This window comes from Herpailurus yagouaroundi, unplaced genomic scaffold (assembly GCF_014898765.1).
Source record: "Herpailurus yagouaroundi ecotype Mexico unplaced genomic scaffold, PumYag 355, whole genome shotgun sequence".
NCBI lineage: Eukaryota > Metazoa > Chordata > Mammalia > Carnivora > Felidae > Herpailurus > Herpailurus yagouaroundi.
Window position 1 is genome coordinate 9,488,136 of NW_024412572.1, and position 67,991 is coordinate 9,556,126.

Genomic DNA, 67,991 nt, shown 5'->3' on the forward strand with positions numbered 1-67,991 from the left:
AAGCGTCCGACTTCAGCCAGGTCACGATCTCGCGGTCTGTGAGTTCGAGCCCCGCGTCAGGCTCTGGGCTGATGGCTCAGAGCCTGGAGCCTGTTTCCGATTCTGTGTCTCCCTCTCTCTCTGCCCCTCCCCCGTTCGTGCTCTGTCTCTCTCTGTCGCAAAAATAAATAAACGTTGAAAAAAAAAATTAAAAAAAAAATGGATTCATGAGGCAATATTTATGGGATCAAAAACCAAAAAAATCAAATTGACCAGAGTGAAAAATAGCCTGGGTCCTAGGCTGGCTCTGCTGCTACATGGAATGGACTTTATTTTCAGGTTCTTTTAACAGTCCATGTTACTTGTTATATTTTTAACATATAAAATACTTTTTATTCATTCAAACAACTTTACTAAAAGAAACATGAAAATTAAGTAGTGTATATCTTCTCTTTGATATACATTCATGTTTTTTATTATAAACACATATTGACTACTTTGAGTCCTGCAGCTTTTTTTTTCATTTAATATTATCATCTACTCAGTTTCCAACATTATCTATTTCCTTATAATATGCATTTGTTTCCTAGGGTGGCTGTCACATATTACCACAAACTGAATGGGTTAAAACACAGAAATTTATGCTTTCACAGGTCTGGAGATTAGGAGTCCAAAATCAAGGTGTCTCTCTCTGAAGGCTGTAGAGGAGAGTCTTTCCTTGCCTTTTTCAGATCTGAGTGGCTCCTGGCATTCACTGCCTTGGAGCAGCATAACTCCAATCTTCATTTGGCCTTCTGTGTTTCTATCTTCTTTTCTGATGCTTTCAAGGGAACTTGTCATTAAATATAGGACCCATCCTAATCCAGATGATCTCATCTTGATGCATCTTAATTGTATCTAAAAAGACCGGTATCCCAAATAATAGTGTGAGGTTCTGAGTGGCATATCTTCTGAGTGGCCACAACTCAACCCTCTCCTATACATTAGTAGCCATATAATATTCCTTCCTATTAACATGTTGGCCATTTCAGTTCTTTCTGACTTTTTCTGCTAATAAGAACAGCAGCTCGAAACAGATTGCATATGAAAATGCTATGAAACAGTACTATTATTTTCCTTGTGTGTTATTTTCCTGGAATAGTTTCCAAAGTCAATTTATAATGTCAGTGGTAACAACAGGATTCCAGCTCTTTTAACATACTGCCAGGTGTGGTCCAGAGAGACTGGATCACTTTGTAATACTCATACAAATATGTGAAATACACTATGAGTAGGGAGATAAAGCAACCAAAGTCACAACAACAAAGAGCAAGTAACACACTCCAAAAACCACCTCCTGAAGGGCCAGGCCCTGGACAGTGTATGACCCCTCTTTAATATAGTAGTGCTAGCAGGTGCAGGGCACATAACAAGATTTTAAAGCACTAGCCAAAATGATGAAATGGAAGAATTCCCCTCAAAAGAAATTCCAGGAAGAAATGACAGCTAAAGAATTGATCAAAACAGATATAAACAATATAACTGAACAAGAATTTATAATAATAGTCATAACATTAATCGCTGGGCTTGAAGAAAGCATAGAAGACAGCAGAGAATCTATTGCTGCAGAGATCAAGGAACTAAAAAATAGTCATGATGAATTAAAAAATGTAAATGAGGTGCAAAATAAACTAGATGCGGTGACAGCAAAGATTGAAAAGGCAGAGAAGAGACTAAGTGAAAAAGAAGATAAAATTATGGAAAAAGATGAAGCTGAGAAAAAAATTAAAAAAATTCTGGACCATGAGGGGAGAATTAGAGAACTAAGTGATTCAATGGAACATAATATTATCCGTATCATAGGAGTTCCAGAAGAAGAAGAGAGAGAGAAAGGGGTGGAAGGTGTACTTGAACAAATCATAGCTGACAACTTCCCCAATCTGGGGAAGGAAACAGACATTGAAATCCAGGAGGCACAGACAACTCCCTTCAGATGTAACAGGAATCTATCTTCTGCACGACACATCATAGTGAAACTGGCAAAATACAAAGATAAGAGAGAATTCTGAAAGCAGCTAGGGACAAATGGACCCTAACTTACAAGGGTAGATACATAAGGCTAGTAGCAGACCTATCTACTGAAACTTGGCAGGCCAGAAAGGAGTGGCAGGAAATACTCAATGTACTTAATAGGAAAAATATGCAGCCAAGGATCCTTTATCCAGCAAGCCTGTCATTCAGAATAGAAGGAGAGATAAATGTTTTCCCAGACACAAAAACTGAAAGAGTTCACCACTAAACCAGCCCTGCAGGAGATCCTAAGGGAGACTCTGAGTGAAATGTTGCAAGGACCACAAAAGACTAGAGACATCACTACAGGCAGGAAACCTAAAGGTAACACAATGACTCTAAATCCATATCTTTCACTAACAACACTGAATGTAAATGGACCAGATGCTCCAATCAAAAGACACAGGGTATCAGAATGGATAAAAAAAAAAAAAAAAAAAAAAAAAAAGACCCGTCCATTTGCTGTCTATAAAAGACCCATTTTATTTATTTATTTATTTATTTATTTATTAAATACATGAAATTTATTGTCAAATTGGTTTCCATACAACACCCAGTGCTCATCCCAACAGGTGCCCTCCTCAATACCCACCACGCACCCTCCCCTCCCTCCCACCCCCCATCAACCCTCAGTTTGTTCTCAGTTTTTAAGAGTCTCTTATGCTTTGGCTCTCACCCACTCTAACCTCTTTTTTTTTCCCTTCCCCTCCCGCATGGGTTACTGTTAAGTTTCTCAGGATCCACATAAGAGTGAACACATATGGTATCTGTCTTTCTCTGTATGGCTTAATTCACTTAGCATCACACTCTCCAGTTCCATCCACGTTGCTACAAAGGGCCATGTTTCATTCTTTCTCATTGCCACGTAGTACTCCATTGTGTATATAAACCACAATTTATTCATTCATCAGTTGATGGACATTTAGGCTCTTTCCATAATTTGGCTATTGTTGAGAGTGCTGCTACAAACATTGGGGTACAAGTGCCCCTATGCATCAGTACTCCTGTATCCCTTGGGTAAATTCCTAGCAGTGCTACTGCTGAAGAGACCGATTTTAGACCTGAGGACACCTTCAGATTGAAAGTGAGGGGATGGAGAACCATCTGTCATGCTACTGGAAGTCAAAAGAAAGCTGGAGTAGCCATACTTACATCAGACAAGCTAGATTTTAAACTAAAGGCTGTAACAAGAGATGAAGAAGGGCATTATATCATAATTATGGGGTCTATCCATCAAGAAGAGCTAACAGTTATAAATGTTTACACACCCAATTTGGAAGCACCCAAATATATAAGGCAATTAATCACAAACATAAGCAACCTTATTGATTAGAATGTGGTAATTGCAGGAGACTTTAATACTCCACTTAACAGCAATGGCAGAAAATCAAGAAAGAAACAATGGCCCTGGATGATACACTGGACCAGATGAACTTGACAGATATATTCAGAGCTTTTCATCCTAAAGCAGCAGAATACACATTCTTCTCGAGTGCACGTGGAACATTCTCCAAGATAGATCACATACTGGGTCACAAAACAGCCCTCGATAAATATAAAAGAATTGAGATCATACCATGCACATTTTGGGATCGAAATGCTATGAAACTTGAAATCAACCACAGGAAAAAGTTTGGAAACCCTCCAAATGCATGGAAGTTAAAGAACATCCTACTAAAGAAAGAATGGGTCAACCAGGCAATTAGAGAAGAAATTTATATGGAAACAAATGAAAGTAAACACGACAGTCCAAATGCTTTGGGATGCAGCAAAGGTAGTCTTAAGAGGAAAATACATTGTAATCCAGGCCTATCTCAAGAAATAAGAAAAATCCCAAATACAAAATCTAACAGCACACCTAAAGGAACTAGAAGCAGAACAGCAAAGAAACCTCAAGGCCAACAGAAGGAGAGAAATAATAAAGATCAGAGCAGAAATAAACAATATATAATCCAAAAAAACTCAGTAGAACAGATCAATGAAACCAAGTGTTGGTTTTTTGAAAAAATAAACAAAATTGATAAGCCTCTAGCCAGACTTCTCAAAAAAGAAAAGAGAGAGGACCCAAAGAGATAAAACCATGAATGAAAATGGACTTATCACAACAAATCCCTAGAAATGCAAACAATTATGAGAGAATAGTATGAAAAAGTATATGCAAAGAAATGGACAAATTCCTAGATACCCACACACTAACAAAATTTAAACAGGAAGAAATAGAAAATCTGACCAGACCCATAACTAGTGAAGAAATTGAATCAGTTATCAAAAATCTCCCAAAAAATAAGAGTCCTGGGCCAGATGGCTTCCCAGGGGAATTCTACCAGACATTTAAAGCAGAGTTAATACCTGTCTTTCTCAAGCTGTTCCAAAAAATAGAAAGGGAATGAAAACTTCCAGACTCATTATATGAAGCCAGCATTACCTTGATTCCCAAACCAGGCAGAGACCCCACAAAAAAGGAGAATTACAGGCCAATATCCCTGATGAACATAGATGCAAAATTTCTCAACAAGATACTAGCAAATTCAATTCAACAGCATACAAAAAGAATTATTCAGCATGATCAAGTGGGATTCATTCCTGGGCTGCGGGGCTGTTCAGTATTTGCAAATCAATCAATGTGATACATCACATTAATAAAAGAGAGGATAAGAACCATATGATCCTGTCAATAGATGCAGAAAAAGCACTTGACAAAATACAGCATCTTTTCTTAATAAAAACCTTCAAGAAAGTAGGGATAGAAGAGACATACCTAAACATCATAAAAGCCACATATGAAAATCCCACAGCTAATATCATCCTCAATGGGGAAAAACAGAGCTTTCCCCCTGAGATCAAGAACACGACAGGGATGTCCACTCTCACCATTGTTGTTTAACATGTTTTGGGAGTCCTAGCATCAGCAATCAGACAACAAAATGAAATAAAAGGCATCAAAATTAGCAAAGAAGAAGTCAGACTTTCACTTTTCACAGACCACATGATACTCTACATGGAAAACCTGAAAGACTCCACCAAAAGTCTGCTAGAATTGATACATGAATTCAGCAAAGTTGCAGGGTACAAAATCAATGTTCAGAAATTGGTTGCATTTCTATACACCAATAATGAAGCAACAGAAGGAGAAATCAAGAAACTAATCCCATTTAAAATTGCACCAAGGACCATAAAATACCAAGGAATAAACCTAACCAAAGATGTAAAAGATCTGTATGCTAAAAACTATAGAAAACTTATGAGGGAAATTGAAGAAGACAAAAAGAAATGGAAAACATTCCATGCTCGTGGATTGGAAAAATAAATATTGTTAAAATGTCAATGCTACCCAAAGCAATCTGCTTTTCAGTGCAATCCCAATCAAAATTGCACCAGCATTCTTCTCAAAGTTAGAACAATCATAAAATTTGTATGGAACCATAAAAACCCCGAATAGCCAATATAATATTGAAGAAGAAAACCAAAGCAGGAGGCATCACAATCCCAGACTTTAGCCTCTACTACAAAGTTGTAATCATCAAGACAGTATGGTATTGGCACAAAAACAGACACACAGACCCATGGAATAGAATAGAGAACCCAGAATTGGACCCACAAATGTATGGAGAACTAATTTTTGACAAAGCAGGAGAGTATCCAATGGAAAAAAGACAGTCTCTTTAGCAAATGGTGCTGGGAGCGGACAGCAACATGCAGAAGAATGAAACTAGACCACCTTCTTACACCATACACAAAAATAAACTCAAAATGGATGAAAGATCTAAATGTGAGACAGGAAACCATCAAAACTCTAGAGAAGAAAGCAGGAAAAACCTCTCTGACCTCAGCCGCAGCAATTTCTTGCTCGACACATCTCCAAAGGCAAGGGAATTAAAAGCAAAAATGAATTATTGAGGCCTCATCAAGATAAAAACTTCTGCACTGCAAAGGAAACAATGAACAAAACTAAAAGGCTACTGACGGAATGGGAAAAGATATTTGCAAATGACATATTGGACAAAGGGTTAGTATCCAAAATCTCTAAAGGGTTTACCAAACTCCACACCTCAAAAACAATCCAGTGAAGAAATGGGCAGAAGACATGAATAGACACTTTTCCAAAGAAGACAGCCAGATGGCCAACCGACACATGAAAAGATGTTCAACATCAAACATCATCAGGGAATGCAAAGGGAAACCATGATGAGATACCCCCTCACACCGGTCAGAGTGGCTAAAATTAACAACTCAGGAAACAGCAGATGCTGGTGAGGATGTGGAGACATGGGAACCCTCTTGCACTGTTGGTGGGAATGCAAACTGGTGCAGCCACTCTGGAAAACAGTGTGGCGGCTCCTCAAAAAACTAAAAATAGAACTACCCTACAACCCAGCAATAGCACTACTGGGAATTTATCCAAAGGATACACTAGTGCTGATACATAGGGGCATATGTACGCCAATGTTTATTATAGAGCTTTCAACAATAGCCAAATTATGGAAAGAGCCTAAATGTCCATCAACTGATGAATGGATAAAGAAGATGTGGTTTATATAAATAATGGAATACTACTTGGCAATGAGAAAGAATGCAATCATGCCATTTGCAGCAACGTGGTTGGAACTGGAAAGTACTACACTAAGTGAAATAAATCAGTCAGAGAAAGACAGATATCATACGTTTTCACTCATATGTGGAACTTGAGAAACAGAAGACCATGGGGGAAGGGAAGGGGAAAAAAATAGTTACAAACAGAGAGGGAGGGAGGCAAACCATAAGAGACTCTTAAATACAGAGAACAAACTGAGGGTGGACAGAGTGTGGGGAGAGGGGAAAATGGGTGATGGGCATTGAGAAGGACACTTGTTAGGATCAGCACTAGGTTTTGTATGTAAGCGATGAATCACGGGAATCTACTCCCAAAACCAAGAGTACACTGTACACACTGTATGTTTGCCAACTTGACAATAAATTATATTAAAAGATAAAAAATAAATAAAATCATTAAATTAAAAAAAATAACTGGATAGAAAAAAAGAGATAATTCAATCAATAGTTTCAGTATCTGACAGGAGGTAAATATCTAACAAGTGAAGAATTAACTGTATACAGAATAACAAGGCCTCAGAGAGAAGATAATGACCCAATCGCCTAATCTTTCTTATGGTGCTACTTTACCCCACACAGATCTGTTGATGTTTTTTTAGGGGCTGGCAGCTGAAGAAGGTGGTTACCTGAGCTGTAACAGAGACTTAGATGCAATGAGGGTAAGGGCTTCAGCACTGGCCTCTAATCAGCTTGAGCCAATTTGTCAGGGAGATGAGTTTTTTCTTAGTTCCCCACCTCAATGTTCTTTGCACTTTGTTAAGTGCACCCCCAGGCCTAAGTGTCCACTGCCTCACATTCTCACTGCCTCATCTTTCCGCTGAATTCTATGTAGCTGACTGATGTCACTGATGTCACTTCCAGGAGAGGTGAGCTTAAGAGGGATTAAAGCTAAAGTTATGGAGATGATGTCCTGAAAGTTGCCATTTTTGGCATCAACCTGTTGGGAGGAGTGTGAGCAGGGGAAGAATCAGGGCCAGTAGGAAAATGTTGCTTTCCCCAGCTTAAAAAAAAACAACCCAGATTCCCTAAGGTTGGTTTTGAAAGGAGACTTGCCTGGGAGAAGGGTAAACTGGATTGTGTGACTCCAAATTTGTCCTGTCTCACCTTCTCCTTGATGGTCTATTGATGATTATGGTGGCCACAACCACGCAGACCTCAAAGGGGAACCATTTCATCTGTGATTACTGTGGCCAAAATGCCCATCCTTCTTTTCTCTTAGTGCCTGGCAGCATATGAGAAACAAGCTTGGAATATTAATATGTGTATTTGAGAGTACTTAAGGCTAGGAAATAACCAAAGTTAAATAAATGTGGTGCATACCTAAATCTAGATAATATGATTATAAAATCTAGTCTGCTCTCTGGAATGCACAGGCTCACAGCAGTGTAGGTGCCTGGATATTAACAGATCTTTTTCCAGCTCTTTCTCCAAGTTCCTAGTCTCCTTCCACATGGGAAACTCTACCTTTAATATACATCTCTGGGAGCACCAACCTAGATGTGTGGACTCTCAAAGTCTAAGCTAAGAGAAGGAGGAGAAGCCCTCTCTACCTACAGTCTGCCTTTCCTGTTCCAGTTTATAGGTAGTAGTTAAACATTTGAGTTTAGCCTCTGGTGCCGATTCCCTGAGTGCAAACTCCCTTTCTACCCCTTAACAGTTGTGATCAGCATTGAGTTAACATTTCTAATTCTCAGATTCTTCATCTGTTAAATGGAATAATAAAATTTTAATTTCAGAGGTTTGTGGTGAGGAGCAAAAGAGATAAACCCTTAGCATTGTGTTTGGCTCAGTGTCAGCAAATATTACATAAATAATAAGCACAAATAAATATTGTATAAATAATAAGTATATAAATATCATGAAGACTAACTCTTCTCTTGGATGATTGATAGAAATTACCTTACCTCTTATTCAAATGGCATTGGCTCAGCTCTTTAGACTATCACAATAATGATTATATTTGAGAATGTGACTTCACAGCCCAAAAATTCATGCAAGACAAAATACACTCACAGGTAGTAACCGGAATGTGAAGTAATTTCTTTACCAAGCCTAAATTATGATGAATAAGAACTTGTTTTCTCATAAATGTAAATATAAATATAAAAATAATCACTAGTACTGTTATCATTTTTAGAGAGAGAGGGGAAAAGAGAAGTATTTACTTAAGGAATTGGCTCATGTGATTATGGGAGCTGATAAGTCCCACGATATGCAATCAGCAAGCTGAAAACCCAGGAGAACTGAAGGAGTAGTTTTAGTCCAAGAGCAGGAGGCTGATGTCCCAGCTCAGCAGTCAGGTAGGTAGCCATTCTCTCTTAGTCTTTCTGTTCTATTCAAGCCTTCATTTGATTGGCTGAAGGCTACCACATTATCAAGGGCAGTCTGCTTTACTCAGTCTACTGATTCACATGTTAATCTCATTCAGAAATACCCTCACAGACACACCCAGAGTAATGCCTGACCAAATATTTGGGAATCTTGTGACCCAGTAAAGGTGACACATAATTATCATCACAGGGACTAAAAAAACATGTCCTTCCTTCTTTTCAAACTTTTACTCAGGGCTAAGGCGTAGGATGGAAGTGGGATGGGGAAGTATCAATGAGATCTGGGTTGCCACAAGTCAAATAATTAAGACAGAGGACTTAAAAACCAAAAGGAAGCAAGCATTTTTTTTTTTTTAACTTTCAAAGACTCTAAGGTCACTGTCTTAGTCTGCTCCAGCTGCCATAATAAAATATCACACACTGGGTAGCTTAAACAACAGAAATAAATTTTCTCACAGCTCTGGAGGCTAGATACCCAAGACTAAAGTCCAGCAGGGTCAGTTTCTGGTGGACTTCTCTTCCTGACTTATATACAGCCTCCTTTTTGTGTCCTCACATGGCCTTCCTCAGTGCATGTGCACTCCTCGTGTCTCTTCCTCTTCCTATAGGGATACCAGTCCTATTGGTTTAGGGTCCCGCTTTTAATAACTTTATTTAACCTTAATTACCTCCCTCAAGGCCCTATCTCCAAATACAGCCACAGTGAGGATTAGGGCTTCAACACAGGAATTAGGAAGCACAATCTAGCATTTATAGAGTAGTCATGGCTTCCTCCATCCCAAACCTAATAAAGGGAAAGAGGATGGAGTTCAACATCATGATAATGAAAAGCAATAAATTGCTATTGTAATCACTAGTATTGTCATTATCTATGTTGAGACATTAAGAACCTATTCATAATATATTTGCTGGTTCACAAAGGGAACTTGAAAAATCAGTTTATTCAGCAATGTTTATTGAGCATCTTTGATACACTCAACTAGCTACTTTTGATGGGGAGGACAACATAACTCCTGCCTTTAAGGTGTTCCTATTTGTAGAAATGTTTAAACACATGCACACTCACACATATCTAGAATCCAACATAGAAAAGGATAAACATAACAGAAGAAGTAATGGAATATGCTATGGGAATTTAGGAGAGAAAGAAATATATAATTAGTAATAGTCATTAGCCTTTACTGAGCATTTACCATGTGCTTGGGAGTTAGCTTAATCATGATTCTCAGTTTTTAGGATCTTATAAGACAGACAACAACAGTTCAGCTCATAATTTAATAGTGGGTAAAATTTAGTACTCTAGTCAAAGCAGCTCATTTCTTGCAGAAAAGCTATGAATTTGCTTGGAGTGACTTGATGATTGGTTGTCAGGTGCCTGGGAAAAGTGGGATGGGAGAGTGGATTTCATATTTCAGCAGGGATTGACCTCTGCTGGGGAAAGTGAATGGAGGTTTAATAATGTGGCCAAAATATGAAGTATAAAGAGAGGGGCTCCTACCAAGGCCAGACCCAGTTGCCCTCTCCATCTAGAGAGTAGGGGAAATCTACTACCCTTCAACATCACTGTGGCCACCAAAAGGCCACAATGGCAAAGAGGCAGCCAGAACCCTGACATCATTTTGTACATTCTGGGCTTACAAGTAGGAAGAAGGAGTAATGATAAATGGATCAAGAAAGATTTGAAAATAATGGTGTGAAAGTCATGCACACAGAGCAGTAGAAACAGAAACAGCTTTAGTATTGAGCACCTGCTGTATACCAGGAGCTTTATGGCTTTATGTATGTTATTTCATTTAATTCTCCAGTGACCACCTGGGCTTTGATGGAGCTAGAAACAGGTTACCAGAGCAGAGGCTCAACAACTTGCTCAGGCACAGGCATAGGCACATGAGAAGCAGAGCTGAGCTTGGAGCTATTCCTCCTTCCAATGAGCCCAGCAGTCTCCTGGGTTTAGGGTGACTGCAGTCAACTAAATCCCAACCAGGTGCCTTTCCTGCCTGGGTCAGTCCTTTCTGGCAGCTGGTGTTTGGCAGCTGGAAGACAATGAAAGTTTGGGGGAATGGCGAACATTTTGTCTAGCAGCACGTTTACATTTCTTTCCTAAGCAGCTGGAATTATAATGGCCAATCTTACAGAGTGTAGGAGTGCCTTTGGCAATAGGACCGCCTCCCTCCTGGAGCCTCTAGGAACCCAACCTCACTATTCCCACAGCGCTGTGCTCTACCCAACCGAAGCTGGACCCAGAGGCGGGGCGGGGCCACCGCGGGTGCCCAGAGATTTGAGCCTTGGGTGGGCGGAGAGGAGCAATTGTGACCTGTCCCAGTCCCTCCCCTCCCTGGGCACTGTGATGCTGCAGGGCAGCTGCTGGCCCAGCATGTCTGTCCCTGGCTCCCTCCCACCCAGTGTGTCACAACAGCGGAGGCGGCTGTATCTGGAGCAGTTGGGGTGGGCAGGCCCAGCTGGGAGGCGAGCGGGCGAGGAGAGCAGCCGCGATGGTGAGCTTTTCCAGGGCCTGGGGCCGCCGGCCGGGGATCTGGGGCGTAGGGCTGGCACCCAGCCGAGAGCCATATCTACGCGGAGGCTAACGGATCCATCGCTTTGGATCTGCAAACCTTGAAGTCTCCTGGGGTGTCAGCTCAGGGTCGCGGGGTCCGTACCCTCCGGCGGACGGCAGCCCGCCCGTGTCAGTACCCTAGATATAGAGACCTGGGACAAGTCGCCCCTCAAAGGGACCTAAGGGACATTTGCGCACACAGGTGAGGAGAGGGAGGACATGGGAAGCCGGCGCAGAAGAGGTGAGATTCTGAGGGATCCCCAGACAGGCAGCTCAGAGACTAGAGTGGGCTAAGTAGGAGACAGTCCAGGGATTCCAGATGGGTGGGCTGCGCACGGGCGGCTAGGGGAGTGGGTGCAGTCAGTCCCTAAACACATTGAAATGTGACAGAGCCCCAGAATATGACAGAGAACTTAAGACGTCACAGTCTCCCTAGGCTTGAGGTCGTTTTCCTTACTGTCTCTGGACATTTGCTTGGGTTTGGGGCACTTCAACTTGAGCGCGCTCAGCTTCCCAGACACCTGGCACCTACGCCAACTCCCGTTTTTCCAGCGGTCAAAGTCAGAAGGACTTTGGCACACAGAAGTCTCCCTCCGGAAGGCCAGGGGACCTCACACTTCTCTTTTTGTTTACTATCGTGGTTAGGGGTTCAGCAGCGGCTCCTTTCTCCCTCCCCCACATCTACCTTTTTTTGCGGATGCAGATCTTACTCGTTGGAGAGGGGCTTTCCAGACCCTCTAGAATCCCTCCCATCCGCCCTCCCCTCCTCCCGCCCCGGGCCGCCTGGAGCCCCGGGGGTGGGTAAATTCGTCCCCAATCCACTTCCCAGAACGCCTGAAAACCCAGAACCTCCTTGTTCAGAGCCCTGACATTTGGCAGCGGGGAGGTAGGTTGGAAAGGTTGGGTGGGGGAGGGGGACAGAATAAGCAAGTCTCATAAGCCAAGGTCAGGTTCTCTGGGCACTCTTGCTCTAGGTGTCAGTGACGAGAAAACTCCCCTCCTCCCCTGGCTTCTGCTCATTTTGGAAAGTGCCCAGGGCCTTCTGGCTCTGGCTCCAGCTCTGCTGTTCCTAGCTAGAGGTCTGCCAGCAGCCCCCTCTCACCAGCATGCTCCCAGACACACCTGGGAGCTTGAAGAACTTGGGGGCCATAGTGGCCAAAGGAATCCACTCCTGCCTGATGCCCCTGCTGTGAGGCCAAAGAAGAAGCCCAGAGGAGAATTTTGACTCTTGGCTCTGTAGCTAGCTATGTGACTTCAGGAAGGTCATTTAACCTCTCTGGGCTGGTTTTCTCATCTACAAAATGAAGAGGGGTTATGGCTCAAATTGCAAGGCTACCCCTAGCTTTACTATTTTAAGCTTTTTGTTGTGGATAATTTCTTTTTTATTTTATTTTATTTTTTATTTTTTATTTTTTTTCAATATATGAAGTTTATTGTCAAATTGGTTTCCATACAACACCCAGTGCTCATCCCAAAAGGTGCCCTCCTCAATACCCATCACCCGCCCTCCCCTCCCTCCCACCCCCCATCAACCCTCAGTTTGTTCTCAGTTTTTAAGAGTCTCTTATGCTTTGGCTCTCTTCCACTCTAACCTCTTTTTTTTTTCCTTCCCCTCCCCCATGGGTTTCTGTTAAGTTTCTCAGGATTATTGTGGAGAATTTCAAACATATAAAAAGGAGAGAGAACGGTATAATGAACTCCTGTATATGCCTTATTCAATTTCAACAATTATCTACTTATGACAAGTCTTTGCTTCATATTTGTTCCCCCTTTGCTCACGTCCCATTATTTTGAAGCAAATCCTAGGCAGGATACTCAAGATTTGATATTTAATATTTATGTCTAGTATGTAGTGCTTTATAATTTTCAAAGTGCTTTCTCGTGCATGTTTTAATACTGACCTGAATGCCATAGTGACTCTCAGTGTGGAGCCTAAAGTAGGCTTATAAGGGAGTCAAGGATCGTAAAAATGTGGCCCTGTGAGCAAACTTTGATGTATTTTCAATAGGCAAGTTTCTAAAAATATCCAGGAAATAAAAATTCTAAACAGTAAAACTGTACTTTAAAAGTGGCTGCTTGGGGCGCCTGGGTGGCGCAGTCGGTTGGGCGTCCGACTTCAGCCAGGTCACGATCTCGCGGTCCGTGAGTTCGAGCCCCACATCGGGCTCTGGGCTGATGGCTCGGAGCCTGGAGCCTGTTTCCGATTCTGTGTCTCCCTCTCTCTCTGCCCCTCCCCCGTTCATGCTCTGTCTCTCTCTGTCCCAAAAATGGATAAATGTTGAAAAAAAAAATTAAAAGTGGCTGCTTAACTGAAAACCTGTGGTTGAATATTTTGAAAAGAGAGTATCTTTTATTTTGAAACTGACTTTTATATAGCAGGTTCTGTTTAAAATATTTAATCACATGGATAGCATTGTCTTAATGGGAAAACACTTATTGACCATTTCCCACTCATAGAACCTCTTTTTAAAAATCTCTTGACTCATTCCTTAAAGGCTAGAACGACACATCTAATAAACCTAGAACCCAAAGAATCCCACCCTTGCAGGAAGGGCTTCACTTCCTCCAACAGGTTAAGTTTCAGGCACCCATTCCCCAGGCTCCCCTTCCCTTGTGGGGTTGAGGGGAAGTCTGCCTCTGTGTTAAGAAGAATTAGCTACAACATTTCTGTAGGTTCTGAGTAAGAAATGTATAACTAATCCTATAACTGAGCATTCCCATCTGCTCCTAGTGTCCCTCCAGTGAGCAGTTCTCCTGGGAACTGAGACTATGACATCTTTTGGGAAAAGTGTTATGGAGACTCCTGGTCAAGTGCCCCAAGCCAAGACCATGTCAATGATACCAGAGCACAGAGAAAGTGTATGTGGTTTTTTTGGGAGGTGAGAACATCTGCAGCATAGCCTCCTTCTCTGCATTCCTTCTGAACTGGGGAGCACCAGTTTGGATGGGAATAGGCATAAAGTGGCAACAAAGAGCCTGTTTCATGGCAAAAATGGACAGCTAGAGGGGAGGGGAGAATAGGGGTGGGGTGGACACTGCTTCCGTGTCTGCAGTCCTCTGCCAACTGCCCCCTTGCAGGCAGGCATGGCTGAGCTTTGCAGGGTCCGTACTTCTATTCTGACCTCAGAGCACTGCTGGAGTCACTGCTGCACTGCCTTTCCCATCACAAAGTGCAGGTTTCCCCAGAGGTAGTGGGGTACATGCCTCTGAACAGCAGAGGAGCCAGATGAACAGAATTTCCTTTGGCAGTGGCTTGGGCAAAGGTGCCAGTTAAATGAGGAGTTTTCATAGGAAGCTTCCAAGCTCAGGTCAGGCCCTGAGCTAAATGGCTAATGCTGTTGCTGAGTGTCTTTTCTGAGAGTGCTCCTGAGTGACCTTGAGAGGAAGATGAAAAGTTAAAAATAAGTTCTGAGGGGGAAATAGCTGGGGAATTCAGGACCAGTGATAGGGGGGTGGGTGGGAATCTTGGGGGCAGAAGTAGACCAACTGCTCCTTTTCCCTTTGGCCACCAAAGGACCAGTTGTGCTATCTGTGGCCTTTGTGGTTGACATTTCCTCTGTCTGTGTCTTGCTGTTAGAATTTGTCCCAGATAATGAACTGTGGAAGAGAATGGGAAAATGGAGTGGGCAGTGTACATCAGATTAAAACTCTTTAACTGTCTCTCACACTTGCTCCCGAAGTCAGCTAAAGCTTAAGGGCCTTCTGACATTAATGTCTCTCTAATGCTGGGAGTCTACTTACCAAACATGCCTGCTACTCTTAAAGTTGGTCTATGTCATCCCTATTGCTGCCCTAACTGCAGTACCTATAATCTGAGCCCCCTCTCTTGAGCCACTTTCACTTACTGATGTTAATTTAGGTCAAGTCTTTGTTCTTACTGTTTCTGGCTTGCTATCTATTCTTTGTTCTGAGGGATTCCAAATGTGCTCTAATTGAAGTGCTTTGAGCAGAGATAATTCAATCTTTTACAAATATTTCTTCTTTAATTATTCCTCCATAACACTGTGGATCTACTTTTTGTTTGCTATCTCTGACCTAGATCCTAAAATATAGGTAATTTATTAGCCCAGCCTGACAATTAGACATAATCTGGTGTAATAATATGCTTCCTGAAAGCAACTGTGTGACATTTGACCACATTGGTAGTCAGGGGATATGGACTGGTCTCAGATTTTCATGTGGCATATACTGCTGGTCTGTGTTATTTCCTCTCCTAGACAATATGCCAGTTTTACTGTTTTATGGTACTTCAAAATAACTTTTGAAGCTACAAAACCTCCTTCTACAGAGGATCCTAGAGCTGATCTTAGTCCTTTGGCAGTAAAACAAAAAGGAATGACTAATATTGAAATAGAAATGATATAAGATTGATATAAGAAAAGGTTTCTTATAGTGGAATTATAAAAGGGCTGTAAAGTTCTAGAATTTCTTTTTTGATGTTCTGCAAAACATAGGCTCCCCTCTCAAAGGAAGATGATAGTAGGTGGCACAGATTTCTCATCTACTCTGCCTTTCATGAGCCGACACTTCAGGCTAACTGAGCGGTTGGCGAGACCTGTCCTAAAATTTCCTGCCTTTTGTTCACCATGCTCCTAAGCCCAACTAAAATAATCATGTTGGCATGTCTAAATTCGTCAAGGTCTCTGCAAATATTCCTCTTCCAGGAAACCAAGCCAGAGTTGTTTTTTTCTCCTTTGAACTCCCATTGTCTTTTAGGCATTGGCTACTCTCTTGTCAAATAGATTATAAGACACCCCCCGGCCCCCAGGATAGAGTTCTTATTCTAATCATTCATATATTTATTGAGCACCCAGTACATTCAAGCACTGTGCTTGATGCTGGGGATGTAGTGAATAAACAAGGGTTCCTTGCTCTCATAGAACTTACTCTCTCTGCTAGGAAAGTCACAGAACTGAATAAGCAGCTATAATGTGGTATGATAAACGCAACAATAGGGAAGAAGAGGATTGCAGGAGCACATAGTAGGGGCTCTTTGCTGCTTTGTGGTTTTCCAGACTTCCTGTAAGAAGTGAAATTTAATGAATAGGATGAGTAGGACTTAGCTCAGTACCTTTTGGTACATAATAACACAATAAATATTTGTTGCAGGAATGGACAGAGTGGGTAACTTTTGTAGTTATCCCAGCACTAGGTCTGTGTAAGGGTGTGTCATACTTTTCTTGAGGAAAGGAATTCCTCTGTTAGGTCTCTCTGTCTCCCTCATCTTCACCCCCTAGATTGCTGGGAGAGAGGTCCAGTAGCATACAGGAGACCCCCTTTCCATCACAGCATACCCAGGGCGCAGAAGTGGTCTGAGCTCTATAAGCCCAGATTCAAAATAGAACTGAGAGAGAGAAATAGTGTGTGAGAGAAAGCATGAGCTCTGATTGGCTAGAGAGGGGAATCTGAAATCTGAGTTTGGAGCAAATGTATGACTTAAATATCCTCTGCTGGGTCAGCTTACTCTGTACCTCAACCCACTCCCTCCCCTTGCACACACCAGCCCTGAGAAACAGATCATTGGTTCTGTCAGAGAAGGATGACCCATTTTCAAAAAGGCTACCACCATAAGACATTCTCAGTTTCTCTCTCCCTGGAGCTTTTTTCTGTTTGGAGTTTTGCTATACAAGCTTGGCCTGGCTATACACTATCAGGCTTGCATTGATATAAATGTTGGCACAACCCAGGGCCCTGGAAGTTCAGAGTGCAAGTGAGGCAGGAGGTTTTGTGGTGTAAAGGAAACAACTCAGCTGAGGTCAGAAGACCTGGATTCCAGTCTGGGCTCTTGCTAAAGAACTGTGAAATCTTGAATCTGTCCTTTTACTTTTCTGAGCCTCTGAGTTTTAATCTGTGAAATGGGAAGGGAATCCTATTTGGTGATCCACAAGGCCAGTCTAATTCTAGTATCCTAAACATTTGGAGTTGGCAAAACGTCCCTGGTTACCCCAGGTAGGTGACCTTTCTTGGACATGATAGGTGGCCTCCTAAGGCCTGGGTCCACTCTGTGTTTATCTATGTAGAACTTCCAGGCAGGAAGATGGGGATGGTGATTGGGTAGAGTGGCTGGAGAAGATAGCTCAGTGCTCTGATAAATTAGGTTCTTAGTAAATGTTAGTTGAATAAGTGACCAAGTGAACTGGGACAGGAAGAGCCTGATCCCTTCAGGATAAGGTAATTATGGTGAGTGGAGTCCTTACTCCCATTCTTCCTCGTTCCTTTCTTTAATTATTTTCTTCTTAGTATGAAAATTTTCAAACTTTTCAAATGCTATTGAATAGCATTATAATGGAGCTATGCATCTATTAGCTAGCTTTAATAATAATAATAATTTTGTCATATTTACTTTGCCTGCTGTATTTATTGAAGTATTTTAAAGTAAAATACAGACTCATTGACATTTTGCCCCAAATGCTTTAGAAATTTACTTACTAAAAATAAGTAAATTGTCATATTTAACTGCATTTTCATTATCATGCTTAACAAAATTAATCAATTTCTATATTTGTCCCCCAAATAATTTTAATTTGTTCAAAACAGAATTCAGGCAAAGTGCACATACTACATGTGAATGTTATGTTTCTTAAGTTCCTTTGATGTGGAACAAAGATATGATCTCTTCTATCATCCTTATTTTTCATGAACTGAAAAGATTGGATCAGTTTTCCTGTAGAATTTTTCACCTTCTGGATTTATTTTACTGTTTTCTCATGATGCCACTTAACATCACTCTGATCCTTGTGTTTTCTAAAGTGTGGAAACTAAATCTAAAGTGTTTAATAGATTAAGGCTGAGTATTTTTGACAAGAACCCCTCATGGGTGGTGTTGTGTATGTTATGTTGCATCACATCAAGAGGTCTATAATGTCTGGTTTTCTCACTATTGGTAGTGTTAAGATTGATCCCAGTGTTAGGCTGATAACTGTTGTTAGTTACCTCCCCCCACCCCCGTAACCTGTAAGTAACAGTGATTCTTTGGCGCTATATGAATATCCAATTCTTTTCCAATCAGCCTTTCACTTAATGGTGTTGGCATCCTTGTCCAAATCAATTATGTAATTAGGAACTGTAATGTGGCAACATTTCTTGATATAATATCCTTTTCATTGATTAGTTGGGATTCTTTAGTTCTCCCTCATCAACAGGGCTGTTTGAATGGGCACAAATGAGTTTTATTTCTGTTTTCTTTTTTAAATAACACTAAGGAGTTGTGGACTTAAAAAAATGTTTATCTATTTATTTTGTGTGAGAGAGAAAGTGAGCCAGGGAGTGGCAGAGAGAGAGGGAGAGAGAATCTCAAGCAGGGTCTGCACTGCCAGTGGAGACTGACATGGGGCTGGATCTTATGAACCATGAGATCATGACCTGAGCCAAATTCCAAAGTTGGATGCTTAACTGACTAAGCCACCCAGGCACCCCAAGGAGTTGTGGATTTTTACATATATACCCTGTTTCAATCAAGTACCATTATTTTTCTTTTTGATGCTCATATTGTCTCATCTTTGGCAATGGGAGCCTCTTCAAGTTGATTCTGAGATAACTTTTGACATCACCCTAGTCTGTGTTAGCTTCTGTGCTTTCAGGCACCATACAATTTTCTGGGCTCATCTTGTACATTGCTTGCCCCAGACTTAGAATTCTTTATTTCTCCCAGGAGCTCTGGTTCTGTTAGTGGGGAATGGCATTGGGGGATTTTCATTTTCTCTTGATTAGCATAGCCACTTTTGGGTTTTGGAAGACTGTCAGTTATTTTGGAGTCTATTTTATATTTCTAATTACTCTTGTAAATTATCTTAACAGGGAAAATAGCTCTTCCTAAGGCGTGTGTGTGTGTGTGAGAGAGAGAGAGAGATTTTGTGAAGACTGGCATATTTATTAGTGTGTGTGATATTAAAGGGGATATCAAAAGAGGATGATATCATTGATATCAACATATTGTTAGTCTTCTGGTCCCAAAGAGCCTTTACTCTTCCTCATATGATCTTTGATATTTCTGAAATATCCCTGTGTTCTTGCTGGAAAATCTCAGGGTGTTCCAGAAGGGAAGGCTGACTGGAAAGCAGACAGCATCACAGATAGGCCCAGAAGATAGTTGGAGTGTAGTGGTGGTTGGGGGTGGGGGGGCAAGGTTCAGAAGGCTGAGTGTCAGAGCCACAGCCACAGAGAATGCTGTCACCTAGAAGGATGATACACAGGATCAGACTCCTTTTAGGCCTCTCCAATGTCCCCTCAGTTTTAGACACCTCCTTAGGAAGTCATGTCTTCATGGATGTGAAAGATGTGGACTGATTGATACTACACTGATTTGGGGGTGGTTCCTGGGTGTAGGGTGCTTTTTTAAGGTCTGAATTGAGACATAAGGTGAAGGCAGAAAATAAACCTCACAGTAAAGGTGAGTGGAATGGGGACCTAAGTTCTCTAACTTTCTACCTGTGCCTCCTCTGTGTGGAGAATAAAGCTACAAGGTAGTATCATAAAGAAAATGATAATGGCTAAGGCAAAACAACAATAATCATGGCTAAATTATTATTTTAAGATGAGGGGAAGTTAAGTAACTCAGCCAAATTCACACAGCACAGCAAGTAAATTGTGAAGGCAAAATTCAAACTCTGGGGTATGGACAGCTTTGTGAGTGAAACCTTTCTCTGGCCACCAGACTCATGGAAATATAGCTGGGTTGTATTCCCAGATAGGGCTATGTTCCAGTTTGGCTGCTGTGAACATCTGTGCTCTGTGCTCTCTAAGGCAAGGGCATAGAGACAGGTGTAGGGTAGGGACACAGTTCTAAAATTGAATTAGGGAGTAATGGGTCCTAACACCTCTGGATTTTTGAGGTGTTACTTAGGGTAGCTGCCCTGCTCCCATGCCCAGAGAACCTCCAAGTTCCCTTTGACTCCATGTGTTTCAATGCCCAGCCACATTCTCTGGAGGCTCTGCTCCTGGCTTGGTTTATTCAGTGCTAGAAAATGCCAGGTTGAGTCATGGATAAGAATAGAAACACACAGACCAAGCACATGCTTCCCTGCTAGGCTCTTGCGGGCACCATGGGCACAGAGCCACTTTGTGCTGGCCACTGCTTCCTCACAGTTGGGATATATGGAGGTGATGAAGCCATACCTCCTAGTAAAACCCCATAGTCAATTTCTTTACACAAGCACACACACATATTCATTGTCTCTCTGTTCTCTCTCTCTCACACACACACACGCACACACACACACACACCCTCATCCTCAACTATTAGTACTAGGACAAATCAAGTTGTGGTGGCTTCACACCAGAGTAACAGGAAGTAAGGACTTTCTAAAGGTCAGCTTTAATATGTGGCCTGACATAGATAAGGGAGCAGGTTATGGTGGCTACAAAGAAAATCTCCAACTTCTCAGTTCAGAAAGAGCCTAATTTAAACACTCCCAATTTTTCCTTGCTGGTGTAACAATCCTTTCTTCATCCTAAATTTATAACCAGAACACTAAAGACATGATACCTACTTAGAAAGTATATTCCTTCCATGAGTGTTATCTGCTCTATGATATTCTGAGACTCTGTGTGTATGTGTGTGTGTGTGTGTGTGTGTGTGAGAGAGAGAGAGAGAGAGAGAGAGAGCGCAAGAGAGGAAGGGAGGGAGATGGGGAGAGTATAGAGAGAGAGGATGCTGTCCAGGATGATTAGGGCCTAGGCATGAATATGAATGCTGCCACTGTGTACGGTAGTGAATTTACAGAGTTTCTGCTCTTATCATTGGTTCATCCTTTGACCTTCTTCATCAGTATAGGAATTTCATGGTTTGGAATGAGCCTCTTGTTTTATCAGTGCAGCTGCCCTTTTTCCTTTTCTTGGCACAAAGGAAAACCCTAAAAACAAACTTTAGAGCAAATCACAAAACTGTGATTCTTCCTCAGAGCCAAGTCTCAGTCCAGATGCAGTGGTGCTCAGACACTTGACACTTCAGACTCCCATCTGGTTCTAGATGACATGGTTGGAGGGATGGAGATCTTGAGGATTGAATGCCAGGGAGAGACAAGTCCTCAGATGTGCAGGATATAGCACAAGGGCATGACCAAGGCCTGGGACTCTCTGACCTTGATTCTTCACTCTCTCCACAGCGGGAGTGCATATCAGTCCACGTGGGTCAAGCAGGAGTTCAGATTGGCAATGCCTGCTGGGAGCTCTTCTGCCTGGAACACGGCATCCAGGCAGATGGCACCTTTGGTGTCCAGGCCAGCAAGGTCAATGACGATGACTCATTCACCACCTTTTTCAGTGAGACTGGCAATGGGAAACATGTGCCTCGGGCTGTTATGGTAGATTTGGAGCCTACTGTTGTCGGTGAGTATGGGCTAGGATCCTTTCCACAGAAAACAACATGAAGCTGCAGAGGCTTTGGTTCATGGTAGCTAAGGAAGCAGAATCTCCAATTGTAAGATGGGAGTGGCTCAACCAGAACCTTCCCACTGCACATGACTTCTGTTACCTCCTTGAAATCTCCACAGTCTTGTAGAGTCTCACAATAGTAATCACAGATCCCTGCTCCCCCATTACAGCTCTAACCTATGCAGAACAAAATACCCTGTACTTAACCCCCTTAAATCTGCTGAGAAAGATCCAAATTGTCAAGATTCTTTACTATAAACCAAGAGCAAAAAATAAAAAATAATTTTAGAAATTATAAGAAGTCTCCAAATAGTCCATTTCCCAAAGTATAGGTTTCTGATTCTATAATAATTACAGTCTTTTCTCATGGGTGTGGTGTAACCTTGTAGTATCGTGCACACAAAATAGAATAACAGATGACATATTTTCTTATAGCCAGAGGTTGCTGTAGTTCTAGACTGAACCTCTTTTGGATCATAGAAAACAAGAATTCTGACTTGTGTTGGAGCAGGATTTTTGGTGCTTCACCTTTCCTGTAAATCCCCCTCTGCCCCCACCATCACTTCCCCCTGGGTCTGACTCCTGAGTCAATCCTTAGCTCAACATCAGGATTTCCTCAGCTTCAAGGCTGACTCACCAAGCAAGGGATGGGTAAGTTTCACAGAGATATCTGGGCAAATGTCTGTAATGCCTGAACACTAATTTCTAGGGGCAACAGACTACAGGTACACAATCTTGTACTTTGTACTTTGTACTTTATACAAATACAAAATGTGCAGATTACCCTACCAGGCTACTGTGCAAATGGGTGATTTCCTTGGGGGGGTGTAGAGGAACTATGAATAAAAAAAGGGCATGCAGTTGGGGCTTGATACATCTTGGTCAGCCATATGTCCACTTTGTGTAGATCCTTGGAGGTGAGCGGAATAGCCACCCTCTCTAGGACTCCTACTCTTCTAGAACCTAGAGCATAGCTCTGCTTCATTGTCATTCTAAAATATCTCTAATGCCTGACATCTATTAGGTTATGGTGAGACTATTGTTGAAAGAGCAGATCACCTTGAATCTTTCTTTGTATCCCTAGAACATTTTTTGAGAGAGAGAGAGAGAGAGAGAGAGAGAGAGAGAGAGAGAGAGAATCCTAAGCAGACTCCACACTTAGCACAGAGTCCCAACATGGGGCTCAATCCCACGACCCTGGGGACATGACCTGAGCCAAAATTAAGTTGGATGCTCAACTGACTGAGCCACCCAAGCACCCCTCCCTGGGACATTTTAATGCAAGTGAAATTGAATTCAGGTTTTGGGTAACTTTGTAGCATGAAAGAAAAAACAAAAGGGACTGAGGGGTGAAAGTGGAAAGAAGGAGGGGCAATCAACTTTGGTGTTTTGTGAACGTTGTGAATCTAAGGCTTTGAAAAGTTCCAACCAGCAGAGCAGTTGTCTTCTCTTTGCCTCCTTGAGTCACAGACTTCTGGTTCTATTAGTGCCTATGTTACTCTTGCATTCTTTTAAGCTTTTGCAGATTTATTATGGGGTTGCCTGGTTTTACCTCAGTAGAGTTTTATAGGTAGAGGAAATGGAGACCCAGAAAAGTGTTTTATGTTATTTAATGGGGAGGGATGCATCTCCTCTAGAAACAAGGTTGGAAGAGTTGATAGTTTCCATCTCTTGGTAGATGAGGTTCGGGCAGGAACCTACCGCCAGCTCTTCCATCCAGAGCAGCTGATCACAGGAAAGGAGGATGCAGCTAACAATTATGCCCGGGGCCACTACACAGTGGGCAAGGAGAGCATTGACCTGGTGCTGGATCGCATACGGAAGCTGGTAAGTATTTTTTTTTTAATTTTTTTTAACGTTTATTTATTTTTGAGACAGAGAGAGACAGAGCATGAACAGGGGAGGGGCAGAGAGAGAGAGGGAGACACAGAATCTGAAACAGGCTCCAGGCTCTGAGCTGTCAGCACAGAGCCCGACGCAGGGCTTGAACTCACGGACCGTGAGATCATGACCTGAGCCGAAGTCCGACGCTTAACCGACCAAGCCACCCAGGCACCCCTGGTAAGTATTAACAAAGGTGAGGATCTGGTAAATCAAGCTAAGATGGATAGGCCTAAGCCTGAACAGGATTAGTGGAGGCCTATGACCCCTGGCTACAGGACAGAACTCCTACGATTTGGGAATTTCTGCTTGTGCTCTGTAAGAAACATTCACAGGATGATGCCTCTTCCTCCACCTGGACATCATGGACTACCCTATAGGCTGACGCTCTACTAATTCTTATTGATGCTCTATGATAGTGTTTGGGGGAAATTCTAAGTATAAGGAAGGCTTGATGTTTGCTTGTTGGAAGCCTAAGTTAACAAAGAATTTAGCTTGGAAGAAAAGAGGAAGAGATCACTGATGCACTTGAGCACTTAACAAATGACATTACAAATGTCAATTGAATATATTCCTTCACTTAATTCCCTTAATGATACAAAGGAAGTCACTTCCCTGTACTTTACAGATGAAGAAATTGAGGGCATGTGGTTTAATAATTTAGCCTGGGTCACACAACTTGAATCAGGTTGGTTTGACTAGAAAGTTCTGAGTTGTGGGGTGGGTCACTTTGTCTGTTTGAGCTTTCATTTCCTTATCTTTACAATGGAAATGTTTGGACTTGATTAGTGGTTCTGGAGAGCTAAAGATACCAAATTTTTGTATATGTTCACTTTTTCTGTTTAGTGGAGGGCTCATAGGGGTTGTCTGTCTCAAAGCTGTCTATGGGCCCCAAAAGTTCAGAACCAGTATCATAGATCATACCCAATGGGAAAATTCTAAGACTGTATGAATTCCTTTAGTTCCTTTTTTTTTCATGATTGAAATTAGTTTTATTTATTTCTTCTTTTCTTTTTTAATATAATTTATTGTCAAGTTGGCTAACATACAGTGTATAGAGTGTGCTCTTGGTTTTGGGGGTAAAATCAGTGATTCATCACTTACATACAACACCCAGTGCTCATCCCAATAAGTGCCCTCCTCAATGCCCAACACCCATTTTCCCCTCTCCCCATCCCCCCATCAACCCTCCAATAAGCAACAGTGTGTTCTCTGTATTTAAGTGTCTCTTATGGTTTGCCTCCCTCCCTCTCTGTTTGTAACTATTTTTCCCCCTTTCTTTCCCCCATGGTCTTCTGTTAAATTTCTCAAGTTCCACATATGAGTGAAAACATATGATATCTGTCTTTCTCTGATGGATTTATTTCACTTAGCATAGTACTTTCCAGATTCATCCACGTTGCTGCAAATGGCAGGATTTCATTCTTTCTCATTGCCAAATAGCATTCCATTGTATATATAAACCACTTCTTCTTTATCCATTCATCAGTTGATGGACATTTAGACTTTTTCCATAATTTGGCTATTGTTGAACGCTGTATTATAAACATTGGGGTACATGTGCCCCTATGTATCAGCATTCCTGTATGCTTTGGATAAATTCCCAGTAGTGCTATTGCTGGGTTGTAGGGTAGTTCTATTTTTAATTTTTTGAGGAGCCTCCACACTGTTTTCCAGAGCAGCTGCACCAGTTTGCATTCCCACCAATAGTGCAAGAGGTTTTCCATTTCTCCACATCCTCACCAGCATCTGCTGTTTCCTGAGTTGTTAATTTTAGCCACTCTGACCAGTGTGAGGTGGTATCTCATTGTGGTTTTGATTTGTATTTCCTTGATGATGAGTGATGTTGAACATCTTTTCATGTGTCGGTTGGCCATCTGGATGTCTTCTTTGGAAAAGTGTCTTGAATTCACTTAGTTCTGGTAAGAGCTAACACTGAGTGCTTACTATGTGTCAAGTCCTTGCTCAACATATTATGCTATCTCATTTCATAATCACAATATCCTTGTGAGATGAATATTTTTTATTGCCCTACTTTAGTCAGGAAGAAACAGAAGTCTGGAGGTGTTCAATAACTTGCTCACGTTTTTACAACTGGGAAATGGTAAAATTGATATTAAAACTCAGGTTCTCTGATTCCATTTATATTTCTGAAATTGGTACCCAGAGCCACCTTTCAAGACTGGGCTGAAATAAATAATTGGCAGTTCCCACAAAACCAATGACAAGGGCAGGGAAAATGGAGAAGGAGTTGGGGCTTTCAAAGAGTAAGGCTATTAACCACTGTCATTCTGAAACTCTTATTCCTGGTTCAACCAAGCCACTGGGCTAGAAACTTCCACATACCTCGTAGCATGTACATGTGCAGTTTGCCACCCTATATATTTCAGCTAGTCCTCCCAAGATCAATCCATCTCCTTTTATCTTGCTTCTTCAAGGCTGTTTCAATTTTACCTACATAAAAATGTTGAGGAGTGGAGTGGGGCAGCCAGAGAGGATTGCCTGCCTTTGTTCACATGAGGGTATTCTCATAAACATGTCCTCTGGTTTCTTCCCCTTCTCTACTCTCTCCAGACAGATGCCTGCTCTGGCTTGCAAGGCTTCCTGATCTTCCACAGTTTTGGTGGGGGCACTGGCTCTGGCTTCACTTCTTTGCTGATGGAACGCCTCTCCCTGGATTATGGCAAGAAATCCAAGCTAGAATTTGCTATCTACCCAGCCCCTCAGGTCTCCACTGCAGTTGTGGAGCCCTACAACTCCATTCTGACAACCCATACCACACTGGAACATTCAGATTGTGCTTTCATGGTGGATAATGAAGCCATCTATGACATCTGCCGCAGAAACCTAGACATTGAGCGCCCTACCTATACCAACCTCAACCGCCTCATCAGCCAGATTGTGTCCTCCATCACTGCCTCTCTCCGTTTTGATGGGGCCCTCAATGTGGACCTCACTGAGTTCCAGACCAACCTGGTGCCCTACCCCCGTATCCACTTCCCACTGGTCACTTATGCACCCATCATATCTGCCGAGAAAGCCTATCATGAACAACTCTCTGTGGCTGAGATAACGAGCTCCTGCTTTGAACCCAACAGCCAGATGGTGAAGTGTGACCCAAGACATGGCAAGTACATGGCCTGCTGCATGCTCTATCGGGGGGACGTCGTGCCTAAGGATGTGAATGTCGCTATTGCTGCCATCAAGACCAAGAGGACTATCCAGTTTGTAGACTGGTGTCCCACAGGCTTCAAGGTGAGAGCTGATGACTTAGGGAGGAGGTAGACAATTAGAGAAGCAGAAGATTACCAAGGATGGGAAAGGAGGATGTATAAATTCCAGGGTCTTAGGCATACAATTCCATGGGATCTTCAGATTTCATGGGATGATATGGTGAGAGGGGCTTAAGACAAAGATAGCATTAATTTCATTCATTCATTCATTCATTCATTCATTCATTCATACATTTTAGGTAAGGAGAAACTTTATTGGAAAGAATTATGAAAAGAGAGAGAGAAAAAAAAAAAAAGAAAAGAGAGCGGAGGACAATTGCAGTATTCAGAGGGGTACTACTACAGTAGGGAGAAGTCTCCTACTGCTCTTACCCTAACATCTATAAGCATCTCAAAGGTCAGGAAGAAAAGAGCTTTTCTATAATAGGGAGGAGTGTACAGGGTAGAAAGAACACATGTGGGCAAGTGCGATGAACAGGATGAATGGGTGGAGGTAGATGAAATCTGATAATAGATCAGAGAATGGAATTAACCAAATTATTCAAATTATCAGAGATATAATCCCATCCTTTAATAAAAGATGTGTTTCTCTCCCAATTTATCTTGAAAAAGTAAGTGTTCACCCTGTAAGTCTTAACTCAGTGAGGAAGAAATTTTATGGTTATTATAGGATTGTGAATCACTTATTTTGTGAAGCCCTGACATTTCCCATTAACTAGAAGTAAGCAGAAGCTGAGGAAGCCTGTTGTAGATTAGGTGTCCACAGTATGGAAAATGCCAGACTCTGAGGGTTAGTAAGGAGATACTACAGCCAGGGAAGACCCATGGATCTCAGGACTAGTGAATGTTGAATGTTAGAAGGCACTTCTTTGAGTTGCACTGGCAAGACATGCAGCTGGTTTTGTGCATGTGAACTGCTTGACCACTTTGTCCTGTGTTCCTATGGTCTTTAATCAGATTCTTCTATCAAAATAATTATCATCATTTACATTAATATTAATTAGTAACCTCCCAGTCATGCCTTTAATAATTCAGAGGTTTACTCAGCACCAGGGGTTGATGTACCAGTTGGTAGAGATACAGAGATGAGCATTCTGTGTTTTCCTGGTGGCACTTGCCAGTCTCTTGACTGACCTGTTTGCATTATGAGGCTTTGATCTAGCTAATCTCCTTTGGTAGCATTCTTCCTCACTGCTATACTCCTAGCTACATACACAATCTTTCCTCTAGACTACACCCATTTTTAAAAATAATGTTGCTTACATTAAAAAAAAATGTTTATGTATTTTGAGAGAGAAAGAGTGTGCATTCATGTGAGTGTCAGGAAGGGGCAGAGAAAGAAGGAAAGAGAATACCAAACAGGCTCTGTGCTGTCAGTGCAGCTTGATCTCGGATCATGACCTGAGCCAAAATCAAGAGTCAGATACTTAACTGACTGAGCCACCCATGCACCCCAAGACTACACCTATTTTTATGGGTCATTTCTGGTCATTCTGTGAAAACAATCAAGATCTTCTAAAATATGGAGTTCTTTTTAAAAAATTTAAATGTAGGGGCGCCTGGGTGGCGCAGTCGGTTAAGCGTCCGACTTCAGCCAGGTCACGATCTCGCGGTCTGTGAGTTCAGACCCGCGTCGGGCTCTGGGCTGATGGCTCAGAGCCTGGAGCCTGTTTCCGATTCTGTGTCTCCCTCTCTCTCTGCCCCTCCCCTGTTCATGCTCTGTCTCTCTCTGTCCCAAAAAAAAATAAATAAACGTTGAAAAAAAAATTAAAAAAAAATGTAAACAAACAATAAAACAAGCTAGTAGGAAAATGAATAGGAAAAAAGAAAAAATTGAGATGTGAGGGTGGTGGGGAAGTTAACAAAAAGGAGATGCCCCTCTTTCTATCTCTTATTTTAAGCTGAAGTTTGGGGATTATGTCCAGAAAGATAGGTAGTGCAGCATCTTTAGCTGCTTTTCAGAAAAGCATATGATTGTTGAATTTCATCCTCTTGCATTCTTCAAGGGTGTTTGTCCCTACCTGAATCAGTTGAAGGAATAATTACTGTTTGAGAGAGGAGAGTTGGCTTCAGACACAAAGTTTTTTTCTAGTCAGGGTCAGATTGAGCAAAATATGTGATGCAGTGAAGTTTATATTCATTGCCCTTCCCTTTCTCATTTTTGGTCCTTTGCCCTATCTTAGCATCACCTCCACCACCAAGAGCTACTTTTGTCTAAGAGGAATAATAGATAATTCTAAATTCATTTAATGGGCTACCCACCTTGGCTATATAGACTGCTGCAATTCCCACCTACATCTCTCGAGAAGACATATATTTTAAAGCTATGAATTTAAGAGGCTGACACTTAAGGCATGATGACCTGGGTAGGAGAGCTATTTTTTGGGTGTACTATGTTCTCAGTGTCCTATGGATATTATCACAGTTTGTTCCCTCAGACTTCTTCCAGTTGCTTACAGTTCCTGAGATTGACTTTGGTTTGGGGTATGTGTGTGGGGAGAAGGGAGATTTCTCAGATAGTACCCCTAACATTAGATTGGGCTAGGGTTAGCTTGGAGAACCTTGCCATGCTACCAGATCTTGGGAAGTAGGCTTGTCCAGGCAAGGGTTTTAATGAACTTTCTTTGATTGAAGGCCTTGCTTTTCTTCTAACAAGCCTACTCCCCTGAGACATGGGGACTGGCTAACATTAATCCCCAAGACCTTTTGAATTTTTAAATTTATTGCTCTGGAATATCTCTATGATCTTTTAATTTTTATTTATTTTATTTTTTATTTTAGAGAGAGAGAAAGACTGTGAACGGGGGAGAGGGCCAGAGGGAAAGAGGGAGAGAGTGAGAGAATTTCAAGCAGGTTCAGCGTGGAGCCCATTGTGGGTCTCAATCCCACAACTGGGATCATGACCCAAGCCAAATCAAGAGTCGGACATGAGCCACCCAGGCATCTCACTTCCATGATCTTTTAAACAGCACTTTACCCTTGGCAGAGAAATTTCCCTAAATTTATTGAAAACTTTAGATGACCACGTGGAAAAGAATAAACTTCAAGTCTAGAAATTAATTTGCCTCTAAAAGGGGATCTATTTTCCTTTTCAAGATAACCATGTATTGTACACCCCCGTTAATATTGATCTCATTTGTTAACCCTCATTTGTCTCCTTGAATCTCCCCACTACATTTCTACCTAATACCATCCCTATTCTCCTCTTCTTTCATAGTCTTTATTTTTTTCTAAGTTTTTATTTAAATTCCAGCTAGTCTTTTGCAGTTTTAGATTTCATAGCCCTTCCTCTTGAATTTGCCTGTACTCAATTCCACTCACTTTTGATTTATCTTCAACACTCACCTCTCTCTGTTTCTTCAACCCTTTGATTCTATCTTTTCATATCCAGGCCTGCTCCCATCCCCACACCCATGACTGTGTCTTGCTACCACATCATATTACCAAGATAACCCCATTTTGAGTTGTCCTTTGGCTGCTCTGCATTTTCTTTTGTTGTCCCTCCTCTTTCTCTGTTCCTCAGGTGGGCATCAACTATCAGCCACCCACGGTGGTACCAGGAGGGGACCTGGCCAAAGTCCAGCGGGCTGTTTGCATGCTGAGCAACACCACAGCAATTGCGGAGGCCTGGGCCCGCCTGGACCACAAGTTTGACCTCATGTACGCCAAGCGAGCCTTTGTGCATTGGTATGTTGGAGAGGGAATGGAAGAAGGAGAATTTTCTGAGGCCAGGGAGGACCTGGCTGCTCTGGAGAAGGATTATGAAGAAGTGGGGACTGATTCATTTGAAGAAGAAAATGAAGGGGAGGAGTTTTAAATATACACATTCCCCTTGGTTGTGTCTCTTTATTTATGCTGATACACTCGAAGCACATTTAACTATTCCAAGAGTAACAGACTACACTCCTGTACCTAGCCTAATTTCTGTGTATAAGGTGTATGACACCAGTGCCTATGAGTGACTGGGCTGAAAATGGATGCTGAGTTGTTCAGACCCTCCTTTGGGTAAAAGTAGTTTTGTGTCATGAAAAAACTGAGTCTCTAGGTTAAGGTGAAGCCAAGTTACACTTTGTGAAGAGACCTAATCAGGATTTTAAATTCTAGATTAGGCTATGCTCACCCCAAAGCATAGTCTCCTGGCTGTGGAATGGTGAAACACTCAGGAAAGGAAAGATTTGGGCATTGGGAAGATTCCAGGAAGGAAGTGGCACTGTTAGAGAGTGAGAAACAATACACACATATTTCCTGCCCTTGTAAAAACACAAATAAATTAATGAGATAATTCAGGTAGTGTTAACTGCTATAAAGTAAAACAACAACAACAACAACAACAACAACAACAACAACAACAACTGTGATGAGAGAAAGTATCTGGGGGGGGGGGTGCTCCTTTAGACTGGGTGGTCAGAAAGGGCTTCATGGAGATCTGAAAGACAGGAGAGAGCCATCACGTAAAGTCAAAGGATGCCGGATATAGAGCAAAACACAGATGTGGGAACAAGATTGGAATGTCTGAAGAACATAAAGGAGGTCAGTGTGCCTGGAGAATAGTGTGAGATGGAGATAAGATCCAAGAGCCAAGCTGGGGCCAGAGCATATTTAGCCGATAGACTATGGTAAGTTTAGATTTTTCTCTAAGTGAAACAAACATTTGGAAGGTTTTAAGCAGGATATACTATAGTTTTTATACACATATACCTTATCTGTAATCCTCCCAACAATCTCAAAATGGATATTCTGCTCATTTTGTAGATGAAAATACTGAAGTTTACAGAGTTGATATGTTGCTCATAGAGAGCTCAGATAACATGGATCACCAATTCTATTCTCTTGTCTACCCTACATGATTTCTATGCCTTGATATCTGTGCCCATTTTCCAACTGCTGCTTCATAAAATGATGGATAGGGGAGAAACAAAAAAAGTATTTACAAAAGAGAGGATGAGTTAATAAATCTGTTCCCTGAAGTTGGCAGCTCTGGTAGGATTTTAGGAAAATCAAAAAGCTGCTTTTAAGAAACTACTACTGGCAAGATACCCAAGGATGGGCACACAGTATGTCCCTATGTATTAGATGCACACCTTGTTAATTGTTGATTTTCCCTAAATTTTTGTTGTATATTCCTTGGGAGCCCTCAGAAAGATAGAATAAAATGTTCCAAAAAAAGGAAGAGTAGGTAAGAAATAATTCTGATCACTTCTAGAGGATTGTTTTCAGAGAGACCTTACTTTCTTGCTCTTCTATGAAGGAGATCATGGTGCTAAAAAAAACCCCAATGAGGTCCAGTTCTTCTGTCTATTGTGACCTCCCTTGACTGAGGATCATTCCTGCACCAAGTCCCATAGGTGTCTGCATAGCTGTGTAGACAAATTTATTAAAGAAATGTATTAGAGAAGCAGGGTCAGGAGCTCAGGAAGGAGCATATTCCCTCTTGATAGAAGTTGAGAGACCTACCCATGGATTTCAGATAAGCCTCAAAGGACTTCCTGAGTGTATAACTGTCACCTACTTAGGGAGAAAATTATACATCCTCAAGGTCAGGGTTAAAGGCGGTGGTAAATAACTTATGGTATGTTCCTTTCCTCTAGATCTATGTGAATTAGGTTAAATTAACAGGAATGGCAGTCACAGAAGTGCTGTTTAAGAGGTATGAATAAAGGGGGATAGGGCTACAGGAAAGTTTCAGGGATGATGTGTAGGGGCTTTGGATGTATTTTCCCCAGTTTCTCCTCTATTTTTTTTTAACGTTTGTTTATTTTTGAGAGACAGAGGGTGGGGGGGGGCGGGAAGGGAGAGAGGGAGACACAGAATCCAAAGTAGGCTCTAGGCTCTGAGCTGTCAGCACAGAGCCCGATGTGGGACTTGAAGTCACTAACCATGAGATCATGACTGGAGCTAAAATTGGACGTTCAACCGACTAAGTCACCCAGGCACCCCATCTCTCCTCTTCTATTTTTCTTCATGTGGTTAAATCCCTGGCCAATCATGGGGTTAGATACCTCCAGTCCTGTTCAACTTTTATGGCTCTCTTCATGAAGTAGGATTATTGACTTTTAGAACTGGAGTTAGGTGTCCCTCTGAAGAGGGTAAATAGGAAAGTGGGTGATTCTCTACCATTCCTTGAGATAGGCAGTTTACTAATTCTTTCTCTAGCAGGGAATTAGCTAGAGGCTTCTTATGGTTGTAAAGCAAGTTTGGCAGATGCTAGATAATTGTGCAACAGCCTTTTGTAGGTTTCTTGTTTAGCTCACTGGGTTTGGATTACCCAGGCTCTTGAATCCTGATGCCAGCTTTTAGGGATTCCCAAGTCACTTTTATTTACAAAAAAATATATATCAATTTTTACCTTTTAAATACTTTATCCCAGGAATTAGAAGAGTCCATAGTTAATATAATATGTAGCGAAATTCTCTTTAGTTTTCTGCCCCAATTTCTCAATGTATTTCTTAGTTCTTCCTAATAATGGCAGCATATATAATCACATGCATTCCTCACTCCAACACCTGCAGTCCTGGATCTTGAACTTTTTTTTCTGTGAAAGTTGTATATATATATGCCCACAAAAGTATGGCCCAATATAATATATATAATATATTGTCAAATTGGTTTCCATACAACACCCAGTGCTCATCCCAACAGGTGCCCTCCACAATGCCCATCATCCACTTTCCCCTCTCCCCCACCCCCAACAATCCTCAGTTTGTTCTCAGTATTTGTCTCTTATGTTTTGCCTCCTTTCCTCTCTGTAAATCCCCCCCCTTCATCTCCCCCCAGTCTTCTGGTAAGTTTCTCAGATCCAAATATGAGTGAAAATATATGGTACCTTTCTCTGCCCGACTTATTTCACTTAGCATAATACTCTCCAGTTCCAACCATGTTGCTACAATTGGCCAGATTTCATTCTTTCTTATTGCTAAATAGTATTCCATTGTGTATATAAACCACTTCTTTATCCATTTGTTAGTTGATGGACATTTAGGCTCTTTCCATACTTTGGCTATTGTTGAAAGTGCTGCTATAAACATTGGGGTACAAGTGCCCCTATGCCTTAGCACTCCTGTATCCCTTGGGTAAATTCCTACCAGTGCTATTGCTGGTCATAGGGTAGATCTATTTTTAACTTTTTGAGGAACCTCCACACTGTTTTCCAGGGCGGCTGCACCAGTTTGCATTCCCACCAACAGTGCAAGAAAGTTCCTGTTTCTCCACATTCTCTCCAGCATCTCTACCTCCTGATTTGTTCATTTTAGCCACTCTGACTGGTGTGAGGTGGTATTTCAGTGTGGTTTTGATTTATAATTCCCTGATGAGGAGTGACGTTGAGCATCTTTTCATGTGCCTGTTGGCCATCTGGATGTCTTCTTTAGAAAAGTGTCTATTCATGTCTTCTGGCCATTTCTTCACTGGATTGTTTTTCAGGTACGGAGTTTGGTGAGTTCTGGGTACTAGCCCTTTATCCGATATGTCATTTGTAAATATCTTTTCCCATTCTGTCGGTTGCCTCTTAGTTTTGTTGATGTTTTATTTGCAGTGCAGAAGCTTTTTATCTTGATGAGGTCCCAATTGTTCATTTTTGCTTTTGATTCCCTTGTCTTTGGAGTTGTGTCGAGTAAGAAATTGCTGCAGCAGAGGTCAGAGAGGTTTTTTTCCTGCTTTCTCCTCTAGGGTTTTGATGGTTTCCTGTCTCACATTCAGGTCTGTCTTCCAATTTGGGGTTTATTTTTGTGGAATGGTGTAAGAAAGTGGTCTAGTTTCATTCTTCTGCATGTTGCTGTCCAGTTCTCCCAGCACCATTTGTTAAAGAGACTGTCTTTTTTCCATTGCATATTCTTTCCTGCTTTGTCAAAGATTAGTTGGCCATACTTTTGTGGGTCCAATTCTGGGTTCTCTACTCTATTCCATTGGTCTATGTGTCTGTTTTTGTGCCAATACCATGCTGTCTTGATGATTAGAGCTTTGTAGTAGAAGCTAAAGGCTGGGATTGTGATGCCTCCCGCTTGGTCTTCTTCTTCAATATTTGGCTATTCAGGGTCTTTTGTGGTTCCATACAAATTTTAGGATTGCTTGTTCTAGCTTCAAGAAGAATGCTGGTGCAATTTTGATTGGGATTGAATTGAATGTGTAGATGGCTTTGGGTAGTATTGACCTTTTAACAATATTTATTCTTCCAATCCTTGGAGTGTGGAAGGTTTTTCCATTTCCTTGTATCTTCTTCAATTTCCTTCATAAGCTTTCTATAGTTTTCAGCATACAGATCTTTTACATCTTTGGTTAGATTTATTCCTAGGTATTTTATGCTTCTTGGTGCAATTGTGAATGGGATCAGTTTATTTGTCTTTCCGTTGCTTCATTATTGGTGTATAAAAATGCAACTGATTTCTGTACATTGATTTTGTATCCTGTGACTTTGCTGAATTCATGTATCAGTTCTAGCCGACTTTTGGTGGAGTCTATCGGGTTTTCCATGTATAGTATCATGTCATCTGCAAAAAGTGAAAGCTTGACTTCATCTTTGCCAATTTTGATGCCCTTAATAAGTGTAAAAGAATTGAGATCATACCATGCACACTTTCAGACCACAATGCTACGAAGCGTGAAATCAACCACAGGAAAAACTCTGGAAAACCTCCAAAAGCATGGAGACTAAAGAATGAATGGGTCAACCAGGCAATTAGAGAAGAAATTAAAAAATATGTGGAAACAAACGAAATTGAAAATACAACAATCCAAACGCTTTGGGATGCAGCAAAGGCAGTCCTGAGAGGAAAATACATTGTAATCCAGGCCTATCTCAAGAAACAAGAAAAACCCCAAATTCAAAATCTAACAGCACACCTAAAGGAACTGGAAGCAGAACAGCAATGACAACCCAAACCCAGAAGAAGAAGAGAAATAATAAACATCAGAGGAGAAATAAACAAGAGAGAATCTAAAAAAATTGTAGAGCAGATCAATGAAACCAAGAGTTGGTTTTTGAAAAAATAAACAAAATTGATAAACCTCTAATCAGCCTTCTCAAAAAGAAAAGGGAGAGGACCCAAATAGATGAAACCATGAATGAAAATAGAATTATTACATCCAGTCCCTCAGAAATACAAGCAATTATCAGGGAATACTATGAAAAATTATATGCCAACAAACTGGACAACCTGGAAGAAATGGACAAATTCCTAAACACCCATACACTTCCAAAACTCAAATGGAAAGAAATAGAAAATTTGAACAGACCCATAACTAGTGAAGAAATTGAATCAGTTATCAAAAATCTCCCAACAAATAAGAGTCCAGGACCAGATGGCTTCCCTGGGGAATTCTACCAGACATTTAAAGCAGAGATAATACCTATCCTTCTCAAGCTGTTCCAAAAAATAGAAAGGGAATGAAAACTTCCAGACTCATTCTATGAAACCAGCATTACTTTGATTCCAAACCAAACAGAGACCCAGCAAAAAGAACTACAGGCCAATGTCCCTGATGAATATGTATGCAAAAATTCTCAACAAGATACTAGCAAATTGGATTCAACAGCATATAAAAAGAATTATTCACCATGATCAAGTGGGATTCATTCCTGGGCTGCAGGGCTCATTCAATATTCGCAAATCAATGTGATACATCACATTAATAGAAGAAAAGAACCATACGATCCTGTCAATTGATGCGGAAAAAGCATTTGACAAAATTCAGCATCCTTTCTTAATAAAAACCCTCGAGAAAGGCGGGGTAGAAGGAATGTACTTAAACATCATAAAAGCCATTTATGAAAAGCCCACAGCTAATATCATCTTCAATGGGGAAAAACTGAGAGCTTTCCTCCTGAGATCAGGAACATGACAGGGATGTCCACTGTCACCACTGTTGTTTAACATAGTATTGGAATTTCTAGCATCAGCAATCAGACAACAAAATGAGTCTTGAACTTTCAATAAAAGGGACAGACCTGTAGCTTTTTGACAGCAATCAGCTTAGGTTCCAAAATGAACATACTAAGGAAGAAGATAATAAAGAAGATAGTATGTTTATTTTCTCTAAACTGCTGATTGTATCAGCAATTTGATCAGCATTTAACTTTTCTCTAACATAAAATTGCCACTAGGCCCACTATTCTGAGTTTTTAAGGGTCACTGAGTCAATCCCAGTGGAATCACTTTTCCAATTACAATGAAAATCTACTAAAGATATTGAAAACTTTTCTTTTGTGTTGTGAGTTTAAACTGTCTACATTTAAAAATGAGTTATTTTTTTATTTTTTAGGTGTTGTGACAACTTGTAATGTTGACCATTTTAGAGATGAATGTGAGAGTGGGGCAATAAGGATAAATAGGAATACAACACTAATAAAACACTAATTAAATTTTGTAGTGTTTAGGTTATATTTCCTTCTTTTGTGCAGCATAATTCCCAAGAGTAACAGTGAGCCTTGACTTACCCACCTTTTTTCATGAATAGGCAGAGTTGAACTCCTCATGCGACTTTTTATATATTGTGTTTTGGACTTAGAAACTAAAGTCTAAAATTCAAGGCTATTTGGCTCATGGTCAATTAGACAGAATATAGACTTTCTAAGCAGTTTCCATTATTTTGCAATGTGTGTGTGTGTGGGCGGAATAAAAATATAAATGGTCTTTCTTATAAATGCCAATGCAAAAATCATTAGTAAAATATTATCAAACAGAATTCATACATTGAAAAGTATAGCACAACCAAGAAGGACTCATTCCAGGAACTCAACCATAGTTCACTATTAAGAATTCCAGCAGTCTTAGAGCTTACATCATAATGGGAACATTGGAGGCATTTCACTAAGATTAAGAACAAGGCAGGGATGTAGGATGCCTAGGATTTCCACTATTATTGAAATTGTACTTGAAGAATTAGCTAATGCATTTAGGTAAGGGAAAATAGAACAGTAGTTGGAAATGAAGTAAAACTATTTCTATTTGTAGATGATATGATGGTACATTTGGAAAACCCTATGCTATAAGACTAACTTAAAATATGTCAGTATGGTAGCAGGGTATTAAATTAACTTCTAAGAATTAATAGCCTTCATTTCACAAATACTAAAAATTGGTTAGTGGAGGACAAAGCCTCCATTAGCAATAGAAATGAAAACAGAAATACTTAGAAATAACGACTTAACTAGAAATGTTTAGAAGTCTTTATGAGAAAACTTTAAATTCAAAGACACAAAAATAGACTTGAACAAATTTAAAGACCTTCCTTATTATTGGATGGTAACTGTCAATAAAATAAACATTATTCTTCCCAAGTTAATTTATGAATTTAATGCGGTCCAACAAAAATGCCCATTACCATTTCTTAAAAAACCTTAATGGTAAGATAATATAGATCACAGGACGTTGCAAAAATGGTATGGAGAGGTTAAGTATTTCCTTTACACCATTTCCTCCAACACTTATATTTTACATAATATCAAAACCAGGAAATTGACATTGCACCATTTGTGGGTATGTGTCTGTGCCATTTTATCACATGTGTAGATTTGTGTAATTAACAACTCCAGTCAGGATAAATGTTCCATTACCACAAAGATATCTCTCCTACTACCCCCTTATATTGACACTCATCCTCCTCCTTTAACCCTTAGCTATTGACAATCATTAATTTGTTTCCCATCTCCATAATTTTGTTTCCTTGAAAATGTTATATAGATGGAGTTATATAAGTTTAATGTAAGTTTACCTCTTTTCTAGTTTCTAAGAGTTTTAAATCATAAATAGGAGTTAAATTTTGTCAAATGCTTTTTCTGCATCAGTTGATATGATCACATTATTTTCCTTTTGAGCCTGATAATATGGTGGATTACATGGATTTTTGAATATCGAACCATCTTTGCATCCCTGGAATAAAACCCTACCTGGTCAAGATGTATAATTCTTGTTATATATTGCTGGATTCTATTTGCTAATATTTTGTGAAGAATTTTTGAATCAGTATTCATAAAGGATATTGTTCTGCAGGTTTCTTTTTTTTTTCACTGTCTTTGTCTCATTTTGATATCAGGGTAATACTACAGGGAAACCAACTAGGTCTGGTGATTTCTTCATTGGGAGCTGTAAAAGTTAAAAGTTCATTTTCTTTAAAACTTACAGGGTTTTCAAACTATCTCCTCTACATTGGTGAGGTGTGGTAGTTTGTGTTTTTCAAGGAATTGTTCAGTTCAAATAACTTTTCAAATTTATGTGTGTAGAGTTGTTTGTTATATTCTCTTATTATGCTTTTATATCTGCAGGGTTTGTAGTAGCATCCCCTTTTAAGTTCCTGATATTGGTAATTTGTATCTTCTCTCATTTTTTCTTTGTCAGTCTTGCTAGAGGTTTGTCAATTTTAGTGACCTTTTCAAAGATTAATTTTCTATTTATCTGATTTTTCTTCATTGTGTATCTGTTTTCAATTTCATTGATTTATCCTCTTTATTTCTTCCTTCTACTTGTTTTTGGTTTATTTTGCTCTTTTTTTTCCAGGTTCTTACAGTGAGAACTTATATTATTGATTAGAGACTTTCTTCTTCTCTAAAATATTTTAGTGCTATAAATTTCTTTCTTAGTACTATTTAAGCTATAACCCAAAACGTTGGTGTGTTGTATCAGTGGTCTGATATGCTCCATTTTGGTAAATGTTCCATGTGCAACTGAAAAGTGTATCCTGCTGTTGTTGGATGAAGTGTTCTAAAAATATTGATTAGATCCTGTTGGTTTATGGCATCATTGAACTCTGTTGTTCTTGCTGATTTTCTGTCTAGCTGTTTTATCAATTGTTGAGAGAAGAGTGTGAGGTCCCCAACTATAAATGTGGATTTATTTCTCTTTTTAGTTCTATCAATTTTCGCTTCACATATTTGGCATCTGTACTTTTTAGTGTATATGCATTTAGGATTTCTATGTCTTCTTGGTGGATTGATCCTTTTGTTATTATACAATGGGTTTTCCTGTCCCTCATAATTTTCTGCCACTGTTTTTGATTATTGTATGCATGGCATATATTTTTCCAGTTATACTGTCAACCTACCTATATATTTATATTTAAGTGTATGGTGGGCTCAAGTGAAAAGTTATAAAGGATTGGTCTATAAATGTGACTAGGCCAGCTATATCTACTAGCTGACAATTATTGAAGTGAGGATTTTATCTTTCCACAGAGATTGAGAGAAGATGAATATTGTATTTCAAGGGAATGGCTTTTAGATCCTTGAGAAAGACAGTCCTGAGTTGTAGGAGATGCACATACATCTCGAAGGGACAGAGGAAGGATTCATAATTATAAGCCATTTTTAGTAAATGCTCTAAGGGAGGTTCAGGGGTCTATCACCAAATGCTTGTTACAGTAAATTATTTTGACAGCCCTGAGCTTTTCCAGACAGAAACTTAGTAGGGTGCTGGGTTGTCCTAGGGACGTGGCTTTAGATTGCTAGAAGCCATGTTAAAGTTTGGTCAAGTTTCTAACTGCAGGGGTTTGAATGGAGTGTTTGTGTGCCAAGTTTTTTGCAGTTGTCATGGGTTAAAAAATATTTACATATTCTCAAAATATCGCCCCTTAGATTTCTTACTAATTAAGAAAATAACTTACTTTATAGTGGAGAAAGCTGGTAGACCTCTTCACCAAGTGCTGAAAGTTATCCTCATCAATAACATGACACGCTGACATCAGGTGGCTCTTGATGTGATGCAGAGAAGATACAACATCATGTATGTAGTACTGTTGCCAAAAAAGTGTAACCTGAATCAAATCATGAGGAAACAAGCTGACAGACCCAAGTAAGGGTCATTCTAGGAAACCACAGGCCTGAATTCTTTAAAAATGTCAGTGTTACAAAGGACAATAAAAAGTCAACTCTAGAAACTAAAGAGACATTAAAACTAAATGAAAAACCACATCAAGACATTACTATACACCTATCAGAATGGCTAAAATAAAAAATAGTGATAACACTAAATGTGGGTAGGGACACAGGGAAACTGGATAACAAACACACTTGCTGGTGGGAACGTAAAATGGTAAAGAATTCTGGAAAACAATTTTGACAATTTCTTTAAAAATTAAACGTATATCATCATACCACTTATAAACTGCACTCCTGGGCATCTAAACCAGAAAAATAAAAACGTACTGTACATACAAAAAAACTTGTACACAGTTGTTAATAGCAGTTTATTTGTAAATAGAAAAAAAACCTAGAAATAATCCAGATATTCTTCAATATCACTTCAGATGAACTGTTAAATAAATTGTGGTACATTCATACCATGGAATGCTACTCAGCAATAAAAAGGAGCAAACTATTGATATACTCAATCTGGATAAATCTCTAGAGAATTATATTATGTGGAAAAAAAGAAAAACCAATTCCAAAAGGTTACATACTGTGTGAGTCCAAATATATGACATTACAGAAATAACAAAATAAGAGAAAAGGAGAACAGATGAGTAATTGTCAGATGTTAAGGAGGGGGTGGGGCAGGAAGGAAGTAGGTATGGCTATAAAAGGGCAACATGAGGGGTTCTTGTGTTGTTGGAAATGTCCTGTATTGACATTGACTGCATTGGTGTCAATATCTTGGTTGTGTTGTGTGCTATAGTTTTACAGGATGGGAAAACTCGAATTTCTCTGCTGTATTTCTTACAACTGCATGTGATTCCACAATTATCTCAAAATAAAACATTTAATACTAAAAAGCCCAAATGAATGAGATTATGGCTTGGATTCTGTTGGAAAAAAGTTTATAAATCAGGAAATTGGCAAAGTTTAAATATTTACTGTATATGGTAGAAAGTTGTATTGATACTAAATTTCCAGAATTTGATGACTGCATTGGCATTATGTAAGAACATTTCTTTGATCCTAGGAGATACATTGGGTTATTTAGGGCTGATGAATCTTGCTATCTGCAATTTCCTCTCAAATATTTTAACAAATAAAACAAAACTGATTTAAAATATATACATATGGGGCAGCTGGGTGGCTCAGTCGGTTAGGCATCTGACACTTGATCTTGGCTCAGGTCATGATCTCACAGTTAGTGGGTTCTAGACTCTCATCAGGCTCTGTGCTGATGGTGCAGAGTCTGTTTGAGATTCTGTCTCTCCTTTTCTCTGCCCCTTACCTGCTTGTGCTCCCCCCGCCAAAATACATAAATGAACTAAAAAAAAAAACCCTTTCAAATATATACATATTGGGTGTGTGTATGTGTGTGTGTACATAAGAGAGAAAAGCAATAAAGCAACTGTGCCAAGATATTTATAATGAGTAAAGAGTATATGGGGTCATTGTAATATTTTTGTAACTTCTCTGTATGTTTAAATTTATTTTCCAAAATAAAATATTTAGTTTTAAAAAGTCCGTTAAGGCAACAAATTGCCAGAGGATAGAGAATGGCTTAGGAAAGGTAACAGATGCAAGTCATAATCTGTTTTAGTTCTACTTTGAAATCTATGCCAGGAAATTGAAACTTAAGAGTTCTGTTTGCTTTGACTTATCTCCACCGTCTCCTTCTTAAGAGAATGTGTTTACCCAAAGGAATACTGTGAGAGAGATTCAATCTACACACATAAAAAGCAAATGTATAATTTATTTTTGGAACCAATGCAAAATGAAATAAAATTTAAAATTAAAAGTGTATCTTGATAAAATGCAGAGGAAAATAGGCAAGGGAAAGAGTTGTGAAGATGGAATAAGCAAACAAGTCACATGAAACCAGATGTGTTTGTGGAAAAATGAGCTTCGCAAATAAGTTCTAACATGCACTTTATTAGTCATTGATTTTACTTTTGTGTGTGTGTGTATGTGCCTTTTGCTTAAAACACCACTTGCTGTTATTCCATGCAGGAAACTTTGCCCTTTTCCTAGAACAAAAATTAGAATCAGGTTAATTGTTCCTTACCTTGGACAAATAGCTCTTCTCTAAAATCTTTCCACAGTGAAAGAGAACTAGATAATCACCTAAAGTCAGTCAAGCATCTTCCTCTGTAACCAAGTTTTTAGGTAGAATTTTCAAATGAGGCAGTTAGGTGTGGCTTCTTGCCTCCCACTTCAAATTAAAAAGGTTGGGGCGCCTGGGTGGCGCAGTCGGTTAAGCGTCCGACTTCAGCCAGGTCACGATCTCGCGGTCCGTGGTTTCGAGCCCCGCGTCGGGCTCTGGGCTGATGGCTCAGAGCCTGGAGCCTGTTTCCGATTCTGTGTCTCCCTCTCTCTCTGCCCCTCCCCTGTTCATGCTCTGTCTCTCTCTGTCCCAAAAAATAAATAAATGTTGAAAAAAAAATTTAAAAAGGAAAAGGAGGAGCAGGTTGGTGGCTCAGTCAGACCAACTCTTGGTTTTGGCTCAGATCATGATCTCACTGTGTGAGATGGAGCCCCTGTGGGGCTCTGTGCTGACAGTGCCAGAGTCTGCTTGGGATTCTCTCTCTCCCTCTCTCTCTCAGCCCCTCCCCTGCTCTCTCTCTCTGTCTTTCTGTCTCTCTCGCACACAAAAATAAATAAGCTTAAAAAAAAAAAAAAGGAAAAAGAACAAAATCCAGCTGAGGTTTTCAGTGACACCTTGCAAACTACAGAAAATGCTTCTCAGGGCCCAAACTTTGTTTTGTTTATTTATTTATTTTAAGGGAGCACAAGCAGGTGAGGGACAGAGAGGAGAGACAGAATCTCCGCCATCAGTGCAGAGCCTGACGTGGAGCTTGAACTCAGGAACAGTGAGATCATTACCTGAGCCAAGATCGAGTCAGAGACTTAACCAGCTCAGCCACCCAGGTGTCCCCAAACTTTTTTTTGAAACACCTATTACACAGTTTCAACTTAAACTCTTTCTTGCATGGTTTTGAGAAATGTGTCAACCAATGCTTTCAAAGAACATCATCTTATTAGATCTTTCCATTATAAGTTCTAATGAGGAATAATAGGAATACTTTCTATTTACCTTTGAGCTCTACTATTCACCACGTCTGTCCTCTTTTGCTGGCTCCACAGAGCAGCAGCAGAACAAAGGAATAAGGACTTTATACCTGTGTGCCACATTTTCATCGAATATACAAGCCATCGACTCTAAATTACACAATTTCAGAAATTATATTACCAAAGACAGAATGTTGTTATGTATACTATGAAACGCCAGACGATTGTAAGACACATCTTAATTACAGGGATCGTAAAATTTCAACAATAAATAAATAGAATAAAAAGACACGTGTATTCACGAAATGTTAGGCAAACCGCACAGACAGCAAGCATGGCACACATCCTCAAGCGCGAAAACGCCCAGGGGCTAGCAGGGTAGCTGGCGCTCCTGGGTGAGGGCGGAGCTTCATTCCTCTTCCCAGCGCGTAGGATCGCGGGAGCGCTCCGCCTTTCGCTGAGTTTCACTTTCCATTCAAGGGAAACGAAAGCTGGGCAGCCTCGGTGGGCGGGGCGTGAGCTGCAGAAGCTCTACTGCTCCGGGTTGAGCACCTGGCCAGTTGACGGTGCCCGCCGCCAGGGCTGTGCCCTCCCTGCGCGTTTTCCGGCGGAGTGAGCTCAGCGCGGACAGGAATAGAGAAGCTATTTCTCAATTTCCCCTGGATCGAAATTCGCAGTGGAGGTTTGACGCTTCTGTGGAATTTGAGGCAAGTTTGGTGCTAATTTTGGAAGCTTTCTTTCCAGGAACGACATGTGAGGGGCTTTGCTGAGATGCCACATGGGCAATCAAGGAATTAATTTGGATTTAGCAAATGATAGTAATGGTGTATATTCATTTCATATATATATTGGACCAGTTCATTTTTTCAACCTGATATATTTAGACTTCTTGCATTTCGTGTTTAATTTCAAAAGAAATTACAAAAGTGTTGCAAGCTTGTAAAAAATTTGAAACAATGCAGGCAGATGTGTAAAGTAGAAACCGAAATTTCTCTTAATCCTCAACACAGTATCATTTTTGTGTATACTTTACAAGAAATTTTCATATAAAGCAGACTTTAAAATTGTTTTGTAATTTACCTCTTCCCACTTTGTTAAGTGATCTGTTGAGCATGATGGACATATTTTAATGACAAGACATACAGATATGTTAACCTCATTAAAAACAATTGGTACGTAATAAGGCAAGTACATCATTTAAAAATTTTTTAAAAAATGCTTTATTTATTTTTGGACATAGTGCGAGTGGGGGAGGGGCAGAGAGAGAGGGAGATACAGAATCCGAAGCAGGCTCCAGGCTCTGAGCTGTCAACACAGAGCCCCACACGGGGCCCAAACCCACGAACTGTGTGAGATCATGAGCTGAGCTGAAGTTGGACGCTTAACCAACTGAGCCACCCAGGTGCTCCTTGTACATCATTTATTTAAACAATTCAGGAGCATTTAGGTTTTTTCCAGTTTTTACTGGTATAGATGATGTAGCAGTGAATATCATTTTATGTTCACATTCATGTGAATATACAAATATATTTGTAGAAAATTCCTAGAAGTGGAATTGCTAGGTCAGCGGGCATATATATTGAGAAATTTGAAAGATTTGTGCAAATCAGAGTATTTTAGTCTTAATCCCCCTCCAACCTTGCCATCTTTTCCTGGAAGAAACAAATTTAGATATTTAAACATAAAACTTCATTCTATGACTCTTGCAAATCTGGTTTCCAAGTGTTTGAAAATGCAAGCAATGGCTTTAACTACATGTTTTACAGCATTGAGATAGTTATACTTTGAAATTGTTTCAGAAAACAAGGCAAATTAACATATATATTTAAATACTGCACATACAAGTGCAATATTGATTTCAGAAGAACCCAGTGATTCATCACTTACATATAACACCCAGTGCTCACCCCAAAAAAGTGCCCTCCTTAATGCCCATCACCCATTTATCCCATCCCCCCACGTGCCTCCCCTCCAGCAACCCTCAGTTTGTTTTCTGTATTTAAGAGCCTGAGAAATTTAACAGAAGACCATGGGAGAGGGGAAGGAAAAAAGAAGTTAGAGAGGGAGAGAGCCAAACCATAAGAGACTCTTAAAAACTGAAAATAAACAGGGTTGATGGGGGGTGGGATGGAGGGGAGGGTGGGTGATGGGCATTGAGGAGGGCACCTGTTGAGATGAGCACTGGGTGTTGTATGGAACCAATTTGACAATAAATTTCATATAAAAAAAAGAGTCTCTTATGGTTTGAACAAGGCAAATATTTAATTTTTTTTAATGTTCATTTATTTTGAGGGGGGGGGAGGGACAGAGAGATGGGGAGAGAAGGTGAAGCAGGCTCTGTACTGACAGCAGAGAGCCCAATGGGGGGCTCAAACTCAAGAACTGTGAGATCATGACCTGAGCCCAAACCAAGAGTTGGATGCTTAACTGACTGAGCCACCCAAGTGCCCCTGAACAAGGCATGTATTTTAAAAGATTTCTTTTTAGTGTTATGTGCAGAGTGAGGCAGGGTGGGGTGGGGGGAGGTGTTAAATCTAGATATTTAGGTCATCTAATGTGTTCATAGGAACAAAATGGGTAGGAAAGTAACAATGGGTATACAGTTCCATCTTGGTTTATGGAGCACTATCAAAGAACTTAAAGTTTGGGGGCACCTGGGTGGCTCAGTTGGTTAAGCATCGGACTCTTGATTTTGGTTCAAGACATGATCTCACTGTTTGGTTTGTGAGTTCAAGTTCTGGGTTGGACTCTGCACTGACCTGCTTGGGATATTCTGTGTGTTCCCCGCTCTTCCCCCCCCCCCCCCATTCCTCTCTCTCTTACACAAGTGTATGCGGGTGTGCTCTCTCTCAAATAAATAAACTTAAAAAAAGACTTTGTTTTGATTATCCTTTTTCACTATTAAAAATATATTGCACTTTTGGCACTTTTACACAATGATGGGCTTGCAAAGGGAAAAATGTTTAACATGTACACAGCTTTAAAGAAGTCCTAACGCCTTTAACATGGGCTGTGAGAGAGAGTAGCTCCAAGATTCCCTCTTATTTGGGATTTCATCTGGTGTGTTATAATTTGTGTACCTAGCACATTACCATTACTCGAGAAACATACAACAGATGATTAAGGATGGGTTCTAAATTTATTGTTGCCGTGATGGATTGGATTGGGAAGACTTTGAGGTGGCTTGTGTCATGTTCTAGGCATGTTAATTTTGTTCCTCTTGGGGCATTTAAAGAGAGAGTCAGTTTTCCTTGTGGAGAGTCTAGTTGTAGGGGAAGAGCCCAGTTAGAGACTGGGACCACCTAGGTTTCCTGCATCATAGTTTTTGCTGTTTCTTAGAAGATCGATTGATTCTGTGGCTACAATGATGGTGTACTGAAGCCACCTGTTTCTGTCATTCACATCTACTTAAGGGTAAAAAATTTGGGAAAAGTTGGGAGCTAAGTTAATTTCTTTGGGACCAAAAACCATTAAAAAATAGCCTTTATTTTTTAGGGCAATTTTAGGTTCACAAGAAAGTTGAGTGGGAAGTACAGAGTTCCCATATACCCATCCCCATGCCCTGTCCCTATCTCAACCATTATCAACACCTGGCACCAAAGTGGTGCATTTGCTGCAACTGATGAACCTACAGTGACACATCATTATCATTGAAAGTTCATATTTTATAATAGGGTTTATTCCTGGTGTACATTATATGAGTTTTGACGAATATATGACATATATCTACCATTATAGTATTATACAGAATAATTTCACTAAAAATCCTCTGTTGGAGCCAGTTTTTTGAGTCAGGACTTAAGTTTGAAAATTCACCTTTCTTGGAAAAAAACATCCTTTTTTTTCTGCTGGGTGCTTATCATTACCTGCTTAGCTCAACTGCATGTTCTGTGCCCACTCTGCCTTTCTCCATCCTTCTTAGTTAGGTTTCACTTTCCTTCCTTTTGTAGCCCCACCTACCTATTTCCCCTCTGTGATCAACTCTGAAGATTGCCCTTTTTGGGGTCTGGCCTGCCAGCCTGACCAAAGGATACTCTCCATTGGGTTTTACTGCCATATTTGGCTGACATAAGTAGTTTTGAGGTCTTGGCGGAGTACAGAACAATGTCTTTAAAAAATACAGCCTAGGGGCACCTGGGTGGCTCAGTCAGTTAAGTGTCTGACTTTGGCTCAGGTCATAATCTCACAGTTCGTGAGTTCAAGCCCCTCGTCAGGTTCTATGCTGACATCTCAGAGCCTGGAGCCTGCTTTGGATTCTGTGTCTCTCTCTGCCCCTCCCCACTCACACTCTGTCTCTCAAAAATAAATACATATTTGAAAAATTAAAAAAAAAATACATCCTGGTTCTTTTGTACTCTCTGTTTTATCAGATTTCCCTGAATTTGATCTTAAAATCCTATTTCTTGCTCATGAGATTGCCAACTGCCATCATTTCTCTTTCAGTTTAACCCTCCAGGCTGAGCCTCATGACTATTTATGAGACTGTTTTTATTTATTTATTTAATTTATTAAGAGACTATTAAGACTATTTGAGTATTGAGAATAAACACTAAGTAAAAGAGCTTACTGAGTCATTTAACATGAATTTATTAATGTATGCTGCTTATATATTTAGGTGTTTCCCAACTTCAGATTTTCTCCTTTCCTTCACATTTTGTAAAAGAATTAAGAAATTTGAACGCTTCTCATCCCTAATTCATTAATTTTTTGGATCTTGAAATAGGAACACTATTGCCGCCCAAGGATTCCCTTAAGAGATATTAAATCTATCCCCCAAATGAATTATTGCTTATTTTAAAATTAAAAAAAAATTTTTTTAAAGTTTGTATTTATTTTTGAGACAGAGCTAGACAGAGCATTGAGCAGGGGAGGGGCAGAGAGAGGGAGACACAGAATCTGAAGCAGGCTCCCGTCTCCGAGCTGTCAGCACAGAGCCTGACACGGAGCTTGAATTCTCAACCATGAGATCGTGACCTGAGCTGAAGTCAGACGTTCATCTGACTGAGCCACCCAGGCACCCCGGATTATTGCTTATTTTAAAATTACATATTAACTAATTATAAGAAGTTTGGAAGTTAAGAGAAATAATTTAAAAAAAGGAAAAAATGTTTTGTAATTCTGCCAAGAAGAGTTACTTTTTAACGACATTTTTGGTATATTTCATCCTAGTCTTTCCTAGTCTTTCCCTCCGTCTCTCTCTTTCTGTAGTTAATTCATATTGAAAAAAAATTAGGTTTATACCATATGATATTTTTATAATTTCTTTTTTATTCAATGAAACGTTATAGTCATCTCCCCATCTCTATTAGTCTAAAATGATTTTAAAGTCACCATAGTATTTCATTTTATGAGTGGGTCATAATTTACTTTTATTGTTGAATTTCCTTTTTTTTTTTGCCATTATAAATAGTGCCATAGCTCTTGAATTTGAAAGCATACTTTTATTTTTTGGCAGTTGACAACAACAAAAAATTCCACTTTGAGAAATAAAATAGTGTTTTTGTTTTTTGAAATGTTTGTTTATTTTGAGAGAGAGAGAACATGCATGAGTGAACAGGGGGGAGGGGCAGAGAGGAGAGAGAAAATCCCCATGCTAATAGCACGGAGCCCCGTGTGGGACTCCATCCCACCGACTGTGAGACCATGACCTGAGCCAGAGCAAGAATCTGAAGCTCTACTGACCGGACTACCCAGGTGCCCCCAAAATCATCTAGTGTTAATTAAGGAGGAACAAAAAGATATTTAAAAGAATAGACAAAATGGTAATGGAATGATTTCACCAGAGTCTCCTAAATGCTGCACTTTTCCTCATCAGTATTTCACTTTACTTTTTTGTAAAACATAAAGAAAACAAGCCATAAAAATGAATTTCTTATGTAGATCTTTGTATCTCTGATTATTATTTTTTTTATTAACTTTTTATTATGTTTTATTTATTCTTGAGATAAAGTACGTGACAGGGGAGGGGCAGAGAGAGAGGAACAGAGGTTCCAAAGCGGGCTCTGGGCCGACAGTAGCAAGCTTGATGTGGGACTCAAACTCACAAACTGTGAGATCGTGGCTTAAGCTGAAGTTGGATGCTCAACCTACTGAGCCACCCAGGTGCCCCAAGCTTTTATTTTAATTCCAGTATAGTTAACATACAGTGTTATATTAATTTCAGGTGTATGATATAGTGATTCAACAATTCCATACATTACCCACTGCTCATTACAGCAAGTGCACTCCTTAATCCCCATCACCTATTTCACCCATTTGTTATTTTCTTAATCAATATTAATTGATACTCTTTCAGCTACAAGTGACAGGAAACCATTTCAAACTAATTTTAAAAACAGCAGAGGAGACCCTGAGTGGAGAAGTTTGGTGGGCAGGCAGCCTGAGGCTTGGTTGGATCCAGTTCTTAAGCTGTTGGCCTCAGGATTCTGTCTCAGTGTTTCTCCCATTACTTGGTTCTGTTTCCTGTCACTGACTCTTCTTTGGCTGATGGGTTTTCGTTTTTTTTGTTTTTTGTTTTTAAATGTTTATTTATTTTTGAGAGACAGAGCACAAGCAGGGGACTGACAAAGAGAGAGGGAGACACAGAACCTGAAGCAGGCTGCAGCACAGGGTCTGATGCAGGGCTCAAACTCATGGACCACGATATCATGACCTGAGCAGAACTCAGACACTTAACTGACTGAGCCACCCAGTTGCCCCTGAGTTTCCTTTCTGTGGTGGAAAGGATGGTCTGATTTATGTTCTTACAGCTTAAAACGCCATCTAACAAATTTATGATCAGCTCTGATTGCGTCACATGATCATTGCTAAAACAGCCACCAAGGACACTATGTGGTCAGACCTGGGTTATTTGAGCCAGGGAGTGGGTGTGAAGAGTTGGGAAGGGCTGTACTGAATCATCAGAGTATGAAAATGGAGATAGTTTTTGAAATGAAAAGGTGATTCTGCTACCCAAAGGAGGGTAAGTGGGCTGGCAGAAATGACAGATGTCCACTATGATCATTGTTGAGATTGTGATACATGTTGCCAAATTTGTGTTCAGGCTGTGTAGCAGCGTTTACTCCCAGTGGCAGAATGTGGAATGCTTGTGCAGTGGGGGTAAGTATGGAAAGTTGATTGGTGCTGCTGTACCTGGACCAAGAGCTTTCTATCTTCTGTATCTCTACAAATAAGCACCATAAGGTTTTCACTAATGGATTTCTTAAATACAAATAAAGCAACCAGGAAATCATGCACCTTTAAGGAAACTAACACTGAGAACAATCTTCATGAAACTAATTGAAGGTTGTTGTCCTGCATTGAAACCTGTATGTCACTGGTCAACACTTGACATCCTAAGCTTTAGTACTTGTCTAGAACATCTTCTCAAACTTTAGTGTGTAAATAGATAGCCAAGAATCTTGTCAAAATGCAGGTTCCAATTCACTAGGTCTGTATTGGGGCCTAATATTCTTTTTTTTTTTTTTTAATGTTTATTTATTCTTGAGACAGAGACAGAGCATGAACAGGGGAGGGGCAGAGAGAGAGGGATACACAGAACCCAAAACAGGCTCCAGGCTTTGAGCTGTCAGCACAGAGCCTGATGCGGGGCTCGAACCCACGGACCATGAGATCATGACCTGAGCCGAAGTTGGATGCTTAACTGACTGAGCCACCCAGGCGCCCCCTAATATTCTTTTAAACAGACTTCCAGGTGATGCTGATCTGATTTTCTAAATAGCAAGACATAAGATCAGTGGTTCCCAATATTTTAGCAGAACAAAACAAAAAATCAGGACCCCACCCTCCTCAAAATAACAGTTGCACTTTAGTATCCACTAGTTGAAAAAACACATTGAAAATTACTATATATTCAGAAAAACTTTTACACAAGTTTGTGTTTTTGTAGTCATGACAGTGTCTGCCTACTTTTTGGCACCTTTTGGCAGAACACTAAAGGGCTGAGTGTTAAAATCAATATTTGGTTACGGTTGAGTCCATCTGCCCCTCACCTTTACTTAAATGCACACCAATTTTAGCATCTTCATTGGAATTGAAGGTCAGGAGGATCTTACAGCAGCTATCACATGAGAAGTATTTGAATTCTCAAGATGACTTTTAGTTTGGTTACTTCAGTAGGTTCCAGTGAACAAACTGCAGGCACTAAGTTTTGCAAACTATAGTATTAAGGCTTTTTTTGTGTGGGTAGAGTAGCCTTCTAAGCACTTAATGTCTGTCATTCCATGGTGTTTGAACATGTTATGTGAGTACCCAACAGGACAATATCAAACTAATGAAGAGCCATGAAATTGCCCTGCTCTCTCTCTCCTTTGGCCAAGGATTTCTGTTACATTGTTCTGTGCTGTGATTACTTTCTGAACACATACTGAAGGATATGAACAAAATACTGTATGCAGGACAGGCTTCTAACTTGTGGGTCCTATGGTAAAATAAAAATGTGGGGCTCTTTGTTAAACATATTAAGAATTTCCAGTCCGTAACAGGCAAGCATTAAACCAGGCCTGGGCTGTCTTGAATACAGGTCTCTGCAACTACAGTTTGCACACTCAGGAAGCTAGCCCTGACTGTGTATGTGATTCCTAAACCATTCATAGCCTACACCTTGCTTGATCCACTGTTGATGGCATTGACATTTTGAAAACTGTTTTTCAGTCTGTAAATCTCTTCAATCAGATTTGCAAGGAGAGAATCCTGGCTGAATTCACCATCAATCCACCATACTTTTAAATTTAAAAGAGATTCTAGTTTTTTTCTGCCTGTTCAGTTAGATACCTGATGTACATGATATAGAAGTGGCACATTTAAAATTATCACTGTTTTATGTGTGTGTGTTTGTGTGTGCCCAGCAGAATATAATTCAGGAAAATTATTTTTAGGAGCATATTTTCCAGAACAATGTTGTCCCTAAGATTCATAGTTTGGACATGTCTTAAAAGTTTCATTTCCAACTATTGAATTGAGTGACAATCTAATCAGTCATTTGGATAACAGTCTTTAGCTTTCATAAATAGACTAAACACTGCAAAAATCTGGGTGCTTGAGCCAGCTTATGTAGTATGTGGTTTTTGAAGTATGACTAGTGAGAACAAACTGTGTTTTGGGTACCTCGTTTTTCTCTAAACTTTTAAAAGATTTTAAAATATTCTTTATTATACCTAGGCTGAGGGATGATTTATTACTGATTTTTTAGTATATATATTTGGAGTTTTTCTCCTCATGATAATTTCAGGTTGTAAAGCTGACATTCTGCTTTTAATTCATCTTTACAAGATGTAAGAATTTGCAAATAGGATTTTTTTCTTGAAAGACTCATGGCATCGCAAATAAAGCTTAAATACAATTCTTTTTTTTTAAGTTTATTTATTTATTTTGAGAGAGAGAGAGAGAGAGAGAGAGAGAGAGAGAACACACGAGCAGGAGAGTGGCGAAGAGAGAGGGGGAGAGTGAATCCCAAGCAGGCTCTACACTGCCAGCCCAGAGCCCAACGACGTGGGGCTCCATCTCACAAACTATGATATTGTGACCTGAGATGAAATCAAGAGTCAGACGCTTAACCGACTGAGCCACCCAGGTGCCCCTAAATAACAATTCTTAAAGATTATTTTATTTAGTATTATGAATGCTGTGGTAGCAATTTTATAAAGCATAGAAGTAATGTAATCTTAACTTTATTAGTTGAAATTACTTTTTAGTATATGTGCTGCCAAAGCAAGCACAGTTGAAATTACTTTTTAAATTTAATAAATAATTGTAAGCCCCAAAAGATATAATATTCTTCATAAACTATTTAGCAAATTTATTCTTTTTAATATATGTATTAATTTTCAATTTATTTTCCTTTTTTAAGATTTTAAAATACTAGTTTTATACATAAAGGTAATGGCCTAAACCACCCATTATTTCAGCATCTTACCTTTGTAGGTGACATATAAACATATAAAGTATATGATTTTCCACCCTCAATTATGCATGTAGTATTTGCAACTGCATATTCAGATATTAACAGCTAATCAAAATGACCTCCTTTTTTGTTACACTGATTACATATGGTGGTTACCAAAGTAATCACTTGATCATGCACAAGTCCAAGGGCACCAGAAATGCCACCAAAGTGGGTGTTTTATTAATTGGACTTTCAAAGGCTGAGGCCAGAGTTGAAGCCAAAGAGCAGATCTTGGTTGAATAATGACATTGAAGCCACACTTTGGGGCTTTTCTACTTCATCTGAAAAATTTAAGTCTTCATATAATGTTTAGAATTCTTCTGGATACAGTGCCACTTTCATAAAAAAATAGGAATAAATAGGAATGATCTTTCCATATGCTAAACTTAGGATTTTTACATTATATCTTTTATTATTTGTTGTTTAATGTGTGCTTATTTTTATTTATTTGGTACACTGCTTGGCAGACTTTCTTCAGCTCATTTCTATTTGGATATTCTTCCTATATTTGGGGACAGTGCCTGCATGCCCAAACTTAGTTTGACTTCTTAATTTTTTTCCACTAGAAGAGAAGACAGAGCTTTGTGGCAGCACTTCTGCCTTTAAAGACTCCTCATCACAGTCAGTTAAAACTGAGTGTTGTTGGGGAAAATCCACAGAGTGATTTGTCAGCAGTTCAGATTTGTCATCAGTTGTGTTCTGCCTTACCTCCTTGAGCTGTGGCATGAGCTCTGTGCAGAGAGAATGAATTTAAAATCTTTTAAAATGTTTATTTAATTTTGAGAGAGAGAGAGAGAGAGGGGGCACTAGCTGGGAAGGAGCAGAGAGAGAGGGAGACACAGAATCTGAAGCAGGCTCCATGCTATCAGCTCAAAGGCCGTTGTGGTGGCAAGATTACCACCTGAGCCGAAGTTGGATGCTACACCAACTGAGCCAACCAGGCACCCTGAGAATAAATTTTTTTAGGCCTATGTTAGACCATGTTTTCCTCAGACCATTAGCCTTGACTCCAAGTTCCAATTAATTATTTAACTAATTAATAATAAAACACTTATGAAACCCCTTCATCCCCAAACTAGACTATTACTATAGTACAATAACACAATAACATGCTCTCCACTTGTCTCATCCCTCTGTCTCTGAATCAGAGGTCATCACCTGATCCTTGTGGTTTTCATTACACACATATATAGATATCTAAAAGCTTTATTACACACATATATATTGATGCCTAAGCAACACAATGTTCCATTTTCCTTGAGTTTGAATATATTTTGACTCAACATTATGTTTCTAAGAGTCACCATATTGTGACATGCTATAGTTTGTTCATATACAACTGATGAATGTTATTTCATTGTATACATTGATTACAGCTTATGCACCCATTCTTCTGTCCATTGGGTTGAGTGCTTGGATTTTTCCCCATGTTTTTGCTGTTGTAAACAGTGCTGCTGTGAACATTCTTGTATACATCTCCAGGGACATGTAAGAATTTCTTTTGGAATTTTTGGGTTGAGGTTAAGTGAATGTTTAACTTTATAGATGATGCCAAATTGTTTTCTCAAGTGATTATACCATTTTACACTCCTCCCCTGGTAGTGTATAAACGATCCTATTTATCTATGTTCCTTCTAACATTTGGTTCCATCAGAATTCTTAATTGTTGCCAATTGAATAGTCAAATGCGGTCATGATTTGCATTTCCCTGCCTACTAGTGACTAGTTACTTTTTATAAAAATTAAAATTTTGGAACTTTTACACTTTATTCCAGTCCTAGTTTGGGCTCACCTATGCAAATCTGCTTATATAATCCTTTGTACACTTTTCTTCACATTCTCCTCCTCTAAAACCACTGATCTTTTTTGCACGTTACCTGCCTTGCCTCAAGATGCCCCTTATTTCAAACCATACCCTTTTTTCTTTAATAAACCCAATTCCTAACTTGCTTTTTTCCCATGAAAATATGTCCTTGTGAGCATAAATGAACTTAGGTTATTTCATTTAGCCATTGAGTTCTGATGGATCGCTCATAGTCCGCTGGTCAGAGTATAAAGTGGTGCAAGGCATTTAGCAACATATATTAAGAACCTTAAACTTTGTACACTTTGACCTTGTCTAAGAGTCTGTCCTAAACCTTGATTTTATGTCTGGTTGTTGCTGATGGTCAGATAACTTAGAGGGCCACAGATTTATTTGCTTGGGGACAGGGGGACAACTGAGGAAATCTTGCATATATGCCCCTGAGTGGAGAGCAGGGAGTCATAGAGAAGACAGTGTAGTCTATGCTCCCCAGCTTAGACCTGGGCACAGGATTGAGAAACCTGGGCAGAGAGCAGCTGCAGGCAGAAGTTGAAATCCTTGCAGAAGGAACTTGATGAAATCGAAGGGCACAAGGCAGTGGGAGGAGCTAGCCATGCCTCACATTTCCATATCAAGCCCCAACTTGGAGATAGGAGGAAACCTTGATTGTTTCATTGATTGTTTTATCCAGCAGTGTCCTGCAGATACTTGGTGGATACTCTGGGGTGGGTAGAGGCAGGGTACAGTGGTTGTCATCTTATTCTAAAACATATGAGAGACTCTTCTTGAGATTCCAAAATATGCTTGGGGAACGTTTATAGGTGGCTGACGTCTGTGTTGTCAGGAGAAAGTAAAAGACTAGGGGGAATTTGGGTTCTGTGGTTAATGTAATCTCATTTATAGCTGAGTTTTATTGTGTCCCTGGACCTTTAGTTTGCATGAGAAACATTGAAAAGGTAGAGAAGAGGTTTTTGCCTTAAAATGTTCAGTGTAGTATTTGTTATAGTTGTAAAAAATTGAAACAAAAAACAACCAGAATACTTAGCAATGTTTTATTGCTGTATTTGTCATCAAAAAGTATTTATAAAGAGGGGTTCATGGGTGGCTCAGTTGGTTAAACATTCAACTCTTGATTTCAGCTCAGGTGATGATCTCATGGTTCGTGAGTTCAAGCTCCGCATAGAGCTCTGTGCTGACAGTGCAGGGCCTGCTTAGGATTCTGTCTCTCTGTCTCTCTCTGCCCCTCCAATGCTCTCTCTCTCTCTCAAAAATAAACAAATAAGCTTTGATAAAAGTATTTATAAGGAGCTTGGGAAAATTCTTGTTATGATGTGAAATGAGAAAAATGTAAAATATCAACCATATCAAAAATATATGGGAAAAAAATTGATACATACCAGGTAGTGATTATCCCTAGGTCCTGGGATTATGAGTGATTTATATTTTCTTTGTTTTACATTTCTGCATTTTATAAATATTTGTCATAAGTTAGCATTATTTGAAAAATAACAGTATTAAAATTATTATATATATATATATATATATATATATATATACATACATATATATATATATATATATATATACCTTAGTGGGTATTTGTGTATGTATAAGGGTTTTTCTTTTCTCCAGAAACAGCAGTGATTTCTTATTCCATCTGCCATGTTAATTCTCCAGAACACATAATTCAGTGGGACACAGTCGAATTAATGTGAATTAATGTGAATTAATGTGAATATTTAGAAGGAATCAAAGGCTTCATATTTGGAAGGAAACGAGATCTCACCCTCCACCTACTGTTCAATTCCTTTCTACACTCTATTTCTTTCAAGGGCTAGCCCAGCCTCTGCTTAAGTATCTATATGAGGAACAAATTACTGCTTCTGGAGTTGGCTTGCTGGCTGTGAGAAAGTTCTTATTTATTTTGAAGTGAAGTCTATTTCTTTGTAGTTTTCACACATTAGGTTTTTTGATCTCTTCCACCCCCATGCCCCAAAGACAAGAAATCCAATTAAGTCCTATTATGTCTCTTCCACATGATAGCCTTTTAGCTATTTGAAAACATTTCTTTTGTTCCCTGCAAGTCCCCATTTGTTAATTCATTCATTTGTTCAGTGGTTATTTATTGAATGCCCACTGTGTTCTGTGCAAAGTGAAAGGGAATCAGTTAAAAGTACACACTCCCTGACTTCCAGATGCTCACAGTTTTAGGGTCTCAGGTCAGATGCTGAAACTCTGAGATGTGCATGTGGGAGGTTTACTGGGGAGTATCATTGGGAAGAACACCTGGGAAAGGTGAGGGAGGAGTTGAGCTGCCAAATAGTTGCAACAGAGAACTCAGTTGCTCTTAAGGGGAGCTCTGGGGCTAGATGACTCTTCAGAGCTACTTCACCATGAGGCAAGGTGGTAAGGCTTTTATATATACTCCCTATTGTCCAGTCATTGGATAGGGATAAATTTCTTCGTGCAGTAAATTAATGGACAGGGACTCATTGGGGAGCTGTCAACCAGTGCTCCCCTCAGCCTGAGAAATGGTGTCTCTCCTGTAGGAGGAGTCTGAGTGGTGCACCACTGTAGAGTACAAGTGGAGAGATAGCTATCCCCCACAATAGAACATAATGTACCAATTATTTGTTGTTTTTTTTTTAATTTTTTTTCCCAACATTTATTTATTTTTGGAACAGAGAGAGACAGAGCATGAACGGGGGAGGGGCAGAGAGAGAGGGAGACACAGAATGGGAAACAGGCTCCAGGCTCTGAGCCATCAGCCCAGAGCCTGACGCGGGACTCGAACTCACGGACCGCGAGATCGTGACCTGGCTGAAGTCGGACGCTTAACCGACTGCGCCACCCAGGCGCCCATGTACCAATTATTTGAATAGCTCTGAGTACAAAGTGCATGGACACCTAGACAGCATGTAGGCCTGTTGGAGGAGCCAGGACAGGCTTCCCAGGAAGTCAAAGGTATGTATAGCAAAGAGAGTCCTTATGAGCAGCCTTCAGGTGGTAGAATTGACAGTCCTCAATGATTGTTTGGGCTGGAGGTGAGGAGCAAGGAGACACCTAGGTTTCTGGTCTGGACCCCCTTGGTGAACGTTGTGCTCTTTTCCAGAATAGAGAACCTGGGGGAAAGAGAATATGGCAGTCTGGTCTGAAGAAGAAAAAATGGAAATGTGGGGGACAAAGGCAAGGAGTGTCTAGCCTAGCTGTCATTGCTAGCCCTAGAACTTTATAAGCCAAACGTTTCTTTCCCTCTAAGACTTGGCTGTTTGGAATCAGAACTGATCACATGAATATGCTTTCCCTCTTCTCTTACCTACCTGTGGTGTGTTTTCACAGAGCTCCCACCAAAGCTGACTCATAAGAGCTCTTCCTGGAAGTGTGCAGTCCTGAAGACAGGCCAGACAGCTCATGGCCTGGGAATTTTGGAGTGATCAGTAAAGGCTCAGGTGTTGGGGTTCCTGAGGAAATTTGCCAGTGCATCCTGGCTGAGTCTCAGCATTTCTCAGCGGAACTCGTTGAGAAGAAGGAAGAAAACAATATGAAGAGGAAGAAGGAAGAACTAAGGGAGCGCCTCAGTGCCTTGGACTGCCCTCATGGTGATTAGATCTCTCATATTTTTTCTCTTTTTCACTGCATAGAAATGCTTTGCTCATCTACTGTACCCTGGAGCAGTAAAGCTTTGTGTTTAATGACTCCTGATTTCTTGTGCCTTTATTTCTGCATCTGTAAAATAGGAATAATCCTAGTACTGAGTGCATAAGGTTGTTGGGAGGGGTAATTGAGATAATCTGTGGAAACTGCTTTAAACTAATGCTTAGCATATAGTAGCAGTCAGCATTAGTTCCTGCCTTTGCCGTTACACCTATGTGCTAGCCTGTCTTGAGGCAAGGTGCTCCTGCCAATTCAGGAGCTGAAATCTGTGATTACTTGCTGTCCCTGGATTTTTTTCTTAATGCCCTATCTCATATACACAAAAACCCTTTCCCCAGGAATGCTGAGATTAGTGGTATTCCCTCCCTCTTAAATTACTCACCTGTGTAGTCTGCTGAGTTGGGTCTTATCCCATCCCAAGTTGGGTTGGGATAAGACAGGTTGGTTGCTAGTACATTAGGAAAGTGCTATCTTTTGTTTTTCTTATCTTTTTAAGTTCTTTTGGCTTCCAGCCTCTGGAGATCAGCCTAGATTAGTGAATCTCCCCCAGAGATTTTTTTTCTGATCTCCTTCAACCACATGGTAGGGACTGAGCAGGGGACTTTCCAGTGGAATCTGAAATAGACTAGCTAAGAAATTACTCTTATCTCTGAGCTCCATAGGTGCCCATTTTGACTCAACTCTGTAAGGAACAACTTGAGTGGGAGGAACTCATAATGCTTCCAGTTATGCTTCCTATAATGTTTCTTTCTTTGCCTTTGCTCTTATAACAATTGCTTGTACTACTCATTTGACACTGAGTAATACTCTTTCTTGTGACAGCTCTCTTTTCCTATTAAGAGTTTTACTCCTGTTTCGCTTTTCAGAGTCCAATGCTTTATCTCTCCTCTCCAATTTGTTTGGATGCTCCTTAGTGAAATATTTGTACCTCTGAGAGTATTTTTCAGGATTTTATATCCTTAGATCTTAGAAAAACATTTGATTTTTGTTAAATCCTGTAGCTTGCCCTTGTCCTCAGTATTTTTTTCCCTCTTTCTTATATAGGCCCGGTTGGTTTACACAACATTGGACAGACCTGCTGTCTTAACTCCCTTATTCAGATATTAATTATGAATGTGGGCTTCACCAGGATATTGAAGAGGTAAGGCTGATAAACATGTGTATTTTACATTTTCAAATATTCAATTTTTCACAGTGACTTTAAGTCTTCTTTTGAAAGTTGCCAGAGAAAAGAACTTGTTCTGCACACTCTAGAATACACACTATAATCACCTAAGATGTTTAAAAAGAAATATAAATGCCTGTTCCCACCACCAGATACTTGGTTTCAGATGGTCTGGGGTGGGGCTTAGGCATTAGACTCCCCAGGTGATTGTAAAGTGCAGCCAGGATTGACAGCCACTGATTTGGTTAAAACAGTGTTGGGACTAGACCAAATTCAGAGGAGTAAATCAATGAATAGGTCCTTGAGTCTCTCCATTGAGCCCTCTCAAACAGAACATGAACACACACAAAGTGTATATATGTATGTATATATATTTACATATGTATGTACTTTATCACACATTATTTTAAAAGATGTTTATTTACTAATTAATTTTGACAGAGAGCGTGAGCAGGGTAGGGGCAGAGAGAGAGAGGGTGAGAGAGAGAATCCCAAGCAGCGTGGAGCCAAATGCAGGGCTCAAACTCACGAACTGTGACATCATGACCTGAGCCAAAATCAAGAGTTGGACACGTAACCAACTGAGCCACCCCAGGTCTCCTGTAATTAGTTTTTTAATAAGGTTTTCTCTTGTCCCTAGACTCTTTTTTTAAAGTTTAAATTCTAGTTAGTTAACATACAGTGTAATATTAGTTTTAGGTATACAATATAGTGATTCAACACTTACATACAACACCTTGTGCTCATCACAAATACACTCCTTAATCCCCTCACTTGTTTCACCTATTCCCCTGTCCCCACCTCCCATCTGGTAACCATCAGTTTGTTCTATGTAGTTAAGAGTCTGTTTCTTAGTTTCCCCTCTCTTTTTCCCCCTATGATTGTTTGTTTTGTTTCTTAAATACCACATATGAGTGAAATCATATGGTATTTGTCTTTGACTGACTTATTTTCACGTAGCATAGTACTCTGTAGCTTCATGTTGTTGCAAATGGCAAGATTTAATTATTTTTTATGGCTGAGTGATATTCCATCCTGTATGTATACCATATCTTCTTTATCCATTCATCAGTCAGACACCAGGGGGGTGTTTCCATAGTTTGGCTATTGTAGTTAATATTGCTATAAATATTGGGGTGTATATATCCCTTTGAATTAGTATTTTTGTATCTTTTGGGTAAATACCTAGTAGTGCAATAGCTGGAAGTTCTTTTTTAACTTTTTTTTTAATGTTTATTTTTGACAGAGAGAGAGAGAGAAAGAGACAGGGCATGAGCGGGGGAGGGGCAGCGAGAGAGGGCGACACAGAATCCGAAGCAGGCTCCAGGCTCTGAGCTGTTAGCACACAGCCCAACGTGGGGCTCAAACCCACAGACTGTGAGATCATGACCTGAGCCAAAGTCAGACACTCAACCGACTGAGCCACCCAGGCGCCCCTCTTTTGAGGAACCTCCACTGATTTCCACAGTAACTGTGTCAGTTTGCATTTCCACCAATAGTGCAGGAGGGCTCCTCTTTCTCCACATCCTTGCCAACCCCTGTTGTGTTGTTGTTGTTGTTGATTTTAGCCATTCTGATAGGTGTGAAGTGATATCTCATAGTTTTAATTTATATTTCCCTGGTGATGAGTGATACTGAGCATTTTTTCATGTGTCTGTTGGCCATATGGATGTCTTCTTTGGAAAAATGTCAATTCATGTATTCTGCCCGTTTTAAAATTGGATTATTTGTTTTTTGGATGTTGAATTTTATAAGTTCTTTATAGGTTTTGGATTCTAACCCTTTATTAGATATGTCATTTGCAAATATCTTTTCCCATTTCATAGAATGCCTTTTAGTTTTGTTGATTGTTTCCTTCACTGTGTGGAAGCTTTTTATTTTGATGAAGTCCCAACAGTTTATTTTTGCTTTTATTTCCTTTGACTCAAGTAGACCTATAGTATGAAGTTGCTATGGCTGATGTGAAAGAGATTACTGCTTGTGTTATCCCCTAGGATTTTAATGGCCTCAGGTCTCACATTTACATTTTTACCATTTTGAATTTATTTTTGTGTGTCATGTAAGAAAGTGGTCCAGTTTCATTCTTCCACATGTTGGTGTCCAGTTTTCCCAACAGCATTTGTTGAAGAGATTGTCTTTTTTCCATTGGATAGTCTTTCCTGCTTTGTCAAAGATTAATTAACCATATAGTTGTGGGTTTATTTTTGGGTTTTCTACTCTGTTCCACTGATCTATGTGTCCATTTTTGTGCTATTACCCTATTGTCTTGATCACTACAGCTTTGTAATATAAGTTGAAGTCCAGAATTGTGATGCCTCCAGCTTTGCTTTTCTTTTCCAGGGAAAACTCCAAGAGTTTTCCAGGGTTGCTTTGGATATCCAGAGTCTTTTTGTGGTTACATACAAATTTTAGGATTGTTTGTTCTGGCTCTGTGAAAATGCCGTTGGTATTTTGATAGGGATTGCATTAAATGTGTATATTGCATTGGGTAGTGTAGACATTTTCACAATATTTGTTCTTCCAATCCATGAACATGGAACGTTTTTCCATTTCTTTGTGTTCTCTTCAATTTCTTTTGCCAGTGTTGTATAGTTTTCAGAGTACAGAGTATAGGTCTTGCACCTCTTTGGTGCCTAGGTTTATTCCTAGGTATCTAGGAACCTAGGTGCAATTGTAAATGAGATTGAGTCCTTCATTTCTCTTTAGTTTTTTTTTTAAGTTTATTTATTTATTTTGAGAGAGACAGAGACAGTGTGAGTGGGGGAAGGGGAGAGAGAGAGAGAGAGAGAGAGAGAGAGAGAGAGAGAGAAATTGAGAATCCCAAGCAGGCTCCATGCTATCAGCACAGAGCCTGATGTAGAACTTGAACTCACAAAATCATGAGATCAAGACCCGAGCTGAAACCAAGATTCAGACACTTAACCAACTGAGCCACACAAGCACCCCTGTTTCTCTTTCTTCTGCTTTATTATTGGTGTATAGAAATGCAAAAGATTTCTGTATGTTGATTTTATATCCTGTGACTTTACTGAATTCGTGTATCAGTTCTAGCATTTTTTTGTGTGGAATCTTCAGGGTTTTCTATGTAGAGTGTCATATCATCTGCAAATGGTGAACGTTTGAATTCTCCCATGCCACTTTGGATGCCTTTTATTTCTTTGTGTTGTCTGATTGCTATGGCTAGGACTTCCAGTACTACATTGAATAACAGTGGTGAGAGTGGACATCCCTATGTTGTTCCTGACCTTCTTCCTGACTGAGAGCTTTTCCTCATTGAGGATGATGCTAGCTGTGAGGTTTTCATATATGACCTTTATTATGTTGAAGTATGCTCCCTCTATCCCTACTTTGTTGAGGGTTTTTATCATGAATGGATGTTGTACTTTGTCAAATGCTTTTTCTGCATCTATTGAGAGGATCATATGGTTCTTATCCTTTCTTTTATTAGCGTTATTTATCACAATGATTGATTTGTAAATATTGAATCACCCTTGCAACCCAAGCATAAATCCCACTTGCTCACAGTGAATAATTCTTTTAATGTATTGTTGGATTTCGTTTGCTAGTATTTTATTGAGGTTTGGATTCAGTTTGCTAGTATTTATTTTATTTGTATCCATGTTCATCAGGGTTAATAGCCTGTAGTTTGCTGTTTTTAGTGGTGTTTTGGTGTCACAGTAGTGCTGGCCTCATAGAATGAATTTGGAAGTTTTCCTTCTTTTTCTATTTTCTGGGATCGTTTTAGAAGAATAGGTATTAACTCTTCTTTAAATGTTTCGTAGAATTCACTTATGAAGCCATCTGATTCTAGATTTTTGTTTCTTGGGAGTTTTTTGATTATTCAATTTCTTTGCAGGTTATTGGTCTGGGGGGAGGACAGAGAAAGAGAAAAAGAGAGAATCCCAAGCAGGCTCCTTGCTGTCAGTGCAGAGCCTGACACAGGGCTCCATCTCATGAATCATGAGATCATGACCTGAGCTGAAATCAAGAGTTGGACATTTAACCTACTGAGCCACCCAGCCCCCCCCCCCCCTTATTTGCCTTTTGTTACAGTCGTTGTTTTATAATCCAGTTTATCTGATACAGGTATTGCCACTCCAGCTTTCTTTTGACATTTATTTGCATGATAAATGTTTCTCCACCCCCTCACTTTCAATCTGTAGGTGTCTTTAGGTCTAAAATGAGTCTCTTGTAGGTAGCTTATAGATTGGTCTTGTTGTTGTTGTTTTTTAATCTATTCTAATATCTTAGGTCTTTTGATTGGGACATTTAGTCCATTTACATTCAAAGTAATTATTGATAGGTATTATTTATTGCCATTTTATTACTTGTTTTGTCATTGTTTCTGGAAGATTTTCTCTGATCTTGTCTTTGTCACTTTGGCCTCTTCTTTCTACTCAAAGAATTCTCTTTAATATTTCTTGCAGGGCTGGTTTAGTGGTCACAAACTACTTTAGTTTTTGTTTGTTGGGGAAACTCTTTATCTCTCCTTATATTCTGAATGGTAGCCTTGCTGGATAGAGTATTCTTGACTGCAGATTTTTCCCATTCAGCACTTTGAATATATCATGCCCCTCCCTTCTGGCTTGCCAAGTTTATGTTGAAAAATCTCCTTATGAGTTTCCCCTTGTAAGTTAATGACCTCCTTGGTCTTGCTGTTTTTAAGGTTTTTCTTTTTAATTATATTTTGCAAATTTAATTCCAGTATGTCTTGGTATTGGCCCACTTTTGTTTATTTTGATGGGAGTTCTCTGTGCCTCCTGGATATGGATGTCTGCTTCCTTCCCCAGATTAGGGAAGTTTTTAGCTATTTTTCACATACATGTTCTGTCACCCTTTCTCTCTCTTCTTCTGGGACTCCTATAATAAAATGGTATTACATTTGATGGAGTCTTTGAGTTCTATATCTATTCTCATGTTGCATAATTTTGCTTTGTTCAGTTTCATTGCTTTCCTTTACTTTGTCATCTAGGTCATTAATTGTTCCTCTGTTTCTTGCAGCCTGCTGTTCATTGCATCAGACATGTTTCTAATTTCATTTATTGCACTCTTCATCTCTGATTGATTCCTTTTTAACTCTTTTATCTCTGTAATAAGGGTCTCACTGATGTCTGTCATTTTTTTCTCAATCCTAGTGAATATCCTTATGATTATTGCTTTAAATTCTCCCTCAGGCATGTTACTTATATCTGTTTCACTTAGATCTCTGGCTGTGGCCTTATCTTGTTCTTTCATTTGGGATAAATTCCTCTGTCTTCCAATTGTGTCTAAATCTCTGCCTACTTCTCTGTGATAGAAAAGCCAGTTGTGTCTCCTCTTCCTGAAAGTAATATCCTAATGAAGAGATGCATGTAGTGACCAGGGCCTACCATTTCAGGGAGTGTCTCTAGTGTATGCTGCATGCCATCTGCTGTTGTGTTTCAGCTGCTCTGTCTTTCAGGCCAGTTGTCTGAAAAGACTCTCCTTGCCTGCTATGGGCAATGTTATTCCCTGAATGTTGAGTTTTAGCTAGTTATGCTCTGGTCTGCTTGCGAAGTGAAGCCTGTCACCAACTGCACTGGAACTGAGGTCCTGCAGGACTCTCTGGTCAAGAGGTGTGGTGTGGGCAGAAGTTTGTGCTGGTCTTCTGGAGGAGGGGCCCACCACATTGGGACTGAGGCAAGAATGACTGAAAAGAGTTGTGTTACTGGAGCATGGGGGTGTGGGGCATGGTGTATGCAAGTTAGGAAGCTAGTGTTGGTGCTGTGCTGCCCCTCATAGGTGGTTCTGTATTTCTGCTGAGGAGTGGGGGAGGGAAATGGCACAAGCTGGTCCTTTACTCCCAGAGAAGTGTTCCTGTGAATGCTGTCTCTCGGAGATGCTCTCTGAGAAGAGTGAATAATCACCCCAGTGTGTGCCCCAGGTGCTATTTATTTATTTATTAGTATATGAAATTTATTGTCAAATTGGTTTCCATACAACACCCAGTGCTCATCCCAAAAGATACCCTCTTCAATACCCATCACCTACCCTACCCTCCCTCCCACCCCCCCATCAACCATCAGTTGGTCTTGGTTTTTTTTTTTTTTAATTTTTTTTTCAACATTTATTTATTTTTGGGACAGAGAGAGACAGAGCATGAACGGGGGAGGGGCAGAGAGAGAGGGAGACACAGAATCAGAAACAGGCTCCAGGCTCTGAGCTATCAGCCCAGAGCCTGACGCGGAGCTCGAACTCACGGACCGCGAGATCGTGACCTGGCTGAAGTCGGACGCCCAACCGACTGCGCCACCCAGGCGCCCCTGTTCTCAGTTTTTAAGAATGTTTTAAGCTTTAGCTCTCTCCCACTCTAACTTCTTTTTTTTTTTTTTCCTTCCCCTTCCCCATGGGTTTCTGTTAAGTTTCTCAGGATCCACATAAGAATGAAAACATATGGTATCTGTCTTTCTCTGTATGGCTTATTTCACTTAGCATCACACTTTCCAGTTCCATCCGTATTGCTACAAAGGGCCAGATTTCATTCTCTCTCATTGCCACATAGTATTCCATTGTGTATATAAACCACAATTTCTTTATCCATTCATCAGTTGATGGACATTTAGGCTCTTTCCACAATTTGGCTATTGTTGAGAGTGCTGCTATGAACATTGGGGTACAAGTGCCCCTATGCATCAGTACCCCTGTATCCCTTGGGTAAATTCCTAGCAGTGCTATTTCTGGGTCATAGGGTAGGTCTATTTTTAATTTTTTGAGGAACCTCCACACTGTTTTCCAGAGTGGTTGCACCAATTTGCATTCCCACCAACAGTGCAAGAGGGTTCCCGTTTCTCCACATCCTCTCCAGCATCTATAGTCTCCTGATTTGTTCATTTTGGCCACTCTGACTGGCGTGAGGTGATATCTGAGTGTGGTTTTGATTTGTATTTCCCTGATGAGGAGCGACGTTGAGCATCTTTTCATGTGCCTGTTGGCCATCCGGATGTCTTTTTTTTTTTTTTTTAATTTTTTTTTTCAACGTTTTATTTATTTTTGGGACAGAGAGAGACAGAGCATGAACGGGGGAGGGGCAGAGAGAGAGGGAGACACAGATCGGAAACAGGCTCCAGGCTCTGAGCCATCAGCCCAGAGCCTGATGCGGGGCTCGAACTCACGGACCGCGAGATCGTGACCTGGCTGAAGTCGGACGCTTAACCGACTGCGCCACCCAGGCGCCCCCGGATGTCTTCTTTAGAGAAGTGTCTATTCATGTTTTCTGCCCATTTCTTCACTGGATTATTTGTTTTTATGGGTGTGGAGTTTGGTGAGTTCTTTTAGATTTTGGGTAGTAGCCCTTTGTCCCATATGTCATTTGCAAATATCTTTTCCCATTCCGTTGGTTGCCTTTTAGTTTTGTTGGTTGTTTCCTTTGCTGTGCAGAAGCTTTTTATCTTCATGAGGTGCCAATAGTTCCTTTTGCTTTTAATTCCCTTGCCTTTGGGGATGTGTCAAGTAAGAAATTGCTGTGGCTGAGGTCAGAGGTTTTTTCCTGCTTTCTCCTCTAGGGTTTTGATGGT

General features: G+C 40.1%; 1 protein-coding gene across 1 annotated transcript; it reads left to right on the plus strand.

Moving 5' to 3' along the window:
- Positions 1-11,310: 11,310 nt before the first annotated feature.
- On the plus strand, positions 11,311-30,822 carry TUBA8 (tubulin alpha 8). Its single transcript, XM_040462962.1, has 5 exons — positions 11,311-11,443; positions 21,606-21,828; positions 23,552-23,700; positions 26,329-27,009; positions 30,511-30,822. The coding sequence occupies exons 1-5, from the start codon at positions 11,441-11,443 to the stop codon at positions 30,802-30,804; spliced, it is 1,350 nt and encodes a 449-aa protein (XP_040318896.1). The 5' UTR covers positions 11,311-11,440; the 3' UTR covers positions 30,805-30,822.
- The last annotated feature ends 37,169 nt before the right edge of the window (positions 30,823-67,991 follow it).

Excerpts from the sequence above, each read along its gene's own strand:
- TUBA8 (XM_040462962.1), top strand. Across the intron at positions 21,829-23,551 it reads TTTGGAGCCTACTGTTGTCG|ATGAGGTTCGGGCAGGAACC; the intron begins GTGAGTATGGGC and ends ATCTCTTGGTAG. Across the intron at positions 27,010-30,510 it reads GGTGTCCCACAGGCTTCAAG|GTGGGCATCAACTATCAGCC; the intron begins GTGAGAGCTGAT and ends TCTGTTCCTCAG.